The sequence below is a fragment of the Rhinatrema bivittatum genome, chromosome 2 (assembly GCF_901001135.1).
Source record: "Rhinatrema bivittatum chromosome 2, aRhiBiv1.1, whole genome shotgun sequence".
Taxonomy (NCBI): Eukaryota; Metazoa; Chordata; class Amphibia; order Gymnophiona; family Rhinatrematidae; genus Rhinatrema; species Rhinatrema bivittatum.
This window is the reverse complement of record NC_042616.1, coordinates 49,564,175-49,625,122: the sequence shown is the minus strand read 5'-3', so window position 1 is coordinate 49,625,122 and position 60,948 is coordinate 49,564,175. Positions and strand designations below refer to the sequence as shown.

At 45.3% G+C, this 60,948-nt stretch overlaps 1 protein-coding gene across 2 annotated transcripts; it reads left to right on the top strand.

Moving 5' to 3' along the window:
- Positions 1–352: 352 nt before the first annotated feature.
- Positions 353–26,376, top strand: LOC115083919 (retinoic acid receptor responder protein 2-like). Of its 2 annotated transcripts, none has more exons than XM_029588016.1 (4): positions 353–596; positions 1,766–1,994; positions 3,281–3,379; positions 26,158–26,376. In XM_029588016.1, exons 1-4 carry the CDS (start codon positions 589–591, stop codon positions 26,302–26,304), a joined length of 483 nt encoding a protein of 160 aa, XP_029443876.1. In that variant the 5' UTR covers positions 353–588; the 3' UTR covers positions 26,305–26,376. The 2 variants fall into 2 exon arrangements, with proteins under 2 accessions (XP_029443876.1, XP_029443875.1); XM_029588015.1 differs by having other exon boundaries at positions 354–596; positions 1,890–1,994.
- Positions 26,377–60,948: the final 34,572 nt, after the last annotated feature.

Here is a 60,948-nt window from a genome sequence, read left to right as displayed (position 1 = left end):
TCAGGAATTCTGCACTCCATATTAGCGCAGAATTCCCTCAGGATTAAATACAGTACAGAATTAGAGACAGAGAAAGGGATAGAACTGAGGAAATGCAGTGAACTACCCAGGGTCACATTGAAAGCTGGCAGTGAAAGAGATTTTAGTTTTCATCACAGGAGGTCTCCTGACCCCATAGGTTTTAACCAGATGGGCAAGGTCTGACCCCTTGATAAGGTATCATCTGTTACTTGTTTGTTGAACTTTAATCTCTTCATGTATCTGACATCATGTCCTTAAAGGGACCTGTGACTGCCAGGAAATGAAAGTTAATTCTTCACTAGGATAAACAAGAACTAAAATTTAAAAAAAAGAAGAAATCAAAAGTATTTCAGTAGTTTCAGCTTTATCGAGGACGTGAGAAGATGAAGGCGTTGTTCCTGGCTGTGTGCTTTGCCTGGGTCACCTGCTGTGTTCCAGGCACAGCCGAAAGTATTGAACTGGGCCAGATCTTCGAACTGAGGGACAAGACTGTGGCTCTTGCTGTGGCAGAATACAACAAGAAAGAAAAAAGATTTCCCTATAAAGAGTTATCCATCCAGAATTCAAATGGAACAGTAAGTATGGGGAAACGGTTTGGGGAGGATGGGGGGTGCAGGAGAGGGTGAACAAGGCTTTGTTTTCATTTAGTTTATTTGTCTTGGAAATAAAACACGAGGCACGTACCAGCACTTCTTTACCGCTACAGCGCACAGGCCTCGTGAGGACGGGACTCATACAGGTGTGGCGCCTTCAGCTTTCTGGTCTAGATACAGCGGTCCTGCCAGTCAGCCCAAGGGACGCTCTTCTCTAGGTTATGCTATGATTGCTTTATCATTGTCTCTCACCACTAGAAGGGTTTGATTCACGCAGTCACCTTTTCGCTTCCTCCTCCCCAAAAATGACAGCTCACACTGGCCAATGGCTGGCCCTTAGCGTGAAGAAGCACCCCTCCAACTCTGAGTTTGGCAGGAGTCCCTGTCAGCTGCCCGGGCACGCCATTTGGGGAGGGGGGCTATGGACTCAGAGAAGAGAAAACCCTCCTATCCCTAGCGTGCCAGAGAGGGAGCCAGACCCTTTTTTGCGGAGGCCCAGGCCCTCTCCGGATTTGCTAGATCACCCCCCTCACTACAGGCTGGTGGTACTGTGGAAAGAGAGGGAGTAAGCCCAGGCTGCCGCCCCTTCCCCCTGCCCCCGGCCTGCCGTACATTCATGCATTTACATGGCGTGCTTTAAAAAGAACTAAAAGTGTGAGCGTGAATGATATCCCCGCCACCCGCTCCGTCCCCCAGGAACGCCTCTTTGCAATACATGTAAGAGTATTCACTGAATCGTTACCGTGCATGCTTTCACACTTATAAATCCTGGGTGATTTTTCAAAAGTGCATTTATGCACAACCCCACCACCAGGTTTTAAGCACCCAAATGCTTTTGAAAATTATAAAAGTACACTGTCGAATTAGCACAAGGCGGGTGTCAGGATGCAGTACCCTGTGGTCTCTCGAAAGTGCACCATGGGTCCAGCTTTTCTTTAAAATGATGCTGCCACTGAAGGATCTTTATCAGTCAAGTGAGTCCCCCTGGTTATTCAGACCTCCCCGTTTAGAAGCAGTTCATTCTCTAACCGCACGAGATGATTGCCTTGTAACTTAAAAACAAGGTGAAAGGATGCACCAGGGATGTGGCGATAACAACATTAGGATGCAGGGAGAATCCACAAGGAGAATTTTTTTTTTTTTTTTTACAGAGAGCATCTAGACTTAGAATTGCCGAAATTAACTGTTGGAAATTGCACAATATTGCAAGTATGGCACTGTTTAACTTCTCACTTCTCACTGTACATCACTAGAGACCAACTCTTTCTCCTGCAGGCCACAACTGCTGGGAATTTTGTCAAAGTTACCTATACCATAAAACAAACAAATTGCCATAAAATGAACTACCAGCCAGATATGTGTCAACACAGAGCAAATGGGGTAAGTGAGTCAGAAAAAATGAAAATGTTATGTTAGAGAAACAATCTGATTGGTTGGTAAGTTGTTTTAGTGTGTACATCGGTGATCGGCCTTCACTTATATAACTTGGCTTTAATGGAATGTAGTCTGGGCCGGATTAAGATATACTGAAGCCATCTAAACCAGTGTTTTCCAACCAGTGTGCCATGGCACGTTGGTGTGCCTTCAGACCTGAACAGGTGTGACACAGAAAAGTCATCACTGCCTAATGCTCTTATCCAGACAGACTCTTCTAGCAGCAGCAACAAGAGACACCAGTGATGGCTTTTACACTTGCAGAAACACCTTTCCAGAGCATGCATAATCCTGCATGCCTCCTCTTCCTAGCTACAGCATGAGCCTTGGAATGTGCTAATTACTAGGCAGCATTCAGGGTATGGATTTGCCAGGCCCCATTTTGTACGACACCCATATTATATCTTCACCATTTTTGAGTTCTTCCATCCTCTGTCCCTCCTTAGGCTGAGTGAGATGGGGAAAGCATGCACCGAGCCCTGGATATGACTCACTTTGGGGCTGATGTAGTAAAAGTGCGCCATAAGCAGGCATTGAGTGTTCAGCTCCCGCTTTCCTAATGTGCGCCCAGGCACCTCTCCTGGGGGTGCCATGCAATATTTAAATTAGGGGTTGCACTGCCAAGGAGGCCCTCAGGTCGATTGCACGCCTCTAGCGCCTCCTTGGCAGCAGGCGCCCAGGAGAGGTCAGTGTCAGCGGGTTGAGGGAAAGGACACTGAATTTATTGGCATCCGTTTTCCTAAGCGGCACACAGCCACAGATTCAGAAAATGGATGCTCGTTAACCGAGCGTCCATTTCCCTAACCTGACCACCGGCACTATTTTTTTTTTTAATCTAAAAAAAAAATCTCTTAAATGTTTCGTTCCTCCAACTTAATATCACCATGATAAGTCGGAGGATGTACAGAAAAGCAGTATTTTCTACTTTTCTGTACACTCTTTTGGGCTGCTCAGAAATTAACGCCTGCTCTAGGATTGGACGCACATTTTTTTTTTTGCATGTGGGGTGAAAAGCTAATTGCGCTCAGGAACATGCATTTACATGTGATGAGCGCTATTAGTTTTGCGGCGCGTTGGACAACCATTGTGGACACGCTGATCCCCTTACGGTAAAAGGGGCTGTGGGCGCGCCTCCGAAACGTGCGTCCAACTGCGGGTTAAACAGTGCGCTTGTCTGAGCTTTCTTCTATCATTTCTAATCATTTACCTTCTTTTCTTTTTTGTTTTTTTAGCGGGTGCGTTACTGTCTTGCATGTTTTGCATATCAAAATTCAGAAGCGGAGCCAAACGCCCAATTTGTGGACTGCCTTCCAAGATTTCCACCCGGACAGGTGATTTCCAGCACGCTTTAATTTCTTCCACAAAATGTACATTCGTGCCGGGGGAGGCAGCAGAGCTATTATTACCTGGTTCTTTATTCAAAGCCTCAGAGCATATCAGTGTAAGTATGTTTACAGTGACATACTGTCCCCTTGCCATTATATATTCCTGTCTAGGAGTTCAATTCATGTACTTTTAATCCTTTTAGAGCACTGGAAGGTAGATACCACATAAAAAAAAAAAAGGAGACATTGCAACTGTAGTTTTAACCTAGCGCCCCCTCAGGCAAGGAAGAGCATCCCTACTCCTGCCACGGTGTCTGGGATGACCCTCGGAAAAAGATGACATTCTGGCTCTTCTTGCATGAGGAGTAACAAGGCCTCTTCCACAATCTCATCCCTCTGCCAGGGAACTGCGAGAAGAGCTAATCCAGTCTGGCCACAATTTCTTCAGACAAAACATTTCAATTGTGTTTAGAGAATAGTAAATGAATATTCACAAATACAAGATTTCAGTGTCAGTTTTCATGTATTCTGAAGAAACATTTTTTTCAGACAAAGAAAGAAACTTATCTATATACCTTTCAGAACAATAAGTTATCTCCAATCTATACCACAACATCCAATTCGATGTTGTTGCACAACTTTGAACTTTTAACCCTAAAACACATCTCTGCCTTGATTTAGAAATTTCTCTAGCTGTAATCTTACAGAAACATCTAGACTACTCTTGGGAGTGTAATTGTTAAACTACCCTTACTACCAGAACTCTGGAATTCAATAACCTAACAAACAGGCCGATACAGTAAAAATCGCGAGATACAGTAAATTCATTTATTTAAATTAGGGCCGGCGTCCCTAGCGCCTCTTTTCGGACAGGAGCGGTGGCTGTCAGCGGGTTTGACAGTCGACGCTCAATTTTGCCAGCGTCGATTCTCGAAAGCCACGGGTTCGGAAACGAGACGCCGGCAAAATTGAGCGTCCGGATTTCAACCCGTGAGCCGCGGGCCTATTTCACATTTTTTAAAACTTTTTTTAACTTTCGGGACCTCCGACTTAATATCGCCATGCTATTAAGTCAGAGGGAGCACAGAAAAGCAGTTTTTACTGCTTTTCTGTGCACTTCCCTGGTACCGGCAGAAATTAACGTCTACCTTTGGGTAGGCGTTAATTTCTGAAAGCAAAATGTGTGGCTTGGCTGAACATTTTCCTTTCTGAATCACGCGGGAATAACTAATGGGGCCATCAACATGCATTTGCATGTTGCGGGTGCTATTAGGTTCGGGGGGGGGGGGGGGGGGTTGGACATGCGTTTTCGACGCGCTATTACCCCTTACTGAATAAGGGGGTAAAGCTAGCGCGTCGAAAACGCGCGTCCAAATGTCGGCTAACAGTGCGCTCCATCGGCCTGAGTGTAGGAAAAATTGGTTACCACAATGTATGTGTGAATGCAAATGGGGAGCTCACGATTTGTTGGGGCCTTTCTGTCGAGGTGCTGCAGCACAAACGATTCCTGGTCCATCTGATCGCAAACGTGGCTCCCTCGCTTTAGCTCTTCTTGAGGCCCTTGACTCATGACTGTACCTGTCTCCCTGACTTAACACAACTCAGAAAGAGAAAAACTCTACTTTCTGTTTCACTGAGTTTACTCTACTTAACTTTGTGTAATATTCCCTCACTCCATAAGGAACCTTAGAGGACAACCTTCAAACTCCACACAACTCCATATATGCGCATATATGGCTGCATGCAGTATCTTATAACCTGTGCAAATTATAAAATACACGTATGTCTACCCCCCAACATATGCGCATATGTTTGCTTATGAACGACTACCAGAAATGCATTGAAAGTGTGTACTTTTCCTATCTATTTTGCAAGCATATGTGTGTATATTTTACACATGAAAAAAATATAACATGCTCATGTAAAACCCTGATGTATACGTGGAAGACGATATATTTTAGAACATGCGTGTGGAACTGAAATCACCAGTTTTCCAATACCTCCACCGGTTCATCCAGTCCTTCTCTAGGTCATTGAGACCCTCCTAGTTCTTCACCCTGAACTCTTCCCCCCCTCCCCCAGCTCCCCCAGACCTCTGATCCAACCAATAGCAGACAACAGACAAGTCTGATATCAGTTGTGCAAGATAATTAGCAAGAGTAAAATTACACAAATAAGTTGCCTTATATATTCATGTACATGTCTTATAAAATAGCAACTTACGTCTTTTGGCCCTGCCACGGAACACCCCTCCTCTTCGGGGGTCCTCCAGGAATATAGGGCTACACCAACAGTTCCCGGGCCACTCTTGCTCCCAGCTATCCTTCTTCACATGTTAATACAGATCACTGGCCCTGGGGTGCCGGGGTTCTTCCAGCGGGGAGCAGGATATACCTCTGGGGCTCTAGGTTCACAGAAGTGATGATCCAGTTCAGTCTCTCATTTTCTCTTTGGATGCTCTCATAGATGTACTCATGTAAGGATGGTCCTTGCTTTAGGGGACCCACGACTCTGAATAAAGACGCCAGACACTCTGATGGAATATTCAACAAAAACTTTACTGCAATCAAAAATACTTCATGCTAAAATAAAATGCCTCTTTCTCAGTTTGGTTAGCTGAGTCAATGTCAATGTCTTTCTTTGGTGACAGTTTGGACCTCTGGTGAAAAAGTCCGAAATATATCCAAAGCTCCATAATCTCTCTTCCTCTCAGTGGGCAGGAACCAGTGGCAAAAGCTTCTTCCCAAAACACTAGAATAGAATTTTCTGCAAAATTACGTCTTTCTTCTTCTCGGTCAGGTCACTACTGTCCCTCCGTGAATGGTCGGCAGAAATTGACAGCACTATCCTGAGCTCCCTGGTGGGGGAAAGCCTCCTGAGCAGGAGCAGGATTGACAACACAAAAATATCAAAACCAAAATAGCTTTCTCTAGTTTCCTCATTACTCTCCAGACAATCCGGTCGCCGCATCTCAAAAAAGATATAGTTGCGATGGAGAAGGTACAGAGAAGGGCAACCAAAATGATAAGGGGAATGGAACAGCTCCCCTATGAGAAAAGACTAAAGGGGTTAGGACTTTTCAGCTTGGAGAAGAGACGGCTGAGGGGGGATATGATAGAGGTGTTTAAAACCATGAGAGGTCTACAACGGGTAGATGTGAATCGGTTATTTACTCTTTCGGATAATAGAAAGACTAGGGGGCACTCCATGAAGTTAGCATGTGGCACATTTAAAACTAATCAGAGAAAATTCCTTTTCAGTCAACGCACAATTAAACTCTGGAATTTGTTGCCAGAGGATGTGGTTAGTGCAGTTAGTGTAGCTGTGTTTAAAAAAGGATTGGTTAAGTTCTTGGAGAAGTCCATTACCTGCTTTTAATCAAGTTGACTTAGAAAATAGCCACTGCTATTACTAGCATCAGTACCATGGGATAGACTTAGTTTTTGGGTACTTGCCAGGTACTTGTAGTCTGGATTGGCCACTGTTGGAAACAGGATGCTGGGCTTGATGGACCCTTGGTCTGACCCAGTATGGCAATTTCTTATGTTCTTATCCTTTCCAGACCTGTCAAGATACTGGCAAAGGCAGAGTCTCTTTCCACCTGGAATTGGCTGTGGAGACAAAAATGGGGATCCAACAACAAACCATTCCCCCTCAATTTCCAAAGTTCAGACCATAGGGGAAAAAGATCACTTTTCCCCTGGTAGTAGGCTATAGGGCCTAAAAGTAGCAGATACTCCAAAACTACAACTGAGTCCTCTAAAACCTCTAAAAACCGAGACCTCTAAAAACCTCTAAAACCCCAAACCAGAACTTTTATAGTGCTCTGCTGAGGAATCTGGGGAACCCTCAGTGCACGTGCCTGCAGGGATGGTCTGCAAACTACAAAACTAGGCTAGAAAGAAAGCAAGGGAAAATTTGGATAGGGGTCTCTATATGTCTGTCAAATTGGAAGCAGAGTCAAAATATGCATGTATTTTCAAGGTTTATAAAACAACATACACGTGAATACATGTTACTTATGCACATATATGCTAATTTTATGTGCATAACTCCTTTGAAAATTCACTCCTTCCTGAACTAACTGTGGGAACCTAGCAGTTAAGAACATAAAGAAACATTCGGTGTCCTTATATAAATGTAGCAAGCAAGATAAAATTACCACGCGCAGTCACTTTTACTCTGTCACACAGAGGCAGCTCAGGAGTTTTGCTTCTTAGCTCTTCAGCTGTAGAGTTCTTTCACAGCTTTCTCACAGGGACTACTTTGTGAGTGGCTCTCAGGATCTGGATGGACTCACTCTCCCAGGCAGCTAGGCTGTCCCTCTCCCTGATGCAGGGCTCTCACCTCTAGATCTAGTCTGGTGTGGGACTCAGCCTGGAAGAGGACTGGCACTCTCTCCCTTCCTGGAGCAGGGCTCCTTTTACCAGATCTGGTCCTCTCTGCGCAGCTTGACTCTCAGCTCCTGGCTCCTCAGAGCAGCTTGGCTCTCAGCAACCTTCTCAGCAGCTTTAGACAACCTCTCCTGGACTAGGCCCACTTCTCGCACGGTCTACAGTTCCTTACAATTTCTTGCTGCCTCTTCTCTGCTGCTCCTAGCTGGGTGCCATGGGTGGAATATCTTAATGTCCTCTACCCAGCTTCTTCTGTTCTCTTCATGCTTGTATGTATCTTCCCCTTTTGCAAGCACTAGGCTCCACATGCTTTATGATCGTTTTTTGCGTTTTCTTTCTTCTTTCTTATTTGGACCTTTGGTTCCCACTCCTACTCTCCCTGTTAGGGGGTGGAGGGGGCCGGGGATGAACTTTCTGTTTTCTATTGTGTACAGTAGTTAAAGCCAATTTGTACAAAATATTTGGTAACAAAAATATTTGTCATGATCGGAAAAAATGCATTTGAGTCAAGCAGGAGGAGACACAAGCGATGTTCCATTAATACCTTCTACTCTAGTGCTTCCCAATCCTGTCCTGGGGACCCTACAGGCAGTCAGGTTTTCAGGATATCCACAATGACTATACATGAGCTAAATTTGCTTATATTGGAAACCCAGTATATGCAAGTGTAGCTCATGCATTGTCATTATGGATATCCTGAAATCTAACTGGCATTAGAGTCACCAGGGCAGGTTTAGGACAGTGGCATAGCCATAATTGATTTTTTGGGTGGGAACAAGGTTAACCTGGGCTGTAGGCATGCAGGTCTGAGACCTACTAGTTGTTTTCTTATTGATAAATAATGCCATATACTGCACCCTACAATGGCTTTCTAAGTAATTTGCAACAGCTATTATGTATCATGTATGAAACTTTAAAATAATTTACCTCAATTATTTCAAGCACTTACCAGCATTAAAAATTCCTTATTAATCTGAATTTATTTAATATTTATTGCAGTTTATAAATGCACAAGTATAGAAAATAATCAGATCCAATCATGTAATAAAACAAAATTAATGTATTCTTTCATGAACCATCTTTGCAGAAACCCAGAAATCTTCATAAATACAATAAAATATAATTAATCATTAGAACAGGTGCAGCACAGAGCTAGGGCAATTCACATTAAAACTAACATGAAAAAAAATTTTCAAATTCTGGTGTCACCTTAGCAAAAAAATCCCTCCACTGCTATTTTGTGAAGTAACACAAACTCTTGCAAAGAAAGAAGCATCTAAAACCTTGCCATACAGTCACAGCACTGACTCTCAGGATTCAAATAACAGCAACCTTACGAAAAAGCAGCAATGCAAATACTACACCAGGCCCTACAACATTAATACATCCTACTGGAATAACGGAACAAGCTGGACTACTACTACAGAGAAACTACATGCTAGCAGAAATACTGCATTTCAGTCACACACACACAGGTAAAACTGATACTGATCTTTACCTAATATAGAAATAAGAGACTATAAATTAGAAACAGAAACATGCAGAGAAAAGCAAAATAGAAAGCCTGAGAAACTAAAATTTCTGAATAGTGGAATACTTAAGAAAGAGTAAAACACAAAAATATAAGAAATGCACATTCCTAAAGATGACATATTTAAATTGCTAACATCTCAAAATAATTTTTTTTTTTTATCTTTGTTGTCTGATCTTTGTATTTTTCTAATCAGTTGATCCTGGTCTATTTTTCCTATTTTTTCCCTTGTTCCTCATTTCCTAATTCCTTTTCATTGTCTTTCTTCTACTATTGTCTTCGTCCCTTCCACACACACACACAGACACGCTTTCTCTCACAGACTCCCTCTCCCACACTCATATTCTCTCCCCCACACACACACAAGCTGACATTCTCTGCAGACACACATACAAGCTCTCACTTTCTCACCCCTCCCAAGGCTTATATTCTTATGCACACACAGACGCACATCCAGGCACCTATTCTCACCCACATACACAAACCTAGACTCCCATTCTCACCCACAAACCCATGCTCCCATTCTCACTCACACATACACACATTTAAGGTCCCATTCTCACCCACACATAAACACATTCAAGCACCCATTCTTACCCACATATTCAAGCTTCCATTCTCACCCAGGCTCCCATTCTCACCCATATATAAACACATTCAAGCTCTCATTCTCACCCATACACAAACCCAGACTCCCATCTCACCCACACATACACATATTCAAGTTCCCATTCTCACCCATAAACAAACCCAGGCTCCCATTCTCACCCACACACAAACCCAGGCTCCCATTCTCACCCACATATTCAAGCTTCCATTCTCACTCCCACACACACCCAGGCTTCTATTCTCACCCACCCAAGCACACATTCAAGCTTCCATTCTCACTCCCACACACACACCCAGGTTCCAATTTTCAACCACACACATACCCAGGCTCCCATTCTCATCCACACATACACATTCAAGCCTGTGCACAGCTTCCGCTTCCTCCTCCCAAAGCAGGAAGATCAGCTGGCCTCTCTTGCTGCCACTGGCCTCCTGCTATCTTCGGGCCATACGGCCCACTGATCTTCCTGCTTGGGGGGGGGGAGGGGGAGGTAGCGGAAGCTGTGTGCGGCGCTTCCACTCCCCCCCCCCAAACAGGAAGATTGGTCAGCCATACATCCGCAGGACTGCTTCCCCAGGTGTGCCGAGCAAATACACGGAATGGCGCGCTGGGCCCAGGTCCTCCTCTTCGCCGATCGCAGGGATGGGATCCTGCGATGGCCTTGCAGTTCCGGTGCTAGTTGGATGGACCTGGGCCCAAATTGGGTGGGCAGCTGCCCACCCAGGCCCACCTGTGGCTATGTCACTGGTTTAGGAAGACCTGTTCTACTCTGAGCATGGACATGCTCATAATCACTAAGGGTGTGCAAAACATTTTATATTGTAATGTTTCATGTCATTTGGGGACAAATTTCCTTTTCATTTAGGGTTTTTCCTCCCTTTTTGGTAGGTTTTGGAAATAGTGTGCACTAAAAGTGATAAAAGGAAAAACACAAACCTTTTTGGGTTTTTTTCTATTTGTTTAGAAAATGACAGGAAACGACATAGACAATGCCGGTGCTCTCTTCTTCAGTTGATCCACTGGTAGAGATGTCCTCATAGAATCTCGCTCTCAGGGCATCAGGCTTGGACCTATGGGGCCTGGTATGGAGCCATCCTCCCTTTCCTGGGTGGAATTTTTTTCCAAGGACTACTGACTTTTCTGCATGGGGCGTCCTGCAGAGACAATTATGCCTCCTAAAGCAGGGTTGCACACTCAGGGGTCCCCTGTGCCTACTACCATGTGCTAATGCAGTGGCACAACAATACCTGACAAGGTTCGAGTGGATGAGGATCAGGATGACACTGATGATGATTTAGGTTGCTCTCTTCTGGAGGAAGGGGAAATTCCCACAGATTTAGAGCCACATAGAACTCTTCATATTTCTTTCACCTCCTGGATGCAGTTCAAGAGTTGATTGACCTTGAATGGAGTGCACCAGAGAAAAGTTTTAAAGAGGGTGAGTCTTGGCGTTTTTATATTCAATGGATCTGCAGGCAAGAGGGCAGTTCCGTTTCCCAGAGGTGGATGCCTTGTTTTGTTCTGTCATTAAGTGAACCACCATATCTGTTGAAGGAGGTGCAACTCTAAAGAAAGCTCAGGATAGAAGTTTTCCTTAAACAAGTCTTTGAAGCCATGACAATGATTTTACAAATTACTACTTGTTGTTCCCTGGTGGCTTGGGCTACTCTGCATCTTCCTTAGGAATCTGGGGGATTGGTTGTGGATGGTACAAAGATATTGGAACCAGAGGCAGTTGCTGTAGATGATGCGGGCTGTGACATTGTTCGCACTGCCACCAGAGGGATTGTTTCCATAATAGCGGTTAGAGATTAGCTGTGGCTATGCATTGGTCAGCAGATATTGTTTCTAAGCTCCATCTCAACTAACTGTCCTTCAAGTATTCTCTTTTGTTTGGCAGTGACTTGGAGAAGATGGCAAATAAATGGGGGAAGCTTAGATCCCTTCTTTGCTGGAGGATAAGAAGCCGGCTTCATGGTCTTTTCAGGACACTAGCTGCTCTTCAGATTTCAGGCGTTTGTCCTTATAGGGGGACTTCCTCTCAGAAACCCCTTTCCTTTCACACCAGAAGGCCTTGGAAGGATGCAGGCTCCAGGCGTGGAGCCTCTCAATCTTCCCAATGAAGGTTTGCGATTCACCTGCTGATGCAGGAGATAGGTAGCCACCCATCTCATGTCTATTGGAGGTGGGTCCAGATAACATTGGACTAATGGGTCCTGGCAGTGAATCAGGATGGCTATGCTCTAGAATTTCTTTGTATTCCTTTGAATACCTTTATTGTTTCTCTGTGCAGCTCCCCTCAGAAGAAGGTAGCAGTGAAAACTACACTGAGAAGACTTTTGGACCTAAAGGCTGTAATTTCTGTTCCCAAATCGCAACAAAATACAGGCCACTGTTCCATCTATTTGTTGTACCTAAGAAAGAGGGGTCCTTTGACCCATCCTGGATCTCAAAGGAATCACTCATTTGCAAATGGAGACTGTATGCTCCATAATACCTGGCAGTACAATCAAGGGAATTCCTCATGTTTCTGGATCTGACTGTTACGTTCTGTGTGTCTAGAACTAGATAGTGGGCCCTTGGGTCGTGGCAAGAGCTGACTCCACCCACAGGGAGGATCCCTGTGGGGACTCACCATGACAGACAGGGTCTCAGCAGTGATGGACAACAGAGGCAAAAGCTTTAGTATACTGCAATGATAACCTGAGGAGCGGGTTAATAGATTCAGTCCAAGAATAAGGCCTGCAAGCTGGTTCTTCTGATAGTAGTCTGCAGCGCGGGGTAATCCAGGAGATACTTCCTCTGGATGAAACTTGTGTAGAATACCTCCAGTAATGCTCCGCAGCGTGGGGTAGGCCGGAGACTGAAGCTGGAATTTACACAAGGCAGGGTAGATCCGGTAGTAGCCTGCAGCATGGGGTAATCTGGGAAGTACCTTACCTTCTCTTGATGGAGCTTGTGCAGGTGATCTCCGGTAGTAGTCCATAGTGCAGGGTAGGCCGGACGCCGATGGTAATGGTTGCACAAGATGGTATGGATCCGGTAGTGGTCCGCAGAGCGGGATAACCCGAGAATCCACACCACGAAGGTAGAGGAAGTTGAAGAGCAGCCTCTGTACTCACACGGCACTGAGGGAACAGTATTGAAGAGTAGGCACCGAGAAGACCGGAACTGGAGCAGAGATTGGTATGACCGAGGAGCGGTGTGAGGACTCACTAGAAGAGAAGTGAGGCAGTTAGAGATGGCTTTCTGAGGAGCAGATAGCCCTGAGTGCGACAAAGCCCCCGAGGATCGGGTACCTAGATCACCCAGACAGGAACAGTGAAACGAAGTCCCAGAATGGCGGAATTGAGCAGGACAGGAATCCTTGCTAACTCGTTGTATGGATAGTCAGCTGAGCTTAAGTATTGAAGGCAGATGATGTCATGCGGTGGGGACGTCCCCGAGGTTCCTGCAATGACGTATTCAAAAAGGGGGCAGACACGCGCGCGTGCCCTAGGTCACCCCAGATGTAAGATGGCTGCTAGGAGCACCCATGCCATCCCGGGAACACCATGAGGGTCGGTGTGTGGCGGCGGAGAAGGCCATCCTCCCCAGACTCGCAGCTGAAGGAAGAAAGGAGGTGAGCAGCAAAGGTCGCAGCCGTCTGCAACCGATGGGCACAACACTGACAGAGGCATATCTACATATTCCCATTCATCAGTAGTCTCCTTGCGCAGGATCTAGGCTGGGTGGTGAACTTGTCCAAGAGAAATTTACAGCCGTCTCAGATGCTGTAGTATCTCAGTATTCATTTAGATACGAAGCAGGACAGAGTGTTGTTGTCAGAGAGTGAAATTCAGAAGTTGATCGCTCAAATTCAAACCCTGAGAAGAATTATTCACCCAACTGTGTGGTCATATCTTCAGGTCATGGGTTTTATAGCAGCCTCGTTTGAGTTGTTCTCTGGGCAAGGGCATATATGCAGCTTCTTCAACACAAGTTACTTTCCCGCTTATATCCACAATTGCAGGACTATGAGGTGAGGCTTCTCTTACCATTGGAGGTGAGCATCCAATTGCAGTGCTGGTTACAGGTGGACCATCTCTGTAAGGATGTTTCCTTGGAGACACCAGATTGGTTAGTGTTCATGATGGATGTGAGCCTCCTGGGTTGGGGGGCTCACAGTCAGGAGTTGATGGTGCGAAATTGCTGGAATGATGAGGAACAACAGTGGAGCATCAACCGATTGGAAGAACGGGTGGTACGGCTGGTGTCTGGATAATGTTGGACAATGTGACAATGGTAGTCTTCATCACATTGGTCATCAGGGTGGCACCAGAAGTCATCAGGTGTCGGAGAAGATAGATGTGCTCATGGTATGGGCGGAGCAACATGTGCTAGGCATATTCGCCTCCCAATTTTTGGAAAAAACAAAACAATGTAATGACTGACTTTCTCAGCAGGAAGAGCTTGGATCCAGGAGAGAAGGTGTTAGTAGACGAAGCCTTTCAGCTCATAGTGGAGCCCTGGGGCTGCCTGTAGCTAGACTTGCTAGTGACTTCTGACAATGCAAAACTTCTGCAGTTTTTCCCTCAAAGACGGGATCTGAAAGTGATGGACATCGATGCTCTCGTACAGGTGTGGCTGTGTGGCAGACTGCTGTATGCCTTCCTGCTCTGGCTTCTGATAAGCAGGATTGTTCAGATAATTGCAAGTCACGTCAACACCATTCCTTTGGTGGCTCCGGATTGGCCCTTAGGCCATGGTATTCTGATCTGCAGAGACTGCTGGGAAGCAGTCCTCTCAAACTGCCGCTCCAGAAGGATCTTTTGCAGCAGGGATCCATTCTTCATGAAGATCTGGGTCAATTTTGTCTTACGGTTTGGCCCTTGAGAGGGCTAGGTTGTTGAAGTGTGGTTATTCACCTGCTGTGATTTCCACTTTACTTAGGGCCAGGAAAATTTCTACATATCTGGCCTACGTGAGAGTTTGGAGAGTTTTCAAAGCCTAATGTACAGAGCAAAGTGCTCAGCCTCTCAAAGTGGATATTCCATTTATTTCAGAATTTTTACAGGAAGGATTGAGTAAAGGTATGGCCCTTAACACCTTGAAGGTTCAAGTGGCAGCCCTCGCTTGCTATAGGGGACAAGTCAATGGTGGGCCTCTGTCTTCCCATCTTCTGGTTTTTGAATAGAGTTAAGCATCTTTGTCTTCCTTTGCGACTGCCATTGCCTCTGTGGGACCTTAATTTGATCCTGAATTTCTTAGTGGGTCCAACTTTTTGGCCACTGTGTGGCCTTTACTTGCGGCTGCTTACTTTGAAGATAGTTTTTCTAGTGGCAATCTGTTCTGCATGATGGATTTCCAAGCTGCAAGCTCTTTCTTGCCATGAGAGTTTTCTGTGTATGACTCTGGGAGTGGCACAGCTTCGGACTGTGCCTTCTTTTTGCCAAAAGTGGTTTTGGAGTTTCATTTGAATCAATCCATTTCCCTGCCCAAGTATCGTCTCCTGTGTATCTTGGATGTCAAGCATTATTGGCTGTGGTACTTAGATGATATTAACTCTGTCTGGAAGTCTGATTGCCTGTGAGTGCACCACGGTGGTGTAAACATGGCGAACCAGCAATGTAGGCAACTATAGTCCATTGGGTTAAGGAAGTCATCATGGCTGTTTATGTGGATGCCGAGATCCCTTTGCCGAATTAGATTAGACAAGATTCCACGAGAGGTCAGGCAGTATCATGGGTGGAAACTGAATTATTTTCTCCTGTCGAGATTTGCTGAGCGGTGATGTGGTCATCTTTACACACATTTTCCAAGCATTGCTACTTGGATGTTCAGGCTTAGGAGGATGCTGTGTTCACGCAGGTGATGTTGACTGGATCACGGGCAGCATCCTGCCCTGTTCCAGTATAGCTTTGGTACATCCCACTCGTGGAGATTGGCCTGCCTGAGTGCAGAGGAAGGAGAAAATACTACTTGCCTGATAATTTCCTTTCTGCTAAAAGGCTGGCCAATCTCCGACCTGCCCTCATCTGTCGATTTGTGTCTTTGGTTTGGCTTTTAGGTGCGGACATTGCAGAGTGTTTTTCCTGCTATTTATTTGAAAATAGGTAAGTGGCTTAACCAGCCCCTCAGTTTAGATACTGTTAATTCTTTGGCTGATCTCAGTGTTCCCTTTAGTTGGAAGCATGAGTGGTTGTTTATAATTATTTTCTAGTATTTTCAGTTTGTCCACAGTATGGCTTTTCCAGAGAATAATGGCGGCTGATGTCAGGGCAGCACTACATATCTGTGACGTCAGTTTTTACTCCACCCCCATCTGCTGGTAAAGGTGGATAAACCACTCGTGGGGATTGGCCTACCTTTTTAGAGAAAAGGAAATTCTCCTTTTAAAAGCCTGACACATACATTAATTAGGGGCTGCACGAAGAAATTGGGTTCATGCGCAAGAGGGGATATTATATTTAGATCTAATTCTCAGTGGAGCGCAAGATTTGGTAAGAGACGTTACATTGGTGGGGCCTCTTGGCAATAGTGATCATAATATGATCAATTTGAATTAATGACTGGAAGGGGGACAATAAATAAATCCATAACTCTAGCACTAAACTTTCAAAAGGGAAACTTTGATAAAATGAGAAAAATAGTTAAAAAACTGAAATGCGCAGCTGCAAAAGTAGAGTGTTCAACAGACGTGGACATTGTTAAAAAATAAAATCTTAGAAGCGCAGTCCACATGTATTCCACACATTAAGAAACATGGAAGGAAGGTCAAATGATTGCTTGCATGGCTAAAAGGTGAGGTGAAAGAAGTTGTTTTAGCCAAAAGATCTTCATTCAAAAATTGGAAGAAGGATCCATCAAAAGAAAATAGGATAAAGCATAAGCATTGGCAAGTTAAATATAAGACAGACTAAGGGAGAATTTGAAAATAAATTGGCTGTAGAGGCAAAAACTCATAATAAAAACTTTAAAAAATATATCCAAAGCAGAAAGCCTGTGAGGGAGTCAGTTGGACCGTTAGATGAACGAGAGGTTAAAGGGGCACTTAGGGAAGATAAGGCATCGCATAAAGATTAAATGATTTCTTTGCTTCTGTGTTTACTGAAGAGGATGTTGAGGAGATACCTGTTCTGGAGACGGTTTTCAAGGGTAATGTTTCAGTTAAAATTTGTAATCTGTCATTAAAATCATCTATTCTACCTGAAGACTGGAGGGTGGCCAACGTAACTCCAATATTTAAGTAAGGCTCCAGGGGCGATCCAGGTAACTATAGACCAGTGAACCTGACTTTAGTGCCAGGAAAAATAGTGGAAACTATTCTCAAGTTCAAAATCGTAGAGCATATAGAAAGACATGATTTAATGGGACACAGTCAACATGGATTTACCCAAGGGAAGTCTTGCCTAACAAATCTGCTTCATTTTTTTGAAGGGGTTAATAAACATGTGGATAAAGGTGAACCGGTAGATGTAGTGTATTTGGATTTTCAGAAGGCGTTTGGCAAAGTCCCTCATGAGAGGCTTCTACAAAAACTAAAAAGTCATGGGATAGGAAGCGATGTCCTTTCGTGGATTATAAACTGGTTAAAAGACAGGAAACAGAGAATAAGATTAAATGGTCAATTTTCTCAGTGGAAAAGGGTAAACAGTGGAGTGCCTCAGGGATCTGTACTTGGACCAGTGCTTTTCAATATATTTATAAATGATCTGGAAAGGAATACGACAAGTGAAGTTATCAAATTTGTGGATGATACAAAATCATTCAGAGTAGTTAAATCACAAGTGGATTGTGATAAATTGCAGAAGGACCTTGCAAGACTGGAAGATTGGGCATCCAAATGACAGATGAAATTTAATGTGGACAAGTGCAAGGTGTTGCATATAGGGAAAAATAATCCTTGCTGTAGTTACACGATGTTAGGTTCCATATTAGGAGCTACCACTGAGGAAAAATATCTAGGCATCATAGTGGATAATACTAAAATTGTTGGCTCAGTGTTCTGCAGCAGGCAAAAAAGCAAACAGAATGTTAGGAATTATTAGGAAGGGAATGGTTACTAAAATGTAAAATGTCACAATGCCTCTATATTGCTCCATGGTGAGACTGCATGTTGAACTCTGTGTACAATTCTGGTCGCAACATCTCAAAAAAGATATAGTTGCAATGGAGAAGGTACAGAGAAGGGCAACCAAAATGATAAAGGGGATGGAACAGCTCCCCTATGAGGAAAGGCTAAAGAGGTTAGGGCTGTTCAACTTGGAGAAGAGACGGCTAAGGGGGGATATGATAGAGGTGTTTAAGATCATGAGAGGTCTTGAACGAGTAGATGTGAATCGGTTATTTACACTTTCGAATAATAGAAGGACTAGGGGGCATTCCATTAAGTTAGCAAGTAGCACATTTAAGGCTAATCGGAGAAAATTCTTTTTCACTCAACGCACAATAAAGCTCTGGAATTTGTTGCCAGAGGATGTGGTTAGTGCAGTTAGTGTAGCTGGGTTTAAAAAAGGATTGGATAAGTTCTTGGAGGAGAAGTCCATTAATGGCTATTAATCAAGTTTACTTAGGGAATAGCCACTGCTAGTAATTGCATCAGTAGCATGGGATCTTCTTAGTGTTTGGGTAATTGCCAGGTTCTTGTGGCCTGGTTTGGCCTCTGTTGGAAACAGGATGCTGGGCTTGATGGACCCTTGGTCTGTCCCAGCATGGCAATTTCTTATGCTCTTATGGATTTACCCAAGGGAAATCTTGTCTCACAAATCTCCTACATTTTTTTGAAGAGGTGAATAAACATGTGGGCCAAGGTGTACCAGTTGTTGTGGTGTATTTGGATTTTCAGAAGGCATTTGACAAACTCCCTCATGAGAGGCTTTTAAGAAAACTAAAAGGTTTTGGGGTAGGAGGAGATGTCCTTTTTTGGATTGCAAGTTGGTTAATGTTGCGCTGGAGGTGGACCCTTGGCTTGGTGCAGGATTTATATGGCCCTCCAGTTGGACCTGGAGGTCGGAGGAAGCCAGAAGAGAGTGTCTGAGTGTATAGAGAGGATCAAGGCCAGAGTATCAGTCCAGAATGGTCAGCCAAAGCAGGGATCAGTATCTGAAGTCAATCCGGGCATAGTCAGGTCAGGCAGAGTAGTCCGGTGAGGCAGAGGTGAAGTTCCAGTCAGCGATCAAGAGTGGTCAGAGTTCAGGCAGAGGTCAGGTCAGGCAGCAAACAGGAGTAGTCAGAGAACAGGCAAAGGTCAGTACCATGAGATCAGTCCGAAGGGTACTACCAGGGATGGAGAGACGAAGGAACAGGAGACACTGGAACAGGAGACTCTGGAGTCGTTGGAACAGGAGACACAGGAGACACTGGAACAGGAGACACTGGAACAAGCGACCCTGGAGGGCAAACTAAGCAACACCAGAGTGTACGACCCAATTGCCAAGGCACAGTTCAGGGGAACGGGCCTTGCCTTATATACTTGGTTTGCGTGATGTCATCAGGGAGCACCGGGTTTGGGTTTCCCACGCTTGGTCCTTTAAGAAGGGTGACGTCAGCCGCGCGCGCGCCTAGAGGCGGGGCTGAGGAGCAGGAAGACGCGGAGCCCCTATGGGAGCTCCGCTGTGAGGCCGGTATCGGTGGCGGTGAGCGGGGGAGCTGGGGATGCTGCGAACTGGTTGCGGCAGCAGAAGAGGTAAGCCCGGAGCTTGTGGAAGGAAGGCAGAGGTGAGCAGGACCGGCCGCGAAGCGAACGCAGCCGGGAAGCGCAACAGTTTAAAGGCAGGAAACAGAGAGTAGGATTAAATGGTCTATTTCACAGTGGGTAAAGCTAAACAGTGGAGTGCCTCAGGGATCTCTACTTGGAATGTTGCTTTTATATATATTTATAAATGATCTGGAAAGTGAATGTGGTGATCAAATTTGCAGATGAGACAAAATTATTCAGAGTAGTTAAATCTCAAGCAGATTGTGATGATTTGCAAGAGGATTTTATGAGACTGGAAGATTGGGCTTCAAAATGGCAGATGAAATTTAATGTGGACAAGTACAAAGTGATGCTGTAGTTACACAATGTTAGGCTCTATCTTAGGAGCTACCAGACAGGAAAAATATCTAGGTGTCAAAGTTGACAATACATTGAAATCATCGGCTCAGTGTGCTGTGGTGATCAAAAAAGCAAACAATGTTAGGAATTATTAGGAAAGGATTGAAAAAATAAAACAATAGAGGTCATAATGCCTCTGTATCGCTCCATGGTGAGACCGCACCTTGAATACTGTGTACAATTCTGGTCGCCGCATCTCAAAAAAGATATAATTGCGATGGAGAAGGTACAGAGAAGGGCAACCAAAATGATAAGGGGAATGGAACAACTCCCCTATGAGGAAAGGCTGAAGAGGTTAGGACTTTTCAGCTTGGAGAAGAGACGACTGAGGGGGGATATGATAGAGGTGTTTAAAATCATGAGAGGTCTAGAACAGATTAATGTAAATCAGTTATTTAGAAGGACGAGGGGGCACTTCATGAAGTTAGCAAGTAGCTCAGCACATAGTTAAGCTCTGGAATTCATTGCCAGAGGATGTGGTTATAGTGTAACTGGGTTTAAAACATTTTGGATAAGTTTCTAGAGGAAAAATCCCTAAACCACTGTTAATTAATAAGCAATAGCAGCTTGAGATTTATTTAATGTTTGGGCACTTGCCAGGTTCTTATGGCCTGGATTGGCCACTGTTGGAAACAGGATGCTGGGCTTGATGGACCCTTGGTCTGACCCAGCATGGCTTGTTCTTATGTTCTTATTAAAAGCTGGCGAGATCCGCGTGTATCTCCTGAAGCATGCACATCTGGATAGTTTTCAAAGCGGAGCGCGGTCTGGGCAGGGCATGGGTGTTTTGGGCCGTGAAGCTGAGATGTGATGCTGGCGTGATCCGGCGCGCGCCGAGGCCCCCCTGTGCATAACTTTACTTCTGCTATGGATGATGTGTAAGTTAAACAATAAAGAAAAATAGGCAGATCTGCAGGGTTTTAAGAATCGGGGCTAACTGGGGGAAGTGATGGCTATTAAACTAGGGGGGTTTGGAGGACCTATCTCTTAGCTGGGTAAACTGGAGACGAACTGATAAAAACTGGGAATGGCATTGGCGCACGCCTCTTTTAAAAATCCCCGATTTGGGTGGTAGAAGTGGGATTTACGCACCCACCTAAAATTTGGCGCAGATGTCCTGGCTATTTTATAACATGCATGCATATATATATATATATGCGCAGGTAATAAAATAGCCATGTCTCTGAGTACAGCATTGTGCGCTCATGCACTGGTTTGAAATTTAACTGTCCCTGAGGAATCGAGGTTCTGAGGACACCGGACACCGGGCGTGTTTCGAAGATACCATGTCCGCTTCAGGAGTGATGATCTTCTCAAAGAGTAATAATTAAGGTCCTCTCAACATCTCTGAAACTTAAACCAAGAACTTTAGTGATGACTGCGATTATTCAACGGTGCTTTCACAAGCATAAAATGGTGAATACAATAGCTGGAAAGAAACATACTCTTTGACTCTTTTTAACTCTTTATGGAGGAAAAATTGGTGTTAAGACTAATTTGAATTTGATTTACACAAGGGGCTAAACACTGAAATCCTATTTTTATCCAGTGTTGATGCATTCAGGAGAGGTTTCGATGGTGGACAAGGTTTTGTTTTAGTCCTCCTGGATGTCTCTGCAGCCTTTAACACTCTAGACCAGTAGATCTCAATTTTTTTTTTTTGTCGGGACACATCTGACAGATGGTTCTCACATGCGTGACACACTGAACATGTGACCATCACGGGGCTAAATGTAACCATGCACTCTGCATCCATAGGAATCCCCTCAACCCCCAGCAATGAGTGCAGAGCAGATCTAGGGCATTACCCGTACAACAAAGATGCTCTGGTGACATCTCAGTAAAAGCAAAACAAACTCCCTTTACTGCCAGGCACAATAGCCTTCCTTATGAAAAGACAGTAATTTACCACTAATGCTTATCCTATTGAGAAAAGACAATAAATAAGATTGGTACAAACGCCTACATGCTAGTAAAATACCTCACCTCGGTCACACACCCAGAACTGACCTTCACCAAGTACATAACAACCCACAAATTATAAATATGGAGACAGAAAATGGAATAGAAAACCAAAAAAGCCACTCTGCATGCAGTGCGAACCTGGAGAAACGGAAACATAAATATAGCAACTAACATAGTCCCAGGATCTGCAATAAGGCACACAAACTAATCTGTACAAAATTATACCTGCATTATGGAACTCACTCAAACAGTAACAACCCTACCTATGAATAGGCAACACTACAAATATTTAACCAGGCCTTAAACACCAATACTCTTCCTATTAGGAAAACAGAATAAGCCAAGCTGCTATAGATCCCCACGCAGAAATAATTGTAGAACTATACTAATAAATGTTTTAAAACAGCTGATGAACAGAATAACATCCAACAATTAAAAACTCATAAAAATTATCAACAATTGTCTAAATACCAATTAGATATTTCAAACCAGACACATTACATAATACCCAATAATTAAAATAGCAGTCAATCAAGAAAAATAAACTTAAAAAGCCACTTTTACTTACCCTCTCCAGCAACTCTCCTACTCCTTTCCCTTCCAGGCCAATAGCGCTACCAGAAGAAGCAGCAGCTGCTGAAGCTCTGTCTTCACGATCCTCTTCTTAGGGTCCACAACCAGTCACACACACACCCCCCCCAGTTAGACCCCCCCCACCAGTCTTGGTCTCTCTCACACACACACACACACACACACACACCAATCACCTTCCTGAGCAGTCTCTCTCTCAATCAACACACATGCTCTCTCTTATATACAAGCTCAAAATCACACACAAATGCTCCTGTACCCATTCACACCCTCAGACACAAGCTGTCATCTAGACACCCAGGCACCCATTCATACCCACACACACCATCTCTCATCCAGGCATCCATTCATACCCATACCCACCACCTCTCACTCAGGCACCCATTCACATCCACACACACCACCTCTCACCCAGGCACCCATTCACACCCACACACACCACCTCTCATCCAGGCATCCATTCATATCCACACACACCAGCTGACACCCAGGCACCCATTCATACCCACACACATCATCTCTCATCCAGGCACCCATTCACACCGACACACATCACCTCTCACCCAGGCACCCATTCATACCCCCACACACTCACATTGAGGCTCCCATTCTCACATGCATGCACCAGGCCTCTCCACCAAACCTCTTCTTCCTTTGCTGCAGGGATGGGCCCCAGTTCCGCCGTGACTTTACTCCAGCATGTCTTCTTTTTCACCACCACGAGGAAGGGCTCCAGTGGCAGCCTTGCTTGGTCGGGGTCGGGCTTCCTTTATGCCACCACGGGGTCGACCTCCTGTGGTGGACTTGATTCATCGGGGTTGGACTTCTTCACAGCCATGGGGTCGAGCTCCTGTGGTGGCCAGTTGGAGCCAGGTTTTAACACTGCCACTCCTCCCAGCCCACCCCACCCATGGGCTATGCTATGCCCCTTCTTCCTGCCTCACTGGCCAATCATAGGCTTCTTCCCTTCTTCCTACTCCTTCTATCAGGTAGAAGGGAGGAGGCTTCCGATTGGCCTGCTCAGGGCCAGGAAGAATGTAGTAGGCTTCCCATTGGCCCACGGGGGCAGGAAAAAGGGAAATGGGAAGAGCAATCAGGGCAGAGTGACACCGGGAGCTGTGACACACCTGCTGGTGCTTGGCAACACACTGGATGAGAATTGCTGCTCTAGCCAGATCACCATATCCTACTATATACGCTACGTGAATGTGGGATCCCAGGCAATGTATCACATTGGTTTAGATTGCATCTTGCAGACAGAATCCACAGAATTTCCATTGGCTCTGCTCACGCAAAATGGTGCCCAATAACAACTGGTGTCCCCCAGGGCTCAGTCCTATTGGCTATGCTTTTCAACTTCTGTCTAGCTCCCCTCTGCAACCTACTGGCTGGGCTCTCTGTGGGATATTGCATTTATGTGGAGGATACAAAGTTATTCATCTCAATAGCTTCCTCCTAGTCATCTACCTTTGGTTTATTAACACTCCGTCTTTCAGCCATCAAACAAAAATAATGGTCTTTCTTTAAACTTAAACAAAACAGAGGTTATGGTGTTGTGAAGGCAGGCTAGGTCTAGAAATGTTGTTTCTGACATTCCATCTGTCTTTAAATTTGAAAATATTAATATTCTGATGCTCACCCAAGCTAAAAGTTTCAGAATTATCTTACGATATCAATCACACCTAGCGGCTCTCACACACCGTATGTATTCCAGGGACCAAAATGTAAACAATATCTCAAAATGTCGGTATACCTGGTTTCTCCTTTAAATATCCTATTTCAACTATCATACTCTAAAGAGCAATATGATTTTGTAGGACCACTACTCATAGGGTCAAGATATTATACCAGACTCTCTTTATGGTTTCAGGTCCATTTTACTTTATATATTTTTTTGTAAATTTTTATAGTATTTTCACAATTTTCTTTTCAACTGATGAAAGCTCCAACAGCACGTTCAAAATTCAAACCAGCTAAAATAGCAAAGTCACTTTTTCAATCCCAAATACGAAACAGTTATGCAGTGATACTCATCTGCAACACCCAACACGATCGTGTTTCGGACCCCCACTCTTACGGTCCTGCTTCAGGGGAAAAGATTTCCATGTTTCTTCCATGACACTCCCGAGGCAATCATCAGAATATCATTTTTCTTCAATAGCTGTATCCCATCAATAATATAGATGCGACCCCGACTTGGACTCGCCTTTCTTTAACCACAGCCCTCAACCGGATGCCTTTTCAAGTATTAAACCCTGAAGTTCCTCCTCCGTGAATCAATCAAATTCTGTCTCCAACCAGGTTGGGTTACTATTTAACTTTCTTAACCCTAGTTCTCTATCACGTCGTGCCTTAGCGTAAAGCCGGAAGTGATGTCAACTAATTGCCTTCAAATCTTCCAACGCGTAGTGGAAGATTTGGGCCCCCAATGAACTCCAATTATGAAATTTAGAGGTTCAGGGGAGTTCGGGGGTGGAGGTCCAGCTGCTCTTTTGAGCACCGGGTCTTTTTTAGGGTGGGGGAGTGGGGGAAGGAGCTTGGGGGACCACTAGATCCCAGTGTTATGAATATATTTGGACTGAGGGGGGGGGGGGGGAGGTGGGTAGATGCTGGGGGGGAGGAGGTCTTTGCAGGAGGGCATTTGCAGGTTGTGTTGTACATAAAGGAAGGGTTTGGGAAGGGGGAAAGGTGTCATTACACATTTTAAAAGTTCTCTTTTTTTTATTTTTCTTATGGGGGGGGGGGGGTGTTGTCACTGCTGCCTTTACCAATGGAGGGGGTGGGGTGGGTAGGGGTTGTGAAAGACCTCCAGGGACTTTTGTTAGATTTTCAGGGGCAGGGGGGGGGTGTAGATTTGGGGCATTTGGCTGTTTAATTAACATTGCAGGGGAATCGGGGAAGCACGTTAGCTTTCCAATGTCCCTAGCATGGTTTATCTAGACCTCCCTGATACCCAATAAAATAAGAGGGCAGACTTTTTTATATGTCCGCCCTGTTATCTTATTTACATTGAATTGCCTATGCATAAGTTTCTTTGCATGTAGTAGGCAATTTTGTGCATGCAAATGAGCTTTTTTTTCCATAGGGGAAGGAAAACATTGAAAATATCGCACAATAATTATGTGACGGGTCAATATCACATAATAAACAGTGTTTAACACACGATATCGCTGCTTAGTAAATCTAGCTCTAAGTTTGTTCCTGAGGCAGCTGAGAGGAAAGTGACTTGCCCGAGGTCACAAAGAGCTGCGGTAGAATTTGGACTCCGGTTTTCCTCATTCATAGCCCATGGCTCTAACTACTAGGCTCCTCCTGCAAAATCAAGAAAGGAAGTGCTGAAGGCATCGGTGAGGGTTTTGTCAGTACTTTTATAAAAAGGCATAGATAATAGTAATAATATGGGAGGAGAAATCAGGAGGAAATAGTCAGGTCCTTTGCATGATAGGATAAAGAAGAAGGAAAGCTGAAGGTGACTCCAAGGGAACAGGTTAGGTCAGTACCCAGTGGCAATGGATGTTTTGCCTCAGGCTACAGTATATAAAAATAATATTAGACAAAGTCATAGAGTGTCATATTTTATATTCTTTACTCATTACTATTACTTGTTTATTACAGGAGAGAGCTAACCAGCAAATGCAGCGATGTGAAGCTGTGAAAAAGACAATCTTAGATTACCTACCCGGGAAGTTCGTTTTAATGGAATTAAAGCCCCATCCAGACTATGCAGAGAGACTGCCAACAATTTCAATAAAAAACCTCTGAAGTTTAAAGAGATGAAAACGCATCAGTATCTGCCATGTCTGTTGGAGAATAAAGCAATTTCAATCTGCTGTTTGGTGGACATCTTGTTTGGTCTTAATCAGTTTATCAGTTTTTAGACAACAAGTAAATCAAATATCCTTCCATTATTTATTTTGTATTTTTTTGATTTTTCAAAATTATCAAACACAAAAAAGAAAGGTTTCATATTTTGGCCATGAAAATCATATCACAATTCTCACTTAAAATCCTTTTCCAGGATTATAGTTAACCTGATAATTTTATTCATTAAAACAGAGATGAACTGATGATTATACATTTATGCATCTGGTCCAACAAAAACAATTTTTAAAAAGTCATTTAAATCTGCAGCGAGTCTGCCTGCAGTAAAAGTTGAAGAGGTGATGCACGGTGGTCATTAAATGGCTGCCAGCCTGAAGTCATGAGGAGGGTAATTTTCAATCAGCCAGCAAAAACCATGCATAAGTTACAGAAACTTTCAAAGTGGACTTATGCGTGTGAGTCTTTTTGGAAAATTATCCCACTAAATCTATTATGTGCACAGAAGTTTTTCCAGGAAATTATATACAAAAACAAGCATGTAAATCTAAACCCACCCCCAGGAGCACCTCTGCTTAATCCAGGCCAACTTAACGTGTGAACCATGATGAGATGTGTAAGTTTACCCGCATATTGGGATAAAGTTATACATATCAGATGATCAGTTTTGTAAAGGCCATTCCTGTCTATAAAACAGTTTTACCCGAATTAATGCTTTTGAAAATTACCTCCAGAATGGGTGCTTGACCAATGAGTTTGCTTAGCAATAAAGGAAAGGCCATCCTCATTGAGAAATCATGTGCTAAGGATACTTTAAACCAAAAAGAAGTTCAACACAGTCTTTGAAATCCAAGCCATTGTCAGAGCATTGGGGTTCTTGGATCAGGTGGATAGGGATCATGAATCCAGTGGGGTAGAGTTGTCAGAAGCATCAGGGCTGCCAGGTCAGGCTGATAGTGATAATAGGTCCAACAGTCAAGCATAGATGTCTAGATTTAGGCCTGCCTTTACTGTGGTCATAATTAGCCAGCCAATTTAACCAGCTAGTCCTAGCCAACTAACTTTGCTCCTCTGACCTAATCCCACTTCTAGGGCCACCCAGTTTTAGAGCAGCTAAATTTAACCGTCCAGTGAACCCAGATAGCTAGATTTAGCTGCTCTGTAGGGTGAAATTTTCACCCTAAGGGACCAAGCTGGATAACGTCTTATTTAGCAAGCTAAATTCCTCTATGAATTGGCCCCTCAATACTGAACAGAAGTATTTACTTAGGGTTTCTACTTTTTTCTTGTCACCTTCTATAGTCCTCCTTTTCTCCTACTATTCTTACAATCTCAACTGTTCTCTTTCTCCTTCCACTGACATACCAGAAAAAAAAGCCTTGTGGTTTTACTTTATCAGTACCATGTTTCTGTGGCAGCCTCTTTAGCAGAAAGACATGCCCAAAACCAAATTGATATCACATTACCTTTGCCCTATTTATCTTTTATGCCTTGCTTTCACTGTCCTGACTACTTTCTCTGCTGCTTTCAGCTTTACCAGATATTCTTTCCGATGCTCCTCTTTCTGAGATCCCTTGCACATTTGGAATATAATTTTCAATAAAACTTAGGGGCCTACATTTTCACCTGAAAATGTACCTAAATTTAGGCCTGCTATTCATTTGCCTAGATTTAGAACCCTAAGTTAGGTGTCTAGTGCTGAAAATCAGTGATAAGTTCCTGTAACATCAATTGTCTGTGGGTTGCCCCAGAAGCAAGCAGCTTAATGTCTGGAGAGGCAAATTCAAATGGTAAAAGTTCTCCTACCTATGCCAATCACTTTCCCCTCAGACTGAGCCCTCAGAAGCTGGTGGCCAGTGAGGCATGAGAGATAGGGATATCCCCCAGTACAAACAAGGAGCAAGTAGCCTAGAATAGAAGCTGGAGCATACCAGGAAGTCAGGAACATGAGAAGAGATCAAGCATAAATACTGAAAGCAGAAACTGGAGATGAAGAAGTCTTCTGGATTCAGGCAACAAGGACAGAGCCAGAGTACTAGGACCAGGAGGCAGGGCCAAGCTTTGGCAACTGACTGACAAAAGGCCTGAGTATCAATACATGTCTAGGTAGGAAACAAGATGGGGGATAGTGAGGGGCACAGATCTGGAAGGGATAGGGAGGGCACAGATCTTCATACTACCCCTGCTTCAGGGATAGCATCTGGATGATCCCTTACGTGCAGGTGCCTTATATTGAGCTATTACTTGGACGAGTTTTGAATGAAGCACTGATAATAGTTAGCAAACTCCAGAAATCGCTGGAATACCTTGAGATACTAAGGTACTGGCCAATTAAATATTGCAGTTACCATACCATATCTGGGCCTTTCTCAAAACCTTGAGCCGAAATTACATATCCCAAGAAGTGGACTTGATTCTATTCAAAAGCACATTTCTCAAACCTGGAAAAAATAACTGGTGCTGGTGAAGAGAAAGGATCTCCACTACAGGGTGACTGGGTGGACAAGTCTGGGGAGCAGCTCAAAATGTCATCAAGATGGACCTATGTACAGAGAGAGGAGGTCTCAAAAGACAAAGGCTTGAGATACGGCAGGAAGGTTACAGATTCCAAAGACATGACCATATGCTCTGGTATTAAAGGCAGTCTTCCATTCATTGCCCTGTCAAATCCAAATGAGGATGTAGGGCCTCCCTCCCCTGCCAAGTCAAGCTTGGTAAATGTTACGAGCGCGCCCTCTGGCAGTTGTTATGGACCGAGGGCTGGGAGGCTTTTGGCTATGATTATAGGCACAGGAGCTCAATCACCTCTATAGCTGATGAAGTGAGCCCTTGGGCCATGGCACGACCCAGGGAGGAGCCCCAAGCCACACAGCGGGAGGTGAGTTGGTGCGCCCCGGATAACCAACAATGCAATGTTGATTGATGAACAGTCCTCCGACCGTTCCAAGCCCTTTCGGACCTGCCACTGGGTACGACAATGGGCAGCAGGCCGGACAGAGGACGAGGGCAGATGGAGTCCTTGGAACACAGAAGACTTTGGACTAGGACTAGGGCAAAGACATGACAGACGAGGGCTGATGCAAAGACATGACAGACGAGGGCTGATGCGAAGACATCACAGACGAGGCGAGAAGCTTGGAAGACTCTTAAACGAGATGAGGAGCTGGGAAAGGATAGATATTGGCACTGTCTCTCAGGGCGCCCTACACAGTCCACCCATGAGACTGGTTATGGACCACCCTGTCCCACTGCGCGCCCTACACAGCCTGAGGAGGCTGGTCACGGACAACGCGGAGAGCGGGACGAGTGCAGGAAGGAAGCCAGCCAAAGCGAGACTCCAATGACGAAGCCGGACAACCGCAAGAGCTGGCAGGTCAGGAAGGCTCAGGAGCGCAGGAAACAAATCCAACTGCAGGCAACTCCAATGATGGAAACGTGTCACCTGGAGAACCAAGAAGCCGGCAGAACAAGAAGGCTCAAGAGCACAGGAAACAAATCCAGCTGCTGGCAACTCCAATGACGGAGATGTGTCACCTGGAGAACCATGGAGCTGGCGAGTCAAGAGAACTTGAAGACACAGGAGCAAAACATCAGGAAGAGCTGGAACATCAGGAAGCGAGACATCGGGAAGCCTGGACGAGGGACCTCTGGAACACGGAGGCATCTGAAGATACCGCCATCAGGATCAGGAACAAGACAACATGAAGCCAAAACATCAAGCACCGGGAACACAAAGACATCTCGATCCGAAGGTGGACATCAGGACTGGGAACAAGGAACATGAAGACACAGAACACGAAGCCATCAAAGCAAGGTAAGACCATGGAGGACCTGGACCATTCTTAAGACACAGGCAACTGAAGAACCCGATCCGAAGGCAATGAGAGACTGAAGAGGAATCCCTTTTATAGGGCTGAAGCAGGAAGTCATCATCAGGAGGAGCCAGCAACACTTCCTGTGGCTGGCCCTTTAAATGTTGTGAAAAGGTGCGCGCCAGCGCCTAAGGAAAGGCTGAAGTGGAAGAGAAGGGCTGCAGCACCACGGACAGCAGTGCTCTCCTGCACCTCAGCACGGAGACGCAGAAACAGGCAGGCAGGCTTCAGGACGGCCCCCTGCCGTCCAAGGAGGACCCCGAAGATGACGACGCGGCTCCCTGCCACGGAGGCTGACCCGGGGCAGCTTCAGGCCGTAAAGAGGAGGCGGACAAGCACGGCCTCCAGGCCGCGGGTCTCGGCGGTGGCTCAGGGCTGCGGCAAGATGTCGTTGGCGGCAGCCCTGCCACGTGGGACCCGGCGTGGGCGTAGACAGAGGAGGCTGCTCGGCGGGGACGGTCCTGCCGAGCAGGGCAGGAACTGCTGCGGCCTCCGGGCCACATGAAACGGGGTCAGCTACGCCCGACTGCGCCGGCAAACCAGGTGGGTGCAGAGGCCTGCTCACGGAGAGTAGCTCCGCGGGCAGGAATCGTAACAGTAAAAATCTGGGTGCCTTGAAGTCTATCAGAGAGTTCAGAGATTAGCGGCAGGGGATAATGAGGCCGAGGGTAATCAATACAAAGCCTAAGAACAAAGAAAAATCTTGTGCTGGCAGGGACTTTGATGGTGAAATGAAGTCTTGAGCCAGAATTTTCTGACTATATTCATATGTGACCTTAGTTTCTGGGACAATGCTATATTAGGATAAAAATAATATCACAAAGATAGGATGGATCAACTTGGTGGTGGGGGGGGATGCTATATGTTAGGGATGTCACAGAGAAAAACAGAATAAAGATCCTGCAGGTGTCTAAATGCACTGGGAAGCTTTATGGTTAGAAATTCCATGTGTGATGGGGAAGAGTTTAGCAGTGGGGGTATACTATTATCCACTTGGCCAGAATGAACAGATGGACAATGAAATTAGGGAGGCTAACAAATTTGGGAGATTTCGATTACCTCAATATTAACTGGGTGCATGTCATATCAGGACATGCTAGGGAGGTGATATTTATAGATGAAATAAATGACAGTTTCATAGAACAGCTGGTCCAGGAACCGATGAGAGAGGGAGCTATTTTAAATTTAATTCTTAGTGGAATGCAGGATTTGGTGTGAGAGGTAACAGTAGTGAGGCCACATGGTAACAGTGATCATAATGTGATCAAATCTGACTTAATAACTGGAGGGAGAAAATTAAGGAAAACTACTGCTCTAATATTTAACTTTCAAAAGGGAAACTATAATTGAAGTGAGGAAAATAGGTAGAAAAAAATCTAAAAGGTGCAGCTACAAATGTTAAGAGTTTACGTCAGGCGAGGACATTGTTTAAAAACACTATCTTGGAATTTACCTCGAAACCTTTCCTGATGCCACATTCCGGCCGAAAAAAGAAAGCGAGGGAGCGGTCAGCTCTGGAGCCCTCCTCTACTCCTGCGGTCATCGGTTCAATGGACGCTCATCTGCGCCGGGGAGCAGAGTGCCCGGCGATGAGCTCGCTGGACGACATTCGGAGGGAGGAAGAGTCCGAAGCCGTCCCAGAGCAAATAATTCTATCCTCGCTGGAAGATAGACACCCGCCCGAAAATCCAGCAGAGAGACAAACCGTCGAAATTCGGGAGGAATTGGAGGCTCTGGAGATGAGTGCCTACCGGGAGACTTCTCCAGAGCACGAGTTGACGGGGGAAGAGTCTCAACGCAGCACCAACTGGACCGGGAGTTGGAAGTAGTTTCACATGAAGCGGCACAGCAATTTCAAGGAAGGGAGACGCCAGAACAAACCTCGTCAGACTCAGAAGGAATCGGATTAACCTGTGAGCTGGTAAGGCCGTTAACTTTTACCCTTGAGTCTATATGGGAAGCAATAAGAGAGACTAACAATAATATATCTCGCCAAATAATAACCACAGTTAATAAAGTGGGAAGACTGGAAGTGAGAATGGCAACCATTGAAAAGGAAGTGGCAGAAAATATTCAAAAGTTACAACCTTTGGAGGTAAAACTGGAAAGTTTCAAGGATATACAATGTAATATTATTAAGGAAAATCAAGTTATCCAGCAGAAAATAGAGAATTTGGAAAATCAGGCGAGGGCAAGAAACTTGAGATGTATAAACTTTCCTAAGGTATCTTACCTGACTCCTAAGGAACTTTGGAGAAGATACATGATGGAAGTCTTAAAAATAACAGAAGAAACTCTTCCAATTGTTTCAAAAGTATACTTTACCCCACCGATGAAAAAAACTGGAATTGACTGACAATTTTCAGATTTTACAACTCAGTGAAACTCCTAATTTGGATATATCTGCAATTCTTGAGCAGTCTGATGAGAATATTGCCACACCATCCACTTTAATTGTGGTGTTTTTGATGGAATCTGATAGGGAGTGGATTTTTAAAAAATATTTTTCCCACCGTACTGAATCTTTTCTTGGCTGTAGACTCCAGATTTTCCCCGACCTTGCGAGAGCGACGCAGAGGAGACGACAATTCCTTCTTCTGAAACCACAGATTTTGGAATTGGGAGGGTTATTTTTGTTGAAATTTCCCTGTAAATGCCTGATTAAATTTCAGGACAATTCCTATATTTTTCTTCAACCCTCTCAATTAATTTCCTTTATAACCAGTAAGAAGGATAAAGTGGTGCACTTTACTTGTGTAAATTGAATGTGCACTTCTAGAAGTGTAACTTGTCTATCAAAAAATATTGTACTGCTACCCCTTTATCTTAATTTCCTCCTTTTTGGGGGGGAAAAATTTCCTGAGATTGTATACATATTGGACCCATGTTTGAGGGCTTGATTTATATGCTCTGCAGGTGATTTTTCCTTTTTCCTAAAAATTTAGTGTAATATTTAACTTTATAGGGGAAATATTTGTTCTAATTGTTACTTCTTTCTTTTTGCTGTTTAAGGCTGCAAAGTATATATTTTTCAATTCAAGTGGTTCTTGAAATTATTGTAAAATTGAATAAATAGAAAATAAAAAACAAAACAAAACACTATCTTGGAAGCCCAGACCAGATATATTCATACATTAAAAAAGGTGGAAGGAAGGCGCAACGACTGCTGGCATGATTATAAGGTTATAAGGTGAGGTGAAAGAAGCTATCATAGCCAAAAGAACTTCTTTCAAAGAATGGAAAAAGAATCCAAATGAAGAAAATAGGAAAGGTGTAAGCATTAGCAAACATTGATAAGGCAGGCAAAAATACATTCGAAACAGGAAGCCTGGGAAGACGTTGGTTGGGCCATTAGATGATTGAAGGTTAAAAGGGCACTTAGGGAAGACAAGGCCATAGTAGAAAAATAAAGAAATAAAAAATTAAATTGCAGATCTATTACTAGTAGTTTGTAACCTATTATTAAAATTGTCTAGTGTATCTGAAAATTGAAGGTCAATGTGATGCCGATCTTTAAAAAGGGCTCTAAGGGTGATGGGGAAAACTATAGCCCTGTGAGTCTGACTTCAATGCTGGGAAAAAAATGTACAAACCATTCTAAAGAACAAAATCACAGAGCATATAGAAAGACATGATTTAATGGGACACAGTAAACATGGATTTACCCAAGGGAAATCTTGCCTCACTTGTATGATTTTAAATGTTATTGTAAACTGGTTTGGTGACTGGTTGAAAATCTATGTAACAAAAATAGTCATTACCATGACCATTTTTGAAAGGGTTAATAAACTTGTAGAAAGTAGTGAGCTGGTGGATGTAGGATATTTGGATTTTCAGACGGTGTTTGCAAAAGGTGCCCCATGAGAGATTCCTGAGAAAATGAAAAAATCATGGGATAGGAGGCAATGCCCTGTCGTGGATAGCAAACTGTTAAAAGATAGGGAACAGAGAGTAGGACTTAATGGTCAGTTTTCTTAATGGAGAAGGGTCAACAGTGGAGTGCCTCAGGGACTGATGCTTTTTAACATATTTATAAATGATCTGGAAAATGGAACAAGGAGTGAGATGATCAAATTTTCAGACAACACAAAGTTATTCCAAGTTGCTAAATTCCAAGCAAATTTTGAAAAATTGCAGGAGCACCTTGCTCCAAATGACAGATGAAATTTAGTGTGGACAAGTGCAAAGTGATGCCCATAAGGAAAATTAATCCAAACTGCAGACGCATGATGTTAGTTTCCACATTAGGAGTTACCACCCAGGTGTCATCATTGACAATATTTTGAAATCGTCGGCTCAGTGTGCTGCAGCAGTCAAAAAAGCAAACAGAATGTTAGGAATTATTAGGAAGGGAATGGTTAATAGAACGGAAAATGTCATAATGCCTCTGATTCACTCCATTGTGAGATCGCACCTTGAGTTCTTTGTGCAATTCTGCTCACTGCATCTCAAAAAAGATATAGCTGTATTAGCTGAACTTGAAAATGGTACAGAGAGGGGCGACCAAACCGATAAAGAGGAAGGAATGGTTCCCCTATAAAGAAAGGCTAAAGAGGATAGGGCTATGCAACTTGGAAAGAGATGTCTGAGGAGGGATAAAATCTATAAAATCACGGGTAAGGTAGAAAGGGCAAACGTGAATCGGCTGTTTACTCTTTCAAAAAATACAAAGACTTGATGAAACTTCATGAAGTTAGTAAGTAGTGCATTAAAACAAATCCAGGAGGAGGTCGCATTGATGCGGTGAGCCGGGCGAGATGTGTTTGCCTGAGCTCCGGGAGCCCACCTCCGAAATTAAACAAATACAGCGCCGAAAATTAGGCACAGAGGGAAGAAAAGATATACCAACAACGGTGGAGAAAATTGGCAGCAATCCGGCGAGTGAAAGACCAAACACGATCCCAGAAATGACCTCTAAAGCGCCGAGGAAAGACAAGCCAAAGCCGGCCGGAGCTGAAGATAAAATGGCGGGCGGCAGCAGCTCCTTAGAAACAATGGCGCTTGAGGAAAGGGGAATCGAGCGACTTACCACGGCGGTAGTGGCTGCATTAGATCATAAATTTGACGGCATAAATGAGAATTTTGCAGCCCTAAAAGAAACGCTGGGAGATATAGGGCACAGAATTGAAATCGCTGAAGGCAGAATCTCCGTTGTGGAAGAGTTCAATATGGCGCTGGCGGGAAAAGTAACAGCTATGGAAACGGCCATAAAAGCAGCAGAGGAAAAATTAGAAGACCTGGAAAACCGGTCACGCCGGAATAATTTAATGTTTTTGGGAATCCCGGAGACGATTGCGGAGGGAGACCTTAAGCTTACACTGGAAGACTGGCTACTACGCGAACTACAACTCCCTGAGATGGTTGGTAAGAGCTCACAGACTGGGCCACAGATGAGACACAGAGCACTGGCCCAGATTGGTAATTGCCAGATTTTTAAACTGGGGGCAGCGAGCAGCCATCCCGACTGCATACCGAAAGATTAAAATAGCAAAATTACAAGAGCATAAAATAATAGTTTTCCAAGACTATTTGGCTGCAGTGGCGGCGAAGAGAAAGCTATTTTCAAAAACATGTCAGGATCTCCACAATCAGAACACACGTTTTGCGCTGCAAATATCCAGCTACTTTAAAAATCTGGAATGAAGGAAAGGTCTTCTCTTTTGAATCCCACCAAAAAGCAGAGGAATGGCTCACTAAAGGAAGAGGGCACACCTGATTCGAGCGGATTACAACTAAAATGGCCCGAGAAGGGACTTTAAAGTACCCTGCTGTAAGTAAGCAGCTGATTCACAGTTACAGCAGTTCTATTTATTTATTTATTTATTTATTTATTTATTTATTTATTTAACGTCTCTTATATCCCGATAGCCGTTCGCACATCGTATCGGTTCACAAAGAACAAAAAACTTATGGGCAGCGCCCTTACAAATAACAGATAACAATACAAATAACCGGGGGAGGAGGCAATGCAACTTAATAGGTCAATAAATAGGGAGAAACTATAAATATAACATACATAAAACTATATACAAAGCATCAGTCGTCATCAAAAACGTCAAGGCATAAATCGGTGGTCGTGGGGCATACTTAATCGTAGGATGCTGAATAATTATGAATTGGATGGAGTTTTGTTTCCTTTAACTGAGACTGGATGGAGGTTTCTCCAAAATGAACTTAACAGTTCAGAGTTTAAAAAAAAAAAAAAATTGAAATCTTAAATGCCTATGACATCGGTTGAAGGAGGTAAATATGGGTAAGGCAGCGCTGACTGTGGGGAACAAGAGCTGTCATAGCAGGCAGTATTGACGGTGTTTAACAGTTATTGAATTACTTCCCTGACTAGGCCGTGTGACCGACTAGGGTGAGTTCAAAGGGATATATTTTGTACATGATAAGTCAGTCACTTTACTATATCTTGTGAAGTAAACATATGATGATCGTAGAACCTGGGAAGAGACCAGAAGATCTAACACAGAGGGGAAGCTCCTGAGCGCACACATTACTGACTCGGCCCCTGTGAAAATGGGGATGGTAAGGCACCAGAAGGGGACTAGAATCCAAAGGAAAACATGGATTCAGAGGGGTGAAGGGGAACTAGGGTGGGGCAGAGGGGAGGGGTTTTAGGATCTTTAATTCAGGAAGTCCATCAAATATGGGAAGTAGAAGGGATCTTTGAAGGTCAACCAGATTGCAATAGAAACCTGGGGGTCCGGGCTGGGAGACCCCAAGGTTACTCATGTACACAGCAGCTAAAAATTTGGGTATCGGCAGTTAAGCGAAAATGATGACACTACGCTGTGGTTCTTGGAATGTAGGAGGTATTGGTTCTCCAATAAAGCGGCAGAAAATACTTAGTGCACTACTACGTAAAAAAATAGGAGTAGCCAGTCTGCAAGAAACCAACCTTACAGAGGAAGAGAGTAAAACATTGAAATTAGCTGGGTGGGGCAATGCTTGTATGCACCGGCTGTCCACAGAAAGGCGGAAGTAGCACTCCTGATCCATAAGAATGGACCATTGGAAGTTACCCCACCAAATAATCGATGAAGAAGGTTGTTACTTAATAGTGGTGGGAAAAATTAAGGGCAGGGAATATATCTTTTGTATGGAATATGGCTCCAATTCCTATTCACATTCCTTCTTTCAAAACTTAGTGGCCAAATTAATTTCAGTCTCCAGAAGTTCAATCATTCTCATGGGAGACTTAAATTGTGTAAGCGATCAGTCCATGGATAGAACAGGACCAGGAAATACAAGGAGTTGGGAGAAGAAAAAAGGAATTGACTATTTATGTGCAGAGATGAATTTGATAGACATATGGTGTACATTACACCCAACCGAGCGTGATTATACTCACGTTTCAAGAGCTCATGCCACAATGTCAAGGATTGATTATATATTGGTGGCTGACAACCTATTCCCCAAGATAGAAAAAGCAGTTATCAGCCCCATTGAAATCTCTGACCACGCGATAATATGGATAGATGTAAAAAGCATAGAGGAGAACATCGGAACAAAAATCTGGAAATTCCCAGGACATTTGGTAGACAATCAAAAATTTCAGGAGTTCTTAAAGGAAAAATGGGGAGACTATGAGACTCACAATAAGCAGCATAAAGTCGATCCGGTCCTTTATTAGGAAGCGGGTAAAGCGGTTATGAGGGGTGAAATTTTGGTGTATATGATAGCCTGTTCTAAAAATATGCATAAACAAATAAAACAGCTTGCGGTACGGCTTAAACAAGCTAAGAATTATATGGAGCCCATAAAACTACGCAGACCCGGGAGGAATACCAAGCGATCTTACACTCCTTAAATGAATGGTTACATAAGAAAGCGCAGCAGTCGATGCTCTATGGAGAGCATAAACTATTCCGTTATGGAAACAAAACTGGATGGATACTAGCAAATATGACCCGAATAATAAGGGGGAAATCCTATATTGTTAAACTAAAAGACAGGCAGGGAAACCCCATACAAAAGAACTCAGATATATGTGCAGCATTTAGGGAATTTTACATAAAGCTATACACGGATGGCTAGGGAGTGAAGTCAGCTAGGTGGATTAGGAAGTCCTCTCCTTTATTTTTTATTTATTTATTTATTTGAGTTTTTCTATACCGGCATTCACGGAGATTCGTATCATGTCGGTTTACATAAAACAGGGGTGATCAATACATTATAAACGTGTATAAATATAACATGAGTATACATTTTATATATTTACAAATTATAACAAGTTATAACAGTGCGCAGAAAAAATCAGTTACAATAAAACAAGGATGGTTCTAACTGGGAAAAGAAGAAGAATAAGACGATAGAAATTTAACAAGAATAAGAACGTGTAGTGTTTGGTATGTCCGTATCAGTTTAGTGGGAGATAGACCGTCTTTCTGTATTTGGTGAGATCATCAGTCAGAGTCCGGAAAGGCTTTCTTGAACAGCCATGTCTTAAGTCTCTTTCTGAAGGTTGGAAGACATGGTTCCTGTCGTAATTCTAAGGGGATTGAGTTCCATAGTGGGGGGCCTGCTGTAGAGGAGGCCCTGTCTCTCAGGGTTATGTGTTGGGTGGTATTGGCGTGTGGTACCTGTAGAAGTTCTCTGTACACTTCTCTAGTGGGTCTGTTGGAGGAGTGTTTTTTAAGTGCTATTTGTAGATGGAGTGGAGCTAGTCCATGGATATTTTTGAAGATTGTGGTTAGGGATTTATGGATTATCCTGAAGTGGATTGGCAGCCAGTGAAGGTCTTTAAGGACCGGCGTGATGTGATCTCTTCTTTTCTTGTTAGATAGGATTCTTGCTGCCGTGTTTTGAATCATTTGGAGAGGTTTGGTATGGGATGATGGGAGGCCTAGTAGTATAGCGTTGCAATAATCTATTTTCGCAAAGATTATTGCTTGGAGCACTGTTCTATAATCATGGAAATGAAATAGGGGTTTTATTCTTTTTAATGTGTGTAGTTTGTGGAAGCAGTCTTTAGTTGTTTGCTTAATAAATGCTTTTAGGTTTAGTCTGTTGTCTATGGATACTCCTAGATCTCTTACTTTTGATATTTGTAAGTTGGCTGGCAGGTTCGTAGTGATTTTGCAGTTATCCGGTGAGATTAGCAGGAATTCACTTTTTGATTGGTTTAGAATTAGGTTTAAGCTGGATAGGAGGTCATTAATTTCTTTGAAACAGTTTTCCCACAGTTTTAGGGTTTTATTAATGGATTCTTGGAGGGGGATCACAATCTGGACGTCGTCGGCATAAATAAAGTGTTTTAGATTCAATTTGTTTAGAAGTTGGCAAAGTGGGAGAAGGTATAGATTGAAGAGTGTAGGTGAGAGAGAGGAGCCCTGAGGAACTCCTTGTGATGATGGGTATCTATGGGATTCTTTGTTCAGGATTTTGACTTTGAAACCTCTGTTTTCTAGAAAAGTCTTAAACCAAGTCAGCGCTGATCCTGCAATACCGATGTTAGCCAGTTGGTTTAGTAATATGGCGTGGTTTACAGTGTCAAAAGCTGCAGATAGATCTAATAAAATCAAAAGGAAGGCCTGTCCTTTGTCAAGGCCCAAAGTCAGGTAGTCCGTCAGTGATATGAGTAGTGATTCGGTATTTGAGGCTTTTCTGAAACCGAATTGAGTAGGGAATAGAATTTTGTGTTCTTCTATGTAATCCGATAGTTGCGTATTTGCTAGTTTCTCCATCACCTTGGCAATGAAAGGAAGATTGGAAATTGAACCACCTTAGGATCTTTGGGGTCCAAGTTTGGTTTCTTGAGAAGCGGTTTGATTGAAGCTAGTTTAAGGTCATCGGGGTAGTGACCCTGGGAGAATGAGCAATTTATGATGTCTGCAAGAGTTTTGTTTATGGTGTCCGGGATTAGAAGTAGTAGTTTAGATGGGATTTGGTCGAAGGGATGGGAAGAGGGTTTCATTTTCTTCAGAAGTGTTTGGATCTCTGCTGATGTGGTGAGTTCAAAAGATTGGAGGGTTATTTCCTTGTTGTGGAGTACGTATGTGCTGGCTGTTGTGCTTGTACTGGGCTTAAGTTGTGTTAGAAGGTTCGTGATTTTATTACTAAAAAAGAGTGCTAGCTCATCCGCTCTTGATTGAGCTAGGTTAGATGGTATGTCCGGTGTATTTGCCTGAGTTAAATTGGAGACGAGAGTGAAAAGCGCTTTGGGGTCGTAGATGATGTCATGAGTCTTGTGTGCGTAATAGTCTCTTTTTGTTTTTAAGGTGGAACTCTTGTATGAGTGGAGGGCGAGTTTGTAGATAGATAGTGTAGCAGCGGAAGGGGCTTTACGCCATTTACTTTCTTTCTGACGTAAATTAAGTTTAAGGGTTTTTAGTTCGTTTGTAAACCAAGGCTGTCTTTTTGTCGCACCTTGTTTGACTTTTTTTGTTATCAGTGGACATAGTTTGTTTGCCACTGTTTCCGTTATGGTTGACCAGGAATTTATCGCTGAATTAGGTGTCATATAGTCTATGCGTAAGAGATCTGTGATTAGATGATTGCTGAGTTCGTCAGATGAGCATACTTTTCTGTAGATAAATGAGTGTTGAGGTGGTTGTTTGTTGCTCGTTTGGGTCATCGACAAGGTTGTGGAGATTAGTGAATGGTCCGACCAGGGAACTGGTTTACATGTGTGGTGTGCTGAACTTGTTATACCTGAGTTCAGAAAGATAAGGTCCAGTGTGTGACCTGCCTTGTGTGTAGGTTCATTGATTATTTGTCTGAATCCCATTGCGGACATAGCGGTAAGGAATGTTTTGCAGCTGGTTGAGAGTGTGGGGTTGTCTACGTGTAAGTTAAAGTCTCCTAGGATTATCGTTGGGGAGTCTGGTTTGAGATAAGATGCTATAATTTCTAGGATAGGCGAAGCGTCTGCTTCTAGGAGGCCTGGAGGGGCGTATACTAGAAGGATTTGGAGAGTGTCTGATGTGAACAGGCCTGTTTCTAGTTTTGAGTCTGATTTAATTGGGTGGTGTGTGAGTCTAAAATCTTTTTTAGCTGCTAGGAGAATGCCCCCACCCCTTTTCTTCTGTCGGGGAATGGAGAAAAAGTCGTATGTTTCAGTTGGTAGCTGGTTAATCAAAGCTATATCTGTAGATTTAAGCCATGTTTCTGTTATAGCACAGAGGTCTGGATTTGAATCTAGGAGAAGGTCATTTAAGATCAGTGATTTCTTGGAAAGTGTGCATTAAATAGCATCAGTGAGAAAAGAGCACATCCTAGAAGTTGGGTGATTGGGGTAATCATGATAGGTATAAGGGATTTGTAGGAGCGTTGATTGTAGAGTATTGTTGATGATTTATCTGTGAGTAGCGTTCGATGATGGAGAATCGGTATTGGGAGACCGTGGTAGATTGTTTGCATTGTTCGAAGTGTTGGTGGTGTTTGTAAGTAGACGTTGGGTTGTCTGAGTTGTGGCGTCTGGAAGTTGTTGTCTGAGTTGTTGTCTGAGTTGTGGCGTCTGGAAGTTGTTGTCTGAGTTGTGGCGTCTGGAAGTTGTTGTCTGAGTTGTTGTCTGAGTTGTGGCGTCTGGAAGTTGTGGCGTCTGGAAGTTGTTGTCTGAGTTGTGGCGTCTGGAAGTTGTTGTCTGAGTTGTGGCGTCTGGAAGTTGTGGCGTCTGGAAGTTGTTGTCTGAGTTGTGGTGTCTGGGAGTTGTTGTCTGAGTTGTGGCGTCTGGAAGTTGTTGTCTGAGTTGTGGCGTCTGGGAGTTGTTGTCTGAGTTGTGGCGTCTGGAAGTTGTTGTCTGAGTTGTTGTCTGAGTTGTGGCGTCTGGAAGTTGTGGCGTCTGGAAGTTGTTGTCTGAGTTGTGGCGTCTGGAAGTTGTGGCGTCTGGAAGTTGTTGTCTGAGTTGTGGTGTCTGGGAGTTGTTGTCTGAGTTGTGGCGTCTGGAAGTTGTTGTCTGAGTTGTGGTGTCTGGGAGTTGTTGTCTGAGTTGTGGCGTCTGGAAGTTGTTGTCTGAGTTGTTGTCTGAGTTGTGGTGTCTGGGAGTTGTTGTCTGAGTTGTGGCGTCTGGAAGTTGTTGTCTGAGTTGTGGTGTCTGGGAGTTGTTGTCTGAGTTGTGGCGTCTGGAAGTTGTTGTCTGAGTTGTTGTCTGAGTTGTGGTGTCTGGGAGTTGTTGTCTGAGTTGTGGCGTCTGGAAGTTGTTGTCTGAGTTGTGGTGTCTGGAAGTTGTTGTCTGAGTTGTGGCGTCTGGGAGTTGTTGTCTGAGTTGTGGCGTCTGGAAGTTGTTGTCTGAGTTGTTGTCTGAGTTGTGGCGTCTGGAAGTTGTTGTCTGAGTTGTGGCGTCTGGAAGTTGTTGTCTGAGTTGTTGTCTGAGTTGTGGCGTCTGGAAGTTGTTGTCTGGAGGTTGTTGTTTGAGTTGATGTCTGAGTTGAGGGGTCTGGACGTTTCGTTTGGTTAGTTTAGTTGTCTATTTGTGCTGTACTGGTCATGTATATGATTAATGTTTGGTGTGGCTGTACTGTGTGTGCCAATTTGAGGTTGAACGTTGAAACTCGCTGGTGGGAGCTAGAGGACGGGCTGGAGTACTTTTGCTTAGCGCTGTGGAGGTCTACTCCGCTCTTAGGGGGCCGCACGAAGGGGCGCACAAAGGGGCAGGCCCCTTTGTCGCGCTCCTTCGTGCGCGCGACGCCCGGCGCGCGACGCCTAGCTGCCGTTCGTCGATTTAAGCCAAAGGGGCTGTCCCCCGATTGGGGCGAACTGGGAGCAAATTGTCCCCCGATTGGGGCGAACTGGGAGCAAACTGGGAAAAAGGGCTATTGTGTTGGTGCACGTAACTACTAAAATTCCCCCCACTTACGCGCAAGAGGCAGCATTTGCACTCACATGTGTGCGTCAGTATAAAATTGTGTGCACTTTAACGCGCATATATCTGATTTTATAACATGTGCACATATACGTGCATTTACGTGCATATGTTATAAAACCGCCGCGTCCATGTGCACACAGTGGGAATCTTGTACACATTTGTCCCCGAATGCGGGTTTTAAGATTCACCTCTAAGGCTTCTCTCTCATTCACTATTTGGAAAAAAGCTTAGTAAATCAGGTCCTCAGGCAGATGAAGGTGATCATACCAGTACAATTCTGTAACCTTCCATGTATCATCCCAGCCCCCAAAATATCCACCAGCTCTTCAGCCACATATTAAAAATTGTAATGACATAGCCTACGCTTCCCTTACAATACACAGGTAATACCTCTGAAAATGCTACTATCCTTGAATGGCAACAAAGACCAACCCCCTACTTTCATAAACTATCCTTTTCTGACACTAACATGACTATCTCCTAGCCATTCATGTAGTTTGAAATATGCTGCCATCTTATCAAACTACATGAAGTGAAATGGGTGTTCAACAATAACAGATACAACTTCCATTATTTTCCCTGAAGCAGGCGCTTGGTCGCCGAAACGCTGCAGCATCGGGGTCCTTGTGGAAACAGATTTCAACGATAAATATGATGGATAAACATCAAAAAATTAATTTTTCTAACTTCATACAATTGGAGGAATACCTTTAAATCTGAGGGTCTTTTGTGGAATACGGATTTCACTGATACAAATATTTGATGGACACACTTTGGGGGTAATTTTCAAAAGGAGTTACATGCGTAAATGTAGCTACTATTGTAGCAATTTTCAAAAGCCATTTACTCAAGTAAAGTGCACTTATGTGAGTAAATCCTATAGACAAGTCAATGGCATATATTGTAGCAATTTTCAAAAACCCACTTACTCAAGTAAAGTGAATTTACTCGAGTAAACCTGGTTTTTACTCGAGTAAATGTTTTTTAAAATCAGGCCCTTTATGAACTGAGTTTCCCTATGTCTGTATGATTGGAGGAGCACTTTGAAATTTGGTTTTACATTTGTTTATGGAAGTTCTTCAGAGAAGATTAGTAAAACTTTTTTGAATAGATTTTTAAATTGCAAGACTTTTTTTTTCAAAAAATAACAATGAGCAATAAATCCTGATATATGATTACATTTTGATGATTCACAGTCCAAATGTATTTGTACTGTGTTGTTGAGAGATTGGTTTCTCACCAAATTGGATTGTGTGTTAACCTCTAGCTCGTTGTTTCATCATTTATGATATCAGGCTTTACTGCTGTTTTATAATGAGTGAGGGATAGTAATTGGCATAAGATTCACTGGCTGTTCCTTTTTTGGTTTGTTTGAACAAATACATTTGATGAAAAATTAATGGAGAAAAAAAATGAATAAATGTGTGACTTCACTCTTCTAGTAAAGTCTTGGAATTTATGGAAGCCAATTCCCTTAGAAATGTATCTCCTTCTTCTTTTCAGTTACTCCGATTGAAGAAAGTGTAATTCCTCTTCCAATTCCCAAATTTATCTTAAACTTCTCCCTACTGTGGACAGGTTAGAATTTCATCCCCAATACCTTATTAAATACAAGTCTGATTTCTCATACCTCTCCTGAAGTCTTCTTGAATATCCCAGATCTCCTTCTGGAAGCACCAAGTGGCATTTTCCTCCACCCTAGGGTCAGCAGAGAAAACACCCTTGAACAATTCCTTCAACTCCTTCCCTCCAGTAATGGACAGGAATCCATTCCTCACACATGACTCCTCTATCTCCAGGTTCTCTCCAGGTAGAAGACACCTCTTATCCTAATGATTTGGGCACTGGATCTCTAGTACCAAAGGCATCCAGTGCCAACAAAATAAATGGTAAGAATCTTACTCAACAGGGGAAAGCAAAAGCAGAGACAGGAAGGGTGGGAAATAAATGTCCTTGTTCTCCAAAAAAATAAGGCATATAGTCATAGAAGAAATAACTCAAATGTGGGCCTCCTCTGCATTGAGTGACTGACTGTTCTATCCACTTGAGGTGAGAGTGAGCCGCAGAGTCTGCCCTACCCCCTGATCTAACCTTGCACAGGGACTCCCCGAAATCCTCTCTTAAGGGGTACCAAGGTACTTATAGATAAGGTAACCAAAATGTGGATCAAAGAACAAGAACAATCAAAAACAGGTGAGACAGAGAGGCCAACCCATAGAGGGCAACTCAGAAGAATCCTCTTAAAGAAGTTAGCAAAAATAATCAACAGGAGGCAGGGACATCCTGCCATCTAAAAAGGAAAACCAAACATCCAAAAAAGAATTTGCAACCTTCAAGAGGGAAATGATGATAATCTGAATTTATTTATTTATTTATTTATTTAACACTTTTTTATACCGACCTTCATAGTAAATAAACCATATCAGATCGGTTTACATAAAACAAGGGTATAACAGAAGCAATAAATAAAAGTAATTAACAAGAGAAGAGAATAAGATAAAGTTACATTTAACAAGGAGTAAAAAACTTGGGAAGCTTAAGAGCTGGAAGGAATTAATAATTAATTAATAATTAATTAAATAATTAAATACATAAATAATTTAGAGAATAACCTGGATTAAATAATGAAATTAATTGAACACTTTTGCAAAGGGAAAAGAATGTGTTTAGTTTTCATGAGCAAGTAAAACAAACCTTGGGGGAGAAGCAGAAGAAGAAAGTCTGGAGTTTGTAGAGAGCCGTCTCCGGCTCAAGGTCTAGCTACTGCGCAAGGAGGAGAAAGGGAGTATACTAAGATAACGGGTTTTTTACATCATTAGGTTAGGTAAAGGTTCAGTAATGCCGTCAGTAATTTTCCATCCCAAATATGGGAGCTTCCGAGTAGAGAAAAAAAAAGTAAAAATGTAACAGCAGCTATACTGTATAAGAATCCTATGTATAACTTAGAATTTGAAAGGTTAGCAGATACGTCACTATTAACACGATTACTGCCCTGCTCCCAAGAAAGATAACTGTATTCACTTCTTGTCTTTTACTAATAAAGTTTATTCTTTAACATAAGAAGGCCTTTCTTATTGAAGTCTATGTATGCGTGGAGCATGTCAGATAATAGATTTATCTTTGAACTCCCTGCAAAATTATAGAGGGGTACCAAGGTACTTATAGAAAAAAAAGCTAACCAAAAAGTGGATCAAAGAATAAAAACAATCAAAACAGGTGAGATAGAGAGGCCGACCCACAGAGGGCAAACTCAGAAGAATCCTCTTAAAGAAGTTAGCAAAAATAATCAACAGAAGGCAGGGACATTCTACCATCTGAAAAGGAAAACCAAACATCTAAATAAGAATCCACAACCTAAGATCGTGGCAGGGTTTTATATACTGTAAGCAGACCCCATCTCCTTCTTCCGATGGGGGAGTCAAAACCCCAACCTCTATGCACTAATCTCTCTGTACCTCCCCAGTTAGATGGTTCCCGCCTTTTTTTAGCAAGGAAATCAAATGGTCCTTATAGTAATACCTAGAGTGCTGCTTGTTCATAGGTAGAGTTGTTGATGTTTGAGTTTTGGGAGTTAGTGTTATTATAGTATGATAGGTTTACTACTGTACATAGATTCTGAGTTCCTTTTTTGCAGAGTTTTGTGTTAGTTCACAAAGTGACTGACAGCGAAAGATATTTGTTCTTGTTATCTGGTAAGGGTCAACATCCTAGGTCTGCAGATAGGAGAATGTCTGTGGCTGTGGGGTGTGTTACAGAACTGGAGGTGCAGGATTTATATTGACATTCTGTCCCTTCCTGTACAGACTCCAGAATTCACCCTCATATCCATATAGAAGAACTGACTGAATGCAGGTAAAAAGTGCTCAAAAGGTGGCCGCATCCATGCACATTTATCCATATCAGGGGTGGACAGTTGTCTTAAATCCCTTGAGTGAGGACAAAGCACTGTTTTATCAATGGAAATGCCTTTGAAAATCAACCTCCCTGTGCATTACTTTAGCAGTAAAGTGTAAAAATTGTCAAGCCAATAAAGCTATCGGAATCCGATGGGCAGTATCTAGTTAGGATGCAAATGTACCACGGATATTTATTAGGGATGTGAATCGTTTTTTGACGATTTAAAATATCGTCCGATATATTTTAAATCGTCAAAAATCGTTAAAGGCGATATATAATAGGAATTCCCCCGATTTATCGTCAAAAATCGTAAATCGGGGGAAGGGGGAGGGGAAGGGGGAGGGCGGGAAAACCGGCACACTAAAATAACCCTAAAACCCACCCCGACCCTTTAAAATAAATCCCCCACCCTCCCGAACCCCCCCAAAATGTCTTAAATTACCTGGGGTCCAGTGGGGGGGGGTCCCGGTGTGATGTTCCACTCTCGAGCCACGGGTGCGTTGATAGAAAATGGCGCCGGCGCTACCTTTGCCCTGTCATATGACAGGGCAAAGGTAGCGCCATACGGCCGGCACCATTTTGCAGTACGGCAACATGATTCGAGTGCAGGAGATCGTTCCCGGACCCCCGCTGGACTTTTGGCAAGTCTTGTGGGGGTCAGGAGGCCCCCCCAAGCTGGCCAAAAGTCCCTGGGGGTCCAGCGGGGGTCCGGGAGCGATCTCCTACGCTCGTGACGTCGGGGGACAGGAACCAAAATGGCGCCGGCGCCATTTTCTATCAATGCACCCGTGGCCCGAGAGTGGAACATCACACCGGGACCCCCCCACTGGACCCCAGGTAATTTATGACATTTTGGGGGTTCGGGAGGGTGGGGGATTTATTTTAAAGGGTTGGGGTGGGTTTTAGGGTTATTTTAGTGTGCCGGTTTTCCCGCCCTCCCCCGATTTACGATTTACACGATATTTAAAAAACAAAACTGTGACGATCCGATTCCCTCCCCCCCCAGCCGAAATCGATCGTTAAGACGATCGATCACACGATTCACATCTCTAATATTTATAAGAAAATTATTACTTACCTGCTAATTTTCGTTCCTGTAGTACCATGGATCAGTCCAGACAGTGGGTTATGTCCCCAATCCAGCAGATGGAGTCAGCACAAGCTTTGAGGGGGCGTATCCATATATACTACTACCCCCTCTGCAGGAGTTCAGTATCGAGTATATCAAAGCCCGAGTAGAAACCCCCGAAGGATCAAGTTTGTGGAAACAGATAATTAAAACAATTGTAACCACAACAAGTAACGGCAAACATCCTACCAACTTGTAGGGAGTTGTGAAAAACAGCAAAAAGGAAACGACTGTGAAGACACAGAGCACTGTGAACAGGAAATAGCGCAGAACTGAGCAGGACCAAGAACCCAAAACGTGGTGGGTGTCTGGACTGATCCATGGTACTACAGGAACGAAAATTAGCAGGTAAGTAATAATTTTCTTTTCCCTGTACCTACCTGGATCAGTCCAGACAGTGGGATGTACCCAAGCTTCCCTAAACCGGGTGGGGTCCTGCGAGGCCTGCTCGAAGAACCTGCTCGCCAAAGTGTCCAGAGACCGAAGAGGCGAGGTGCAGACGATAGTGCCTCGAGAACGTGTGTAACGATTTCCAGGTGGCTGCTCGACAAATTTCTTGCGAGGATACCGAGCGAGACTCCGCCCAGGAAGCCGCCTGAGAACGTGTAGAATGCGCTACGATGCCGGGTGGGGGAATCCGTCCCGCCCCAATGTAGGAAGCAGCAATGCCGGCCTTCAACCATCTGGCAATGGTCGCCTTCGAGGCCTGAGACCCCTTCTTAGGTCCGGACCAGAGTACGAAGAGATGGTCAGAGATCCGGAACTCATTTGTAGCCTCCAGATAGAGGCGCAGAGTGCGCTTGACATCCAAGAGACGGAGCGTCTTCGGCTCTGAGGAGGAGAAGGACGGCAGCTCCACCGTCTGGTTCACATGGAATGCAGAAACCACCTTCGGCAGGAAGGAGGGAACGGTGCGAAGCGAAACTCCAGAGTCGGAAAAACGGAGATAAGGCTCTCTACACGACAGAGCCTGCAGCTCCGAGATGCGTCGAGCAGGACAGATGGCCACAAGAAAAAACAGTCTTGAGAGTGAGATCCTTTATCGTTGCGCTGCGCAGCGGCTCGAACGGTGGTCCCGACAGGGAGCGAAGCACAAGGTTAAGACTCCAGGAGGGTCAAGGGCCCCGCAACGGAGGACGCATATGCTTGACACCCTTGAGAAAACGAGCAATGTCAGGGTGCTGTAGAAGAGAGCCCCCATCGCTCAACAGCGAACCAAGGGCGGCCACCTGAACCCGTAGTGAATTATAGGCGAGCCCTTTTTCCACTCCCGCCTGTAGAAACTGAAGGATCTGAGGTACAGAAGCCTTAGTGGGTCTCGTGGCCTGACTGGTACACCACAGCTCGACACCTTCCAGACCCGAACATTGGCCGCCGACGTCGATGTTTTTCGTGCCCGCAATAGCGTGGATACTACCGCCTCCGGGTAGCCCCGACGCCGGAGGCGGCGCCTCTCAAAAGCCAGGCCGCAAGACAGAAGAGCTCTGCCTGCTCGAAAAATACCGGGCCCTGATGTAGGAGCTGGGGGAGGTGCCCCAGCCTGATTGGCCCGTCGATCACCAGCTGTAGAAGGTCTGCAAACCAGGGTCGCCTGGGCCATTCCGGAGCGACGAAGACCACGGTCCCCTGATGGCTTTCTATTCTGCGGAGCATCCTGCCCACCAGAGGCCACGGTGGAAAAGCGTAGAGCAGAAGATGTGGGGGCCCCGGAAGGACCAGGGCATCCACTCCCTCCGTGCCGCGCTCTCTCCGGCGACTGAAGAAGCGTGGAGCCTTGGTGTTGAGAGCGGACGCCATCAGATCCAGGTGGGGGGCCCCCCACTGATGGACGATAAGTTGCATCGCTTTGTCGGAGAGAGACCACTCTCCTGGGTCCAGCAGTTGACGACTGAGGAAGTCCGCCTGGACGTTGTCCACCCCGGCGATGTGCGAGGCCGCTAGCCGGACAAGATGACGCTCCGCCCATTGCATCAGCAGCGCCGCCTCGAGCGCTACCTGCGGGCTGCGCGTGCCTCCTTGTCGGTTGATGTAGGCCACGGTGGTAGCGTTGTCCGATAGAATTCTGACTTCCCGGTTATGAAGAAGCGGGAGGAAATGTCGCAGAGCTAGCCGGACCGCCCTGGTTTCCAGACGGTTGATTGACCACTTCGCCTCCACCGCGGACCACGTCCCCTGCGTGGCGCTTCGATCGCATACTGCACCCCAGCCTGCTAGACTGGCATCGGTAGTCACCACCACCCAATTTGGCAGATCGAGGGACACGCCCCGGGCCAGGTTCGGCGGATCCAACCACCAGCCCAGACTGTCCCTGGCATTCTGCGGGAGCGGGAGAATCATCTGGTAGTCCTGTGATACTGGTTTCCACCGGGAGAGGAGCGCCCACTGTAAGGTCCTGAGGTGCACGAAAGCCCAAGGTACAAGGTCGATGGTGGACCCCATCACTCCCAGGAGTTGTAGGTAGTCCCAGGAGGTGGGCTCTGGCAATGCAGAGAACCATTGTGTGTGATCCCGCAAGGATTGAGCCTTGTCCTGGCGCAGAAAAACTTTGCCCAGTAGGGTGTCGAAGGTCGCCCCCAAGAAATCCAAGCGTTGCGAGGAAGTGAGGGAACTCTTGGAGAAGTTCACTACCCATCCCAGGGAATGTAGAAACCGTACTACTCGAGTCACCGCTGAGCATCCATGATCGAATGACTTCGCCCGGATGAGCCAATCGTCCAGATAAGGATGAACCAGGATGCCTTCCTTCCGGAGGGCTGCAGCCACGACTATCATGATCTTGGTGAAGGTGCGCGGCGCCGTCGCCAATCCGAAGAGGAGAGCCGTGAACTGAAAATGCTGGTCCAGGATTTTGAAACGAAGGAAACGGTGGTGGTCCGGGCGGATGGGAATGTGCAGGTAGGCCTCCGTTAAGTCCAGGGAGGCGAGAAACTCCCCCTGATGTACCGCCGCAATCACTGATCGGAGCGTTTCCATGCGGAACCGAACGACTCGAAGGGATTTGTTGACTTCCTTGAGGTCCAGTATAGGCCGGAAGGAACCATCCTTCTTTGGCACGACGAAATAGATGGAATAGTGGCCCGAGCCCACCTCTCCGAAGGGCACGGGCGCAATAGCGCCTATCTCCCGGAGTCTGTCCAGAGTCAGCTGCACCGCCCTTCTTTTGAGGTCCTAGCCACAGGGAGAAAAGATGAACCTTCCCTGCGGAGGGCGGACAAATTCCAATGCGTAGCCGTGTTTTATGGTATCCAGGACCCACTGGTCCGAGGTGATCCGCGCCCACTCCGCGTAGAAAAACTTTAGCCGGCCCCCAATCCTGGGGAGAGAGGAGTGGGCGAGACTGGCATCATTGTGAAGACTTGTTAGAGGGGTTCCCGAGTCCGGGAGTAGTGCGTGCGGGCCAACGCCCGCGAAAGGAGCGCGACCAGGGCTGAGACCTGGGGGTGGATGGCCGGGCGGCCGCCTGTCTGTATCCCCTGTAGCGCCGCTGCGCTCTGGCTCTGGTCCGAGAAGAAGAAAACGCTCTGGATGGACGAAACCTATCCTCCGGCAGCTGATGAACAGCGTTCTCCCCCAGGGACTTGATGATCTGATCCAAATCCTCCCCGAAGAGGAACTTGCCCCTGAAGGGGAGAGAGACCAGACTGGACTTCGAGGACGTATCTGCCGCCCAGTTGCGTAGCCATAGTAGTCGGCGAGCCGCCACTACTGATACCATGGATCTTGCGAGGACCCAAAAAAGATCGTACGAGGCGTCCGCCCCATACGCCACCGAGGCCTCCAGCTGATCCGCCTGGGCAGCCTCATCGGCCGGCAGATTCTGAGACGTGAGGAGTTGTTGTACCCAAAGGAGACTAGCCCGCTGGGCAAGCGAACTGCACATCACCGCCCGCATGCCAGCGCGGAGACCTCGAAGACCCGCTTAAGGAAAACTTCCAACTTACGATCCTGTGTGTCTCGCAATGCCACACCTCCCGTTACTGGGATAGTCGTCCTCTTCGTGACCGCCGACACTGCGGAGTCCACCTTTGGGACCTTGATGAGGTCCAGAAAATCCTCAGGGAGCGGGTACAGCTTTTCCATCGCCCGGCTGCTCTTCAGGGAGGCCTCCGGGGTGTCCCATTCCCTGGTGAGAAGTTGTAAAAACGAGTCATGGATAGGAAAAGCCCGAGCCCTCGGCCGAAGCGCCGCCAGGACTGGATCTCCCTTCTTTGAGGAGGTGACGACAGCGGGAGCCACTGGAGCAGGCGGGTCCGGTGGAGGGTCCAAATCTAATTCCTGAATGATCTGCGGGATGAGGTCATCCAGTTCTTCCCTCTGGAAGAGGCGTAGGGTACGCGGATCATCCCCTTCTTGCGTGCCGTCCCCTTGGCCCCTGGTCCGGGAGGTCAGGTCCCTGTCCCGCTGGGTCGGGCACCGCCCCCACTGCCGCTGGCGCCGAACGGACCCGAGTAGGAGGACGGGAGGCCCCCGCTCCCGAAGGGTTGGGGGGGGCCGGCGCAGAGGGCGACATCCGTGGGATCTTAGGGGGGGGGGTCCCACAGGTGTGTCCAGCCCCTGTAGATAAGCGGTATGCATGAGCAGGATAAACTCCGGAGAGAATCCCGGCCTGCCCGGGTGCGTTTCGAGGGGCGGCGTGGTTCCTGCTCCCTGGCTCTGGGTGCTTGGCTCCTGCACCAGAATCGGGAGGGGCGCCCCCGCTTGTAGGGTCTTCCCGAGAGATGTTCTCCCTCGTGTCCTGCGCCTCCGGGCGCTCAGAATGTAAGCTGGCCCCCGTTCCCGCCAAAAATGGCGGAGTGGCCGGCCCGCGCCGCCCGGGCAAAAAAGAAAATTCAGTAAGGGACTGTGAGGTACCTTCCCCCCCGGGAAGGCATCATGCACAGATGCCCTCCCGGGAAATCTGGGACCCCGGGTCGCCGCAGGCCGCACAGCACAACGGCCGCGGCATCAGGATCGCCGGGGGAGAGATGAAAAACGGCGGCAAAAAAAGAGCACAAGCCTCGGGGGTGGGGGCCCACGCGCACGAAAGCGCCGCTGCGGGGGGCCCGGGCGGCCCGCACTGCCCGCTGTCCGCAATTACAGGGGGGTGCCGCGGGGGGGCCTTCCCGGCCACACAACCCGCCCCAGAAGTCTTTCCCAAGCACGGCAGCAGCCCACGAGGAGCTGCAAAATGGCCGCGGGTGAGTGAAGAAAAACGAAGAGGCCGGCACCACCGGCTTTCGCGGGCACCAGGAGCTGTGCTGTGAAGAAAAACTACAGAGGAAGAAAAACTTACTTACCCCTGCTGCAACGACAAAGAAAACAGCACGGCTGCAGAAAAGAGACAGGAGAGATAAGCCACTCCCCAAAAGGTGAAAGGACCCTGCTTTACTTTCTTTTTTTTTTTTTTTTAACTTGATACAAGACTTGATACAAACTTGATCCATGAGAAAAAGGCAGCAAAATAATCAAGCAAAAGAAGTGAGAAAGAAGTAAAATGGAGGAGAAGCCTGATTCCCCTACTCGCATCTGCTGGAGTCAGAAGATACTGAACTCCTGCAGAGGGGGTAGTAGGATATATGGATACGCCCCCTCAAAGCTTGTGCTGACTCCATCTGCTGGATTGGGGACATAACCCACTGTCTGGACTGATCCAGGTACGTACAAGGAAAGAGAATTTCACAGTCTACCCTAGAAAATAGGAAGGCTTCAGGCATCCCTTTGGGGTGCAGCAGTTTGTGATATGATATCTACTAAAATATTTCTGCTGATTTTTTAGGTTTTTAATGCCAAGAATCCTCTATAATTTGCTTGCTGTGCCTTGCATTGTACTCTGTATCTGTTTTTTCCAAACCTTGCCAAGACATGTCCTATAATGTGTCATGGGCATTTTTTATAGACTTTTCTTTTTATTTTGAACTATGTTTGTTTGACTTTCAGATTCCACACGTTCAAGAGGTGGCTAGAGCATCAAAGTACGAACAAATAAATAATGGCTAAAGGACAAATTCAGTAAGCCGATGATGCAAAACAGAGCAGTAATAAATATCTGAACAGATCACACAGCAGGGGTAAGCACGCAACCACCAAAGAAAAGCAGGAACCTGGGGAGTGAAGTTTCAAAGAGTTTTGCATGCAAAAACACCTTGTATGCATGCATGTTTAACGTATGTGTGAACAAAAGATTTTAAAAAGAAGCAGACTGCGCTAGTCTAAAACTTACAATGTATAAAACACCCTCCTTTAGGTCAAAAAGAATTTTAAAAAAGCAGATCGCCGGAGAGAGAGACATCACTTGGTAGGGCTGCTGAACATCTTATACTGGCTCTGCCTGCCTGCACCTCTCCTTCTCTCATAGTCTTTCAGCCCCAATCTCTAGCCATTTTCCTTCTCTCAGTGCTAGTCCCTACCTGCCTCACTGTACCAGGATGCCCAAGTGAGAGATATACAGACCACACACATACACTGTAATATACAAGATATGTATATACTAATACAATGAAGCTTTATTTACAGCACACATACTTCATTTCCCGTGATTATAATACATACCAAATCAGCATCCTGCCACTCATCAGGTCGGGGAACTCTGGTGCGACCAAAAAACAGGAGCACACTGCTTCAACGGGAAAGATCCTGCGCCACTCGTCAGTGCACAGGTGAGGCTCCGGCCTCCCACTGGAGAGCCCCAAACTTTTATAGGGCTTTGTAAACAAGTGCACCTGCAAAGTCAAGCCACTGCCTGAGTCTGGGAACCTTTCTGTCCAGTAGGGGTATGCATTCGTTCCCTACGAATTGGGAATCCGCAACGCATAGGGCCATCTTCTGCTCCTACCATGTGACAGGGGCTGACCAATGGCACCGGTAGCCCCTGTGACATAGTAGGTCAAAGGCTATCGGCCCTATTTTGAAATGGCAGCCGACGGTGTGAGTGGAGGGGATGGCTCCTGGACCCCCCGCTGGACCACCAGGGAGTTTTGGTAAGTCTTGGGGGGGTCAGGAGGGTGGGGAGGATGTAGTTAATTCTCCTTTAGCGGGGAAACGAATAGGAATCAACGTATCAATGTATCGGGGCGCCATACGGCCGAATGCAACGTATCTGCCTCCCAACGAATCCAAATCCCGAATGCAATGTATGGCGTCCCTCTGCACATCCCTAGACTTTATCGGTTTATCACTTTTTTTTTCCCGAACCATTCCGAATTAGGCAATTTTGTTGACATTGCCTAATTCGGGATAAATGATTGCACATCCCTAATTAGTATTAGTACTAAAACTATTAAAATGGGATGGATCACCCAGTTTAAGAAGTTAGTAGCATTTGATGAAGCACCAACCAAAATGTCCCACCAACTATGGGCAGTCTGATTCAGTTTTAGCTGCTAATTTGATTAACCTATCCTAGGTAATTATGGTTTGGGCTTCACAAGCTAATATGGACTGATTAATCAAGTTAACATGATGTTGCAATGTCATGCTAAAGCAATCAAATGAAGCATTCTCATTACAGAGAAGCAGATCTAATAATGTTTGTCTGCAATGTACAAAGTATCTTAACTAAAGAAGAAAATCACAGTGTATTAGTCTATTGCTTTCTCTCTCCCCTATACACTACAAATGCCTGTGAAAACAACAGCATCCCTCCCTCTGAGTTTTTATCAGTTTTTAGAAACAGCTGTGCGGCCTTCAAACTAGTCTGTGTCTGGGTGAAAGCTCTGAATCTATTCGGCCTTTCCAACATATTCCACCCCTGAATTCAGAATTTTCACACCAACACCTGCTGGATGAAAAGTTTCCTAATCTGTATTTATATTGGTGTCAGCGTTAATCAGAACAATGTATATTACTTGTTGGATATATACATGCATTAAACACTAGTCCACTTAGGACCAGCAAATATAAAAGACCAGAGCTACTACCATATTTGCAAGGAAAGCTAAATCCATTAACTCATTGCTCCCTCTGTGCAGTTGGTCAGAATTCCCTTATCAAGAATACCTAAGTCCCATCTAAGCTACATGGCCCTGGAGTTTAACTGACACAGAGATCTGCCCAATTTAAAACAGTAGCAAGGTGTGCCTCTGGCCTGCCAGGAGTGACCACAGTGATTGGTTTCAGTATCTTCTGTCATCCATTGTGATTTCCTTGCTGCTTGTTGTATGTGGTTGGCCTCTCTGACTTCTGGGGGACACCCAGCTCATCAGGATATATATAGGCCAACGTTCATTGATTATCCAGTATCAGGCCTACTGCGCTCAGCATAGCCTGCGTACACATGTGTAGTTATTTGGGTGCCTCTCCACCCCTCGATGAAGTATTGTCTCAGGTCTTTGCTCAAAGGCCTCTCCCACTGGCAGCATACAGCCTGCTAATCTCCTTATCTTTTAGGTATCTGGAACAATTAAACTCAGGTGTAGTACTTACTCCCCCAAACCCTGGTGGTGCAACCCTCCCACAACAACAAAAAATTCCTGTTTCAAAAATCTATTCTAGTTCTTTCTACAAAAAGAAAAATTACTATCTGAACCATTAACACAGAGAAGAGCAATAAAACTGCATCAATTCAGACTAATGTGAGAATCAAAATAGCAGCATCTGCAAGTAACAGTGTGACCAGGTATCAGCTGAGTGTATCATAATCATATTTCATCATGATAATCAGTTATTACACTTCAAAGAAGATATGCACATTGCTTAAAAACAGTGTCTAAGTAATGCCACCCCCCATGGAATAAGGAAATTCTGAGCACTTCAGTCCATAAAATGAAAGACGCAAGATGTCTTCTGTGGCAAAGGGTGGGATGATTTCAAGTTATGAGGTCACTGACAAGTGATGTGTACAATTCTCACGGCCCAGCACTCTGGAAGCTGCCTCGAAGTACAGCCTCTGCACTCTCATCACCACCAACAACACACCCACCCAAACCCCAAAATTGCATCAGAAAACTACATCAACATGGACTAGCTTCGATTCTGCATCCTCTCTGGAAATCCAAAATATAATCAAAAAAATGAATCCAGCAAACCATCCCATCGACAGTATCCCCATTCAGACAATTAAACTGATTGTTAACTCAATAAACAAAACAATAACAGACTTAGCCAACCTTTCCCTCACCAAAGGGAAATACCCAGAATGCTTAAAATCAGCAATCATTAAACCATCAATAAAAAAGAACAACCTAGACCCGGAGAACATTCAAAACTACCGACCTATATCAAACTTACCGTTCATTGCAAAAATCTTAGAAAAAATTGTCCAATCCCAACTCTCCGATTACCTTGACACAAACAACATTCTTCACCCCTCTCAATTCAGGTTCAGGAAAAACTTGAGCGTGGAATCTCTCCTGCTCTCACTAAATGACACAGTGCTCAGAGGATTTGACAAAGGACAAAACTACCTATTAATCCTCATGGATCTATCAGCTGCTTTCGACACAGTCTGTTATGAATCCTGTCCGCGGCATTCCCCGCGAGCAGGCTCCTTACCTCCATGCCACTGACTCCCCGATGTGGCCGGATGCCGCTGAAGTCGGGCCTTCTCTGCGGCCGGAGCCGCGGACCTTGCTTGCCTCTCGTGGCCCGGAGGCCGCCCATCAGACTCCTCTTCACCGTGGCAGGAGCCACAGACTTCAGCTTCATCTTCGCAGCCAGAGGCCGCAGTCCCCGGTCTCTCCTGGCGGCCAGAGCCGCTTTTGATGCCTCCGGCAGCGGCAGGAGCCACTGCAGACGTCGGGGCCTGCTCCTCGGCCCAGCCCTGCTTCTCTCGACGGCGTCTGTGCAGGGCCGCTGTCCACGGTCCTGCACAGCTTCCTGCTTCCTGCTTCTAGGCGCGTGGCCATGCCTCTCTTCAAGATTTAAAGGGCCCACGGCCAGATATGCACTGGGCCCCACCTAAGGACTGCTTCCTGTGATAGCCTTATAAAAGGGCTGCTCCTGCATTCCAGCTTGGCCTTGCCTCGGAGTTATTTCACTCCTGGAAGCTCCTGTTTTCCAGGGCTCTGTCAGGTCCTCCTTGTTCATCGTTGGAGCTCCATGTCTTGTCTGCTTCTTGTGCCATGTCTTTGTCTCCTGAGGTACTCGTCCAGGTCTCCTGATGTCTCGTCTCCCGATGTCCCGCTTCCTGATGTCCCAGGTTCCTTGCTGTTCTTCTCCAGTGCCTTCCAAGTTCTCCTGCGCTCTTGAGCCTTCTTGTCCTGCTAGCTCCATAGTTCTCCGGGTGATGCGTCTCCATCAGTGGAGTTGACTGCAGCTGGATTCATGTCCTGTGCTCCTGAGCCTTCCTGGCCTGCCAGCTCTTGTGGTTCTCTAGATGACACCGGGTCCGTCATCGGAGTCTCGCCTCGGCTGGATTCCTTCCTGTACTCGTCCCGCTCTCCGTGTGGTCCGTGACCAGCCTCCTCCAGCTGTGTGGGTGCGCATTGGGACAGGGTGGTCCACGACCAGTCCACTGGGTCCGCCTGTGTAGGTGGGCTGTGTAGGGCGCCCTGAGAGACAGTGCCAATGTCTAACCTTCCCAGATTCTCGTCTCGTCCAAGAGTCTTCCATGTTCCTCGTCTCTTCGAGAGTCTTCCAAGATCCTCATCTCGTTCCAGTGTCTTCATGTCTTGAGTCCTCTATGTTACAAGGCCTCTGTCTGCCCTTATCTGCAGTCTGGCCTGCTGCTCCATGCCAATCCAAAGCGGAGGGTCCGAAAGGGCTGGGAACGGTCGGAGGACTGTTCATATACAAACATCAACTTGTTGGCTCTGGGAGCATGCAGGTCCGGCAGAGGGTAAGACCTTGTCTCCGCCATGCTGGGACACGCCGCCAACCCTTGGTTCGGTCCTAGATTTGTCTGGAGTTGGGCCGAGGCCCAAGGGCACATGAAAAACCCATCTGTAACAGAATGCAAGGCCATGTGTCTGGTGAATGTGTTCCGGCGATGGACCCTGGAGTTTGTCTTCAGAGTCTTCGTCTGTGTTCCTGGACTTGTATTGGGACCTAAACATTTTTTTTGGTTCAGGATTCTTGCTATGACCTGCTGGAGGCAACAGCTGTCTAGATTTTTCGACCTGCAGGAGGCGCCTGCATCCAGACTTTTTCCAACTTTGTCCAGCTTGGGGTTTAATGACCTTCAGGAGGCGCCTGCACCCCAACTGGTTTGCTGGTTCCAGTTTCCCACCCTGGGTTCCTGCCCCCAGGTCTTTCTTAACGTCTCTTGTGGGTTCTTGTGTGTGTTTGTGCTGTGTTTCGCTTGTTTGTCTGTTCCGTTTGTGTTGTTTTGTTTGTTTTGTTTGTGTGGTTCGTTGTTGTGCCCCTTTGTGTTGTGTGTTCTTGTTTTGTTGTTGTGTTTTTTGTTTTTGCTTGTTTGTGCGCATGGAGTTCACTATCCCGAATTGGTCCATTCAACTGCAGCTGGTGGTCTCTTGTTAGCTTGGGCCAAGAAAAATTTTGAAAAAACAGTGCGGATGTTTCTAAATTTCTAGGTTTTTCCCCATACAAACCCCAATAATATTCTAAAAACCTCTCGGCAATGGCTGAAGCTGTAGTTCGAGGAACCCCCACTTTGTCATTTATATTAGTAAGAATTGCTTTTGGACCTCTTGCTTTAATTAACCATGCCAGAAGCTTACTTGGCCGGTTACTGTGTTGGTAGAGTTGAAACTTATAGTAACGGAGGGACTTGGAGGCCCTTTGGTGCAACAATGTGTTTAACATCTCCCTAATACCATCAACTATCTGCTTGGTGGAGGCCGACAAGGATTGCATGTGCCATAATTGGGCTTGGTAAGTTCTGCAGTTAGGGTCAAAATATTGTTGCTTTCCCAGCATCCCAAAGCACTGCCGGAGAAACATCTGGCTGCGAGTTGTTGTGTACGTATTCTTCCCATTGCTCTTGTAAGTAGTGATTAAACCCTTTATCTAGCATGAGGCCCGGGGGCAAGTGCCAAGAGAAGGGCAATTTAGGCAGAAGTCCAATACTTATGCTTTCCGAAACCAGGGCATGGTCTGATAATGCTAGCGCGCCGATGGTAGCCGCTTTCACCCTGGGGGAGAGGGAGTCAGAGATCAGGAAGTAATCTAACCGGGAGTATTTTAATTTTTTTTATTTATTTAACGGTTTTATATACCGACATTCATCAATGATATCATAGAAACATAGAAACATAGAAACATAGAAATGACGGCAGAAGAAGACCAAATGGCCCATCCAGTCTGCCCAGCAAGCCCCACACACACTTTCTCTCATACTTATCTGTTTCTCTTAGCTCTTGGTTCTATTTCCCTTCCATCCCCACCCTTAATGTAGAGAGCAGTGATGGAGCTGCATCCAAGTGAAATATCCAGCCCGATTAGTTTGGGGCAGTAGCCGCCGCAACAAGCAAGCTGCACCCATGCCCATTTGTTTTACCCAGACTATGTTATTAGCCCTTATTGGTTGTTTTTCTTCTCCCCTGCCGTTGAAGCAGGGAGCTATGCTGGATATGCGTGACGTATAAGTCTTCTCCCATGCCGTTGAAGCAGAGAGCCATGCTGGATGTGCATCGAAAGTGAAGTATCAGGCCCATTTGGTTTGGGGTAGTAACCGCCGTAACAAGCCAGCTACTCCCCGCTTTGTGAGTGCGAACCCTCTTTTCTTCTCCCCTGCCGTTGAATCAGAGAACTATGCTGTATATGCATTGAAAGTGAAGTATCAGGCCCATTTGGTTTGGGGTAGTAACCGCCGTAACAAGCCAGCTACTCCCCGCTTTGTGAGTGCGAACCCTCTTTTCTTCTCCCCTGCCGTTGAATCAGAGAACTATGCTGTATATGCATTGAAAGTGAAGTATCAGGCTTATTTGATTTGGGGTAGTAACCGCCGTAACAAGCCAGCTACTCCCCTCTTTGTGAGTGTGAATCCTTTTTTCCACATTTCC

What these genes read in the sequence shown, in the direction of transcription:
- LOC115083919 (XM_029588015.1), top strand. Translation starts at nt 405, where the DNA reads ATGAAGGCGTTGTTCCTGGCTGTGTGCTTTGCCTGGGTCACCTGCTGT. An exon ending in TCCAGAATTCAAATGGAACA is followed by an intron (nt 597 to 1,889) that starts GTAAGTATGGGG and finishes TTTCTCCTGCAG; the next exon opens with GCCACAACTGCTGGGAATTT. An exon ending in GTCAACACAGAGCAAATGGG is followed by an intron (nt 1,995 to 3,280) that starts GTAAGTGAGTCA and finishes TTGTTTTTTTAG; the next exon opens with CGGGTGCGTTACTGTCTTGC.